Here is a 61,308-nt window from a genome sequence, read left to right as displayed (position 1 = left end):
GTATGTCATAAATGTCACTATGAATTGAAAATGGGGGACCCTGATGTAAACAAGACAAACGTCTTTCTCTGGTCTGCATCCCCTTAACAATTGTATGTATTGAGCCGTACTGTATTGTACCCATTCTGCAATCTGTTAAATAACGTTTTCATTCATTCATTCATTTTCATTCATTCATGCTGCTGTCACCTGTCGTCACAGAGGGGAATTGCAGCCATTTTGTATAAATAAAAAAAAAACTGGAAAAATACAGGTGGGAGAGAAGGTTGAAATACGGGAGAATCCCTGGAAAAACGGGAGGGTTGACACATATGCCTGATGTAACAAGACGAAAGTATTTCTCTGGTCTGCTGTATTGTACCCATTCTGCAATCTGTTATTAAACATTTCAATCAATCAATCAATCAATCAATCAATCAATCAATCAATCAATCAATCAATCAATCAATCAATCAATCAATCAAACACCCACAAGCACCGCCCACCCGGTACAAAGAAAGACAGGAATCCAGCGAGAACTATAGACCGCTGCACTCTGCACTTCCGCGTTACATGGAGCTCGTGAATGAATGTTGATTGGAGGCCTGGAGCCGTGACGTGAGTGCCGCTCTCTCCCATGAACTCAAAATACCGGAAGTGTTGCGGAAGTGATGCACTACTTCGACATCGCCATTTTTATTGTTTTGGTGTGGAGTGAGGAGGATCTCCGCGTTCACAACCAAAACAATCCTCTTTAAACCCCTAAAACGGTCCACTATTTCAGTTTTAAGTAATTCTCTTCTGGTGTTATTATTATACGTTCAGATATTTAGTTTATAGTTTAAGTATCCAGTTGTAAATCAGCTACAACCATGGCGCAGTACAAAGGGGCAGCCAGCGAGGCGGGCCGGGCCATGCAGCTGATGAAGAAGCGAGAGAAGGAGAGAAAAGAGCTCGAGCAGCTGAAACAGAAGATTGCTGAGGTATTTAATAATAGTCACAATAATATAGAATATAGCCCTGGTGAACTCTAAAAGGTCCGAACTCCGAACCCCCCCCCCCCCCCTCACCCACCCCTCCTCCCTCCTAATGTACAGTTTCCTACTTTCTATTAGGATCTCTGTTTAACACTACTGTACATTTGCACATCTTCTTCATAAATGTCATGATTTATATCTGTATGTCATAAATGTCCTGATGGATTGAAAATGGGGGACCCTGATGTAAACAAGACGAAAGTCTTTCTCTGGTCTGCATCCCCTTAACAATTGTGTATTGAGCTGTACTGTACTATTGTACCCATTCTGCAATCTGTTAATAAAGTTTTCATTCAATCAATCAATCAATCAATCCCTGTACATGTCCTTGGAAGTGGGTCGGAGGACGTTTGTTTTATTCCATCGTTGTTTAATTCATTTTATTTAGGTCAATTAGGTCTGTCCATACATACACATCGCATATCTATTAGGTATCTGGTCATACATACACATAGCCTATCTATTAGGTATCTGGTCATACACACATAACCTACATAACCTATCTATTACATATCTGTCCATACATACACATAACCTATCTATTACATATCTGTCCATACATACACATAACCTATCTATTACATATCTGTCCATACATACACATAGCCTATATCTATTAGGTCTCTGTCCATACATACACATAGCCTATATCTATTAGTTATACCGGCCACACATACACATAGCCTATATCTATTAGGTATCTGTCCATACATACACATAGCCTATATCTATTATAGGTATCTGTCCATACATACACATACTCATACTAAGCCTATCTGTTATCTGTCCATACATGTCATACACATATCATATCTATTACTTATCTGTCCATACATGTCATACACATATCATATCTATTACTTATCTGTCCATACATACACATAGCCTATCTATTGCTCGGAAACTTACTAAAAACAGCTATTATGACTTGGAAAGAAGTGAGTGTTATGAACAATTGCAAAGCTCCCTTGCCATCCAATATCAATGGTGTCTGAGTGTGGATCACATACAATTGCTGAGTTATGGAGACGGCGCTACTTTTTTTTTTTATCCACTTTTTCTCCTCATTTTCTATTTTTCTCCCATCCCAATTTCGTATCGCCAATTCTCCCCTCCCCTGTCTTGAACGTTGCTAGACTATGCCCTCCACTGGTCGGTTGTAGTGAGGATAGAAGCCTTGCATCACGTGTCCCCTCCGGTACACGAGGAGGCAGCCTGTCGCATCTTTTCACCAGACAGCGCAGACTCTCAGTGGCGAGGAGTAACGCGTGGGAGGCTCACGCTGCCCCCGATACTTCCTGTCTCTGCTGTGCAGGCGTCTCCCAACCGACCTGTAGGGGTCGCTGTCCACAACGTCCAATCCCCACCCATCGACTTCCACCCTGCTGACTCTGCCAAATGAGCCAGTACGACGGCCGGCCCAAGTCGAAGGCAATGCTGAGACTGGGATTCGATACCGGAGTCGCTTGCATTGGTGACGAGTAGGCCTGCCGCGATAAGCAATAAATCGATTAATTGCCGCGATAATTAAAATGAATGCAATGATTTTGACGGGCGCGATTAATTGCTACTGTATTTGCGCGTTTTTTTGAGGCGGAACCAGTGCCCCTTCTCAGTCACTGTCCGTGTTGGGAGGCGGGCCGCTGGCTTTACTACAGAGCACAGCACAGGAGCTCCGTGGGGCTAACGTTACCCCTCATTGTGTCTATTCTACTAGCATTAACGTTACTCATACAAACAATCAATAGCGAGTTATATTGATCACGCTATGTACGATAGCCATGCTAAAACGCTAGCACAACATTAGCACCTAACCTAACAACAAGCCTTAACAAGTCAGCGATCCTTTTGCGAGACTAAACTCTCCGCTCGGTGGCAAATTGTGTTGATGTCGGTTTTGTTTAATCAATAAATGAGGCAGAATACAGTGACTGTATCCTTTGTTTATTGCACTTGTGCCTGCTGCAAACATAGTGATTATGAAATCCTATGCGAGACATTAAAGATAGCGGCGTTCTGTTTTCGTTCAGACTCCCTCAGACTATCCAACGAGTGACACTCTATTCTGACCAATCAGTGGTCTGCAGTGTTTCACGTGACTTTTCTGGTACCACTTCTACCAATAAGATGCATGCATCTCACTCGCTTGGAACCACGACAGAGCAGGGACTAAAAAAGTACCTGATAATTACAACAATACTTCCGGTCCGGTCGGTGGGCTTCAAAATAAAAGTCTAAAACACCGGAAAAGACGGAGCGGTGGGCTTCAAAATAAAAGTTTTGGAAAATAAATTTCTCCAAAAAAAAAATCTCTAACCGGTCGCAATAATATCGCTTATCGCGATATTTTCGGGGGCAATTAATCGCCCAGCAAAATGTGTTATCGTGGCAGGCCTAGTGACGAGCGCAATCTCCGCTACGCCACCCAGCCGCCCCGAGACAGCACTACTTTGAGCTGTTTAATTAGAAGTGACACGTTTGTGCCTGAAGATGTAGACCCCTCTGAGAACGTATGTGTTAGTCCAGAGGAAATCCAACATGCCATCCTAAAGCTAGTAGGGGTGGGGGGGGGGAAATCGATACGTAGTCTTCAGCGTGGCGTCCCCTACCCTCTGGAACTCTCTCCCCCCCTGAAATCCGCAACGCCCCAACCCTGGACACCTTCAAATCCGCTCTAAAAACACACCTCTTCACCAAGGCTTTTCCCCATCAGTTAGATTAGATTAGATTAGGTCCATTATCCCTTACCTTCCCTCATCCCCCCTATTTCCCTTGTCCTATTTTTTGTCCTGATTGTGAAGCGACCTTGGGTTCTATGAAAGGCGCTATATAAATTTGATCTATTATTATTATTATTATTATCGTGATACTTTGCGTGGCGATACTGTATCGATACAGGGACGCCAACTTCGCCAAGTATCGATATTTAATTATTCATTTAAAAAAAAATATATATATATATATTTTTTTTGCATAAGGAAGTTGCATTGTTAATTTCAATACCTGTAATAGTACAGTAGTCCACACACACGTGTGCATTCAGTTAAGTCGGAATATGACTGTAATACAAACAGTTCAGTTTGTCAGGTTCATGCAACACAGATTACAGTGTTGACATCTGTCTGTTTGAGAAAATACCATGTTCTGCAATAAAAATTATTGAAGTGAGATGAACGGGGCTGACCTTCAAAGCTTTTTTTGGCAATCGAAGCTTCGGGGCCGAGCTTCGATTTTAATTCGAAGCTTCGATAAAAAAAAAAAAAAAATGTATCTTATGTTGTGGGACTTGTACAGCACTTTGGTAAACTTTGTTGTTTTTAAATGTGCTCTATAAATAAAGTGGATTGTTCACACACACACACAAATCGAAGTAAAAAATAAATAAATAAAAAATGAAAATCGAAAAGCGAGAGACTAAACCTGTTGTTGTTAGCTTACATGCTAACGTGAATGGGATCGACCATAGCATTGCGGCTAGGCTAGCTACCATTGCAGTACAGCAGTCTAGTTGAATGGATAAACGTTATTTAACAGATTGCAGAATGGGTACAATACAATACGGCTCAATACAAACAGTTGTTAAGGGGGGGGGGGGTGCAGAGTCTTCAACACAATGTACCACCAAGAGTGGAGAGTTTATGTCTCTCAAAAAGCGAGAGACCCTAACGCTCTTGTTGTTGTTAGCTTATATGCTAACGTGAATGGGATCGACCATAGCATTGCGGCTAGGCTAGCTACCATTGCAGTACAGCAGTCTAGTTGAATGGATAAACGTTATTTAACAGATTGCAGAATTGGTACAATACAATACGGCTCAATACAAACAGTTGTTAAGGGGGGGGGGTGCAGAGTCATCAACACAATGTACCACCAAGAGCAGAGAGTTTATGTCTCAAGCGAGAGACTAAACCTAAAGCTCTTGTTGTTAGCTTACATGCTAACGTGAATGGGATCGGCCATAGCATTGCGGCTAGGCTAGCTACCATAGCAGTACAGCAGTAGTTGAATGGATACACGTTATTTCGATGGCACAAGCTTCGAACAGAAATAAAAAATCGAAGTTAAAAGAATAACATTTTTTTTTTTTTTTAACTTCGATTTTTTTTTAAATGTTCAAAGCTTGTGCCATCGAACGAAGCTTCGAAGTATTTAAGACAGCCCTAGAACAGACTGAACTTTATTTTATTAGATAAAACATGTTGACAAAGTTTTACTTTGCAGTTGAAGAAAGATAATAAATTAAATTTGATCAATACTATCGCGATATATTTAGTATCGTGACACTATCGTATCGTGATGCAAGTATCGCGATAGTATCATATCGTGAGCTTTTATTTGCCATGTATGGACGAATCCACATTGGGATACAGGTACCGAGCAACACTGTGTGTCAACAACTGATCCAATACAGGAGCAGCGTAGAAACAGTACAGGAACAATATGTAAAAACACAGACGGTATAAAACAGACCGTATAAAAGGACAAATGCTAAAGTTGATATCAACATCCCCTAAAAGTGCATATCATAGTAAAGTGCATAATGCACAGAGGCACAATTTACAGTAAAAGTGCATATAATCAAAGTGCATGATGCACAAAAACAGCACTTCCACAAACCTGACTAATAACACACCAAAAGAAAATAGGATAATATACAAATCTAGCCTTTGGAGTTATTCAGGCTGCACACAGCACTGGGGAAGAAACTCTTAGTAAACCCAGAGGTAGAGCATGTGATGGAGCGGTAACGTCTGCCCGAGGGGAGGGGGACAAAGAGGCCATGATATTATGCTTTATGGATGCCTCTAAGGCATTCAATAGAATAAATAATAACATACTGTTCCATTAACTGTCCCAAAGAGGGGTTTCTAACGTTATAGTTAGGATTTTAGGCGTTCTGGTATGCCCATCAACTTATACAAGTTAAATGGGGTAACTCTTATGTGCAAGCTATATGTTTGTGACAAATGTCCCCACCTTCTAGTGTTGTCAAAAATATCGATACATAGCGATTCTGAATATTTAAAACGGTTTCAATACTCATTTCCCGAAATATCGATATTTAATTATTCATAATATTTTTTTTTTGTATAAGGAAGTTGCATTGTTCATTTCAATACCTGTAATAGTACAGTAGTCCACACACTAGGGGTGGGAATCACCAGTTTCATCATGATACGATACGATATTGATTCTTTGGACAACGATACGATATTTGCCGATATCACAAAGTCTCTCACGATACAATACGATACGATTAGATTCAGGTGCCTGCGATCGATATGAGATGATATCATATGCCCATTTAACACAATCAGTTATGAGACTCGCCACAGGATTTTCAAAATAAGAGTATCGATATGAATCGATCTTATTACATCGCATCGATCCGATTCGATCGTTGATAATTACATCGATGTATCGATCTGGATCGATGTATCGTCCCACCCCTACCACACACACACATGTGCATTCAGTTAAGTCGGAATATGACTGTAATACAAACAGTTCAGTTTGTCAGGTACATGCAACACAGATTACAGTGTTGACATCTGTCTGCTTGAGAAAATACCATGTTCTGCAATAAAGATGATTGAAGTGAGATGAACAGTTATTTTTAAATGTGTGATCTAAAGATAAACAAAGGGTTTTTTAAAAGTGTTATATTTATCTTCTCTTATAGTACCAGAGAGAAGCTGAGGAGAATCAACCAGCAACAAAAGCAACATTTATTTTAAATATATATATATGTATATATATTTTTTTTACATTTTAAGATTGAACATTTTTCCCCTGTGGTATCGAAAATTGGATCGAATATCGATACTTTTCAAGGTATCGTATCGAAGTTCTAAATTCCAGTATCGTGACAACACTACCACCTTCCATGCTCTGCTGAAGAACTTGATGTTTAAATTTATGTGTCGACTATTAGAGTAAAAAAAACTGGATAATAGGAGCGGCCATTACTGACGTCAAACAAAGCGATACAAGGTACTCCTCTGGTTTGTGGAAACATTTGGAATCGATGCCTTTATGTATTTTAATCTATGTTGTTTTTTGTATTGTTTTTATATGTGTAATATCATGGAGTTCTGGAATAAAGTCTTCATCGTATTAGTTCTCTGTCCATACGTACACATAAGTAAGTAAGTAAGTAATTTATTTATAGAGCACATTTAAAAGCTCGAGAGCCAACCAAAGTGCTGTACAGTACAGTCAAAGCATAAAATCAATGTCCTATAAAATACACAAATACAAAAAGGCACAACAGGACAGGACAGTACATTCAAAAAATATGCACAAGAAATTGGTGTCTGTGTTATTTTAGCTAGTAGACAAATACACCTTTGCTTGTCCAGGTTATATAATAACTCAGTAGATGCATTGAACAACAGACAACACCACCTGACTTGAATAATTTAAAATATAAGTGTATTACTGTCTTTTGGACAGTCATTTGGTATTTGGTAAAATAACAGGAAAGCAGAAAGACAGATGGTTAGCCAATGCAGCAACACTCAGTCAGATCCCTACAGTGACTCACCTGTTTGCCCGTCTTGTCTTCACCGTCTCCACCGTCATGGCCGCCCGCCCGCGCAGGACAACATGGTCAAGTCCAACATCGACAAGAAGTTCTCTGCGCATTATGACGCGGTGGAGGCCGAGCTGAAGTCCAGCACCGTCGGTAAGTATCGCTACACACCTGGCTACACACCTGGCTACACACCTGGCTACACACCTGGCTACACACCTGGGCTACACACCTGGCTACACACCTGGCTACACACCTGACTACACACTTGGGCTACACACCTGGCTACACACCTGGCTACACACCTGGGCTACACACGCACACCTGACTACACACCTGGGCTGAGCCCAAACGTTCGGACTTTTAAACGAGGCAAAAGAAGGACGAACCTTCAGCTTCAGAGTCGAAGCAGTTTCTTCCCTAGTTCAGTCCATTTGTGTAGAATAGGTTCCAAAATTCCAAAGATTCTGCCTTAATTATATACAGTAGCCTATGTACTGCAGCATGCAACCAATAGGATTGAAGCACAGCAAGAAACCATAGGAATGGGACAGGGGGGGGGGGGGGGGGGGGGGCTTATCACGGTGTGCGGTGCGCTTGTTTTGAAGCCCTGCGTCCTCCTGATCAGGTCTGGTGACGCTGAACGACATGAAGGCCAAGCAGGAGGCGCTGGTGAAGGAGAGAGAGAAGCAGCTGGCCAAGAAGGAGCAGTCCAAGGAGCTCCAGCTGTGAGTGGGGTCAAACGCTCAAATCTGTTAAACGTGTCTTTTCTGTCATTCTGGTCAAACTGCAACCTTCATCTGTTTATCTGTGTGTGTGTGTGTGGGGGGCCAGGTGTGTGTGTGGGACGTTATCCTGGTTTAATGGTGACTTGTTTCTCTTTACAGGAAGCTTGAGAAGCAGAAGGAGAAGAAGAGAAAGGAGGAGCAGAAGAGGAAGATAGCCAGTTTATCATTTAACCCCGACGAAGGGGAAGAAAACGAAGAGGAGGAGGAGGAGGAAGAGGATGATGAGGAGGAAGAGGAGGAGGATTGTGAGTACTGTTGTAAACGTCACCACTGTGTTGTTGTTGTTGTTTTCGGGGCTCTTTCAATAAATATTTTCAAGCTAAGGTGGAGATGAACATTTTTGTTTGTTAGGATTAAAAATGATGTCCAATAAAAGGCTGACCCGGGCCGATCACATGGCCTTGTTTGGAGCGGTTGGATTGGTTTGTCGATCCTTAGCGTAACTGAACCGACAAGAACACAGACGATAAAACTGTGGCAGAAATCAAGTCTCTGCTTTTGATTGACAGTGTGTATGTTTTTTCTTCTTCTTCTTCTTCTTCTTCTCCCTCCAGACACACCAGCGAAGAAGACCAAGTTTGGGAAGAACCCAGACGTGGACACGAGCTTCCTGCCCGACCGAGACAGAGAGGTGAGGACGGGGGACACTGCAAGCCTTAAAGGAACACGCCAACATTTTGGGAAATGAGCTCACCGTCTTCTCCAGAGAGAGACGAGAAGATGGATACCAGTTTCCTCTCTGTGTGTGTTCAGTAGAAATCTATCTGGCTGCACGTTAGCCTAGCTTAGCACAATGAATGGAAGCGGACATGACCGGGTAGCCTAGCCATTGTCCAACTAACACCTCTCCCGAAGGCTACCCGGTCATGTCCGCTTCCATTCATTGTGCTAAGCTAGGCTAACGTGCAGCCAGATAGCTTTCTACTGAACGCACACAGAGAGGAGACTGGTATCCATCTTCTTGTCTCTCTCTGGAGAAGACGGCACGCTGATTTCCCAAAATGTTGGAGTGCTTCAATACGATTCTTTGGTTTGGCTGGCAGGGTTCGCACAAGGTCATTGAAGTGCTTAAAATGCTTTTTTTTCTTTTTTTTTTTTAAAGCCAAGGCCCGGAATTCCTTGAAAACAGCAAATTTTTTAACAAGGTGCTTAAAAAGTCCTTGAAATTCAAATCAACCATTCGCATTGAAAGTTTTGTTCATCCATGAAAAAACTGTTCTGAATCAAGAAATGTATATACCGTAATTCCTCTAATAGTGAATTAAACTGTAGCGGGTACCAGGCTTTTATTAGGAGGAGGCCTGTATAAGAGAGAGGCCTATATTTCTAATTTTCAAACGGATCATAATGAATAAATCAACATTTTGTGTCAGTTTGAACCCAGTAAAATGTACTGGGTTCATTTATTGAAACCAAGTACTGTATGAAATAGTAAACAGTGCAATTACAGGTGGTCACTGGTCATTTCAACGTTTTCAAAGTGAAATCAAGTAACTAGCTCAGTATGCAGCTCAGTATATTAGTAACCCGGCTTGTATTAGGAGGTCGGCTTATAATTGCTTAGCTCAAGAGCGCACCCGGTCATTAATAGAGACCTGGTTTGTAATTGAATACCGGTCACTATTAGAGGAATTACGGTATTTTAATTTAAAGTGTAACTAATTGTCGGAAATTGGTTTTAAGCCATACATATTCTATCCGATTTCTTTTCTATAAAAAACAGCATTTAAAAGTGAATTGTATCCTTTTAAATGCCCTTTTAAAATTAAAAACAGTGCTTAGGCTTAGTGCTTGTTTTTTTTTTTTTTTTGTGTGGCTGTTAGGATGTGGTTGTCATCACCCGGTGTTTTGTTATTATTTTCTCTTTTCTTTTGTTCACCAGTGAGGGAAAAAAGGTCTACAGCACAACTATTTAAAAACAATTTAACATTTCCATAAAAAAATTAAAAAAAATGTCATTGGAAAATAAGGACAAAAAAAAATACAAAACCTTTCAACTTTTCAAACAAACAAAATATCACGCAACAAACTTGGCCCTGGACTGTGAGAACGAGCTCCAGCACGGCTGGGTGTCTTGTTCCCAACCTGCTTCCACTTCCAGCTTCTATCCCAGGCTTTATCCTGCAAGCTCAGCCTCCAGTGTGGACCGGTCAGGCTCCTGGACTGACCCCCCCCCCCTCCAACCTGACTGACCCGCACGCGCAAAGGAACAATAACGAAGATGAACATGGAGGACACTGAAGTCACAGCTTATGGTTTCATTTATAAATTGAAGAAAATCAAGACAAATCAGAATGGAAAAGATCAAATTCCATGTGATTTGTGTTGTTCACACTGTTATGAAAACCCCCCCAGATCTGAGTCACATGGAGCAAAATAATCTGATTTTTGCCAGCAGTCTGAATAATTTTTTTCCCTCATTTGACTAAGAGGTTGGCAGTCGACTACGGCTCCTCTTCGATCGACTAGTCGAGGTCGTCGGCCCTAATGCACAATAAATAAGAATAAACCATAACAAATCGGCTAACGCGGTTACAAGTCGACACACGGTGGTCGGAGATCATACTTTGAAAAGCAGCGAGAGACGGAAGAACCTTCAGAGTCAGTCGGAGGGCGTTCCAGGTGTTGGAAGAACCTTCAGAGTCAGTCGGAGGGCGTTCCAGGTGTTGGAAGAACCTTCAGAGTCAGTCGGAGGGCGTTCCAGGTGTTGGAAGAACCTTCAGAGTCAGTCGGAGGGCGTTCCAGGTGCTGGAAGCATCAAAGGATAAAGCAGTTTTTCCTAGTTCAGAACAAACCGGAGGAACCCTTGGATAACCCCCGAGAAAGCCTTGATGAAGGCTTATGGGATAACTCTGGTATTTTGCAAAATCTGGATCCTATTTTTTTGTTTTTATTCTAACGCGACTGATCGGAATCCAAGTATTTCTAATGGATGGAGCATTGAGTGAGCTCTGAGTGCAGACACGTCCTGCAATGCAATGTCCATGGAGCGAGTGCGTCAGCGTCTAACGACTAACCACTGTCACGAGAGAACTCTAAAGACTACCCACTAGGGGTGTAACGGTACACAAAAACCACGGTTCGGTACGCGCCTCGGTTTTGAAGTCACGGTTCGGTACAGGTTTTCGGTACAGTGGGGGGGAAAAGTTTGGCTTTCCATGTTCCACTCAGGGGTGATGTAGTGTGCAGTAACTAATTGTACTTGTAGGGCTGTCAACGAATATTCTATATTGAAATTAATAAATCAAAAAAAATATATATATTAGATTGTGAAAAAAAAACAGCCCCCGGTGGGCGGTCGTTAGTGGTTAACATACCGCTGTATTAGTTCGGTACACAGCCGTATACTGAACCTAAGGTCCAGTACTGAAACGGTTCGGTACGGATAGGTGTATCTTTACACCCCTACTACCCACTGTTATGAGAAGAGTCTAAAGAATACCCACTGTTTGAGGAGTTAGAGAGTCGCTCACCAGTCAGTCGGTTAAGACTCCAAATGAAGTTAGGGTCCAGATTTAACGCTGCTGTAACTTTCTCTCATGTTTGAATTAGTTTGGTCTTCATGGACCATATTCACACGGCTGCCATTTTGCTATTTTTCTCTTTATCTACTTTTTCTACTTTTTTTTCTGTGATTTTTCTCCCCATCCCAATTTTCCTCTCGTGCCAATTCTCCCTCCCCTGTCTTGAACGTTGCTCGCATATGCCCCCCACTGGTCGGTTGTAGGGAGGATAGAAGCCTTGCATCACGTGTCCCCTCCGATACATGTGGAGACAGCCTGTCACATCTTTTCACCTGCCAGCGCGGACTCTCATTGGCGAGGTGTAACGTGTGGGAGGCTCACGCTGCCCCTGTTACTTCCTGTCTCTGCTGTGCAGGTGACGTCCCCCAACCGACCTGTAGGAGTCACTGTCCACAACGTCCATATTACCACCCCGTCGACTTCCACCCGCTGACTCTGCCAATTGAGTCAGTATGACGGCCGGCCCAAGCCGGAGGCAACGCCGACAGCCGGAGTCGAACCCGGTGTCTCTTGCGTTGGTGACGAGCGCAATGTCCGCTGCGCCACCCAGCCGCCAAAACCATTTTGCTCTTCGTGTCATGCTCGGGTTGGGATTCCTGGGACTCCTGACCTGAGCGTGTCGTGCTGGAGGTGGGAACAGGGTGAACAGGAAGTCGTGCTGGAGGTGGGAACAGGGTGAACAGGAAGTCGTGCTGGAGGTGGGAACAGGGTGAACAACAGGGTGACGTGGTCGATGTGTTTCAGGAGGAGGAGAACCGTCTCCGAGAGGATTTCAGGCAGGAGTGGGAACGCAAGCAGGAGAAGATCAAAGGTGAATGGTGGAGACGCACACACACACTCTCACGCTCACACACACTCTCACAGACACACACTCACACACACACTCACGCACACACACACTCTCTCACACACACACACACACACATTTTCATTTAGTCATTTAGCTGACGCTTTTATCCAAGCAACTTACACACATACACACACTCACACACTCTCACACACTCTCACACTCACACACTCTCACACTCACACACTCTCACACACACACACACACACACACACACACACACACACACACACACACACACACACACACACACACACACACACACACACACACTCGCACACACTCACAGACACTCTCTCTCACACACACACACACACACACACACAGACACACACACACTCACACTCACACATGCACACACATTTACATTTTGTCATTTAGCTGACGCTTTTATCCAAGCGACTTACACACACACACACACACACACACACACACACACACACACACACACACACACACACACACACACACACACACACACACACACACACTTGTTGCGGTACACTTGTATACAACATTCTCCATTGCATTGCACATCCTAGTGGGGCACAGAGGTACTGCAGGTGGGCGTGAAGAATAATGTAAATTTTGCCTACCAAAACTGATAATGTCAACAAAAAATTACTGTCATGTGTCTTTATACAGAGCAGATTCAGAAGCCTAAATACGCTTTGCCACAAAAGGTGGCAAATTATTAGGCAAATTATTATTATTTGAATGAAAATAAATCTCCTATCCTACTGTAGGCCCATCGTTTTCAGATGAGGGCCGACAAGATGTTCTCACTTTATAGGATTCTTCTCTCCTTGGTACTCACAAAGATAGAAGTACAAGAACGTGTTCACACACACACACACACACACACACACACACACACACACACACACACACACACACTATAATAATGTGGCTGTGTGCCTCCCTGATTCTTCCTCTCAGGCGAAGAGATCGAGATTACCTTCAGCTACTGGGACGGCTCAGGGCATCGTAAGACTGTCAAGGTAACGTATCAGGAGCTGAGCCACACGCTGCTTTCCCCTGTTGAAAAACAATGCAGTCATAAGAGCAATAAAAAAAAAACAGAGCGGTGACATCATCACAGAGCAGTGACATCATCGCAGGGCAGTGATGGCAGCAGTCCCTGCCCACTGTTGTGGAGCCTGATGGCCGCTGGTATGAAGGACTGGCCGAGGCGGTTAGTTGAGTGTCGGGGGGGGTATGAGTCTGTGGCTGAACGTGCTTCTCATCTTGACTAGCTCGTCGTAGAGGGGGTGGGAGGGATTCTCCAGGATAGCAGCCAGCTTCCTTCTCATCCCCCTCTCTGCCATCACCTCTAGTCTGACCAGCTCGACTCCCACCACGGAGCTAGCCTTCCTCACCAGCTTGTTGAGCTTGTTGGCGTCCCTTGAGTTGGTGTAGCCCCGCCAGCATGCCACAGCATAGAAGAGGACGCTGGCCACTACAGACTGGTAGAATGACTGCAGCAGTCTGTTGCACACGTTGAAGGACCCGAGTCTCCCCAGGAAGAACAGCCTGCTCTGTCCCTTCCTGTAGAGGGCCTCTGTGTTGTCCGACCGGTCCAGTTTATTGTTCAGGTGTACCCCAAGGAACTTATGAGTCCACCACCTCGGATCTTCTTATATCTCTTCTTGCCCCTCCGGAAGTCCACCACCAGCTCCTTGGTCTTCAATACTGTCTTTATACCTGTATCGCTGCACATATTAATACTACAACGCTGTACATACATCTGATTAGCACTATTACTCAGTAGTACTGATTTATATATTTCATACCCAGTTTAATCACCTGTACATTGTATATCACTATTGCACTTTACTGTTACTCTGTTTGGATGCCAACCCTCTTCTTGTTGTACTGTATGATACATGTGAATCTAATCTAATCTCACTTGCCCGTCGCCGCCCGTGAACAAAAGGCGACAGCTGTCCTGATGTTGTTAATGTGTTGATGTGTTTGTGCTGCAGATGAGGAAGGGCAACACCATCCAGAACTTCCTGCAGAGAGCCTTGGAGGTCCTCAGGAAGGACTTCAGCGAGCTCAGGTGAGAGAGAGAGAGAGAGAGAGAGAGAGAGAGAGAGAGAGAGAGACTTCAGTGAGCTCAGGTGAGAGAGAGAGGGAGGGAGGGAGGGAGGGAGGGAGGGAGAGAGAGAGACTTCAGTGAGCTCAGGTGAGAGAGAGAGAGAGAGAGAGAGAGAGACTTCAGTGAGCTCAGGTGAGAGAGGGAGGGAGGGAGAGAGAACGTTGTCCTGTGGATTTAACCTGTTAGCGTCCTGACGGCCGCGATGGACTCGTCACAGTACATTTGCCGGCGTCCCGTTGTTTTTTTATTTTTTTTTTTTTTTTTTTTATCTTTTCCCCCCTCCTTTTCCTCCGTTTTTCTCCCATCCCAATGTTAGTCGTTATGCCAATTCCCAATCCCCTTCCTGGTCGCTGCGCACTTACCCCCCACAGTCGGTCTGGGAGAGTGGAGGCTATCACGTGCTTCCTCCGACACACGTCCAGCCAATCAACCGCTTCTTTTCACCTGGCAGTGCGGACTCTCACTGAGAGGGCGTAGCGTGTGGAAGGATCACACTACCCCCCTTAGATCCTATCCGCGCTGAGCAGGCGCCCCGACCGAACTGTAGGAGTCGCTGTTTACAACGACCCGGACCCACCCCGCCAGCTTCTCCCACCCTCTAATACTGCCAATTGTGTTAGTATGAACGACCAGCCAAGCTGATAGCAATGCCGAGAGCTGGGCTCGAACCCAGCGTCTCCTGCATTGGTGGCGAGCGCCTTGCCCACTACACCACCTAGCCTCCCGGCGTCCGGTTGTTTTAGTATATCCGAAGCAGCACATCGTTTGAAAGCTAAAATGGCCACCGTTTGATTGACACCCTGCTTGACCTATTACGTGCCGTATACACAAGGTACCCTAACTGGCATGATATACGTATATAAAAAGGTTAAAAGAAAAGAGACCATTTTGAATGAAACAAGACCATGGCAACTGTATCACAAGATCAGGACTTCATATCACATTGTAATTTGTTCTTGAAAACCAAATACCATCAAATAGCATTATATACCGTCAAAGTTAAGAAAAGCATCATGATTGGCCACATCAAAGCCCAGCCCCGGTCTAGGCTCACTGCTGCCACCATGTGTACGCTTTGTGAATAACAATAACAGACAATACTGGGAAGGAGATGTTAATCTCACACACAAAAACATCTCGTGGCAACAGGGTGGAAAGGAATCCCAACCTGAGTATCTTTTGAAGTGCCTCAGGTCTTTCATTAGTAGGACGAGGAAGAGAGTTGTCGAGGCAGTTTTCTTATCAGTCTTGGACTATGGTGATGTCCTTAAACTACATCATTATAGAGTGTTTTCACGGCGCGTCATCAACCCGGGAGGTCGCCCATTTGGGAGATACTGAACGTATCCAACGCAAGTGAACTAGCAACTGTTCCTGGTCATTGTTGCTCAAAATGGTCAATTATTGCCATGTTTTTGGCTGTACTAATCGGTCGGACCGGGAAAAGCATTTGGAGTACTTCAGATTGCCAAAAGCTATTACAAATCAGGGAGAAGAGTGCAAAAAAGGAGGCAAACACCTCCTCTCCTCTCCCGTCTGAACGAACTACCAAAGTACCGATCAGCATTTCGATCCAAACATTTGTACTGGTAGACTATTAGAAACAAATTTCAAATTTATCTTTCTTATATTACAGTATATTTTGTTTTTAAGAATTGTAAAGGATAGGCAAAAATAAGCATGTGCTTCAGCCTATTCCTTTTTTCGGCCATTGTGTTTGGATTTTGTGTGTGTGAGCTTACTTTGAATATGTACATTTGTGATTATTTATTATTATTATTATTATTATTTTTTTTTTTTGAAAGTCCACACTGTAAAGATCAGTCGATCTAGTAACGTTATTGAATTGGCTTTCACAATACACATGACATGCCTCGCTCACCCATCCTCCACACACCGGGCAATAGTAGGCAATAGGCATCCGTGCAGGTTTTGGTGGTTAACACTTTCCGTGCCACGGGTCCGGTTCCCCCGGAACCCCGTTGCGTGCCAACGCCCACTTCAATGATAGAGCTCTCATATTTGCGAACGCATAAACTATATCTTAAATTATGGCTATGTGTATAATATGGCCGTCGCTTATCAATGACTTGTTTGCAGTCAACATTGTCGAAACGGATTGTTTTTTAATCGGTTCATTTCCGTTTTATACCATTTTGAAAAACTCGTTTTTTGAAAGTTTCAGGAAAATATAAAGATTCTGTGATAATCGCCCGTTACTGGAATATTCTGGAATACACAACAAACTGTCATTTTTCGGCCTATTTATGAATCGTTTTCAAATAAACGCTAGATTATCGATAGTATATGTGTACTTATGCACGCTATAGAAGCGGGCTGAAAAATTGATTATCCATTTCCTGATCAGCACACACACACACACACACACACACACACACACACACGCGCACATACACATAGGGCCCACGTTGACATCTCTGTGAAAAAAGCTCTGATTATCCCAAGACTGGTCAAATAGATTCCTTACCTCAGATCAGATGTTCTCCAAAAAAGATTATTCCAATTCCTGATCACCATTCCAAATATCGATCGCGTTTATTGATCCAACGCTGGGTGGATGAAACACAGATTCCACGCTGTTCTGATGGTCCACAATGAATCCGATCGGCTCGAGTTACTTGCCTGAGAAGTAAAATGTGGAAGCAGGATTTTATTTTTTCATGCGTTTAATTCAATCCAATCCAAAGGGGTGCAGTACCATAGGGAGAGACGATAGGGGGCAGTATTTTCCAAATGCAGCTCAGAGAGAGTTCCAGTGGTAACGTGAGGCTAGATTGATGAAATATGAATGGAAATCGCTAATAAATAAAAAGAAAATAAACTAGATCTCTCGCCGTTGGCATGAACTAACAAGAAATCTCGTCGTTGGCACTCAAAGTGTTAAGAGTCGGACACACTTAGTGGTCAGACATTCCTAATAGTTCTATAATAATACATTTAATTCATATAGCACACTTTAAAATCAAACGATATCTCAAGGTGCTTCACAGCAAAAGAGAAAATACAAGGTTAAAATTAACATAGGAGCAGCAAAAACAGGCCCTTAGTGGAAGACAAGAGTGAAATAAATGAGTCTTAAGGTTTTGAAGGCAGCGAGGGAGTCTGAGGCCCTGATGATGGATCCTACCGTCCTGGCAGCTGACCCCACAGTCTGAGGCCCTGATGATGGATCCTACCGTCCTGGCAGCTGACCCCACAGTCTGAGGCCCTGATGATGGATCCTACCGTCCTGGCAGCTGACCCCACAGTCTGAGGCCCTGATGATGGATCCTATCGTCCTGGCAGCTGACCCCACAGTCTGAGGCCCTGATGATGGATCCTACCGTCCTGGCAGCTGACCCCACGGGCGCGGCCCCAGTTATCTCTGCTCTTTGCCTCGGCTTGTCCTCCGTTGCATATTTCTGTGTGCACACTCCACGTGACTCATTTAATTTCAAACCTTTATTTAAACTCGAAAAACACAAAGTCGCCTTTCAGGTTCAAATGAAATGAAAGGTCCGGCGCTGCTCCAGGCTGTTTTCCGCAGACCGCTAGGATGTGTTGCCAAAACAGCTCGTCAGCGGCGTGTCTAAACCTGATCGAATGCCCAAAACAAAGAGTGTGATTTTGTTTGTAACCAACTCCAGATAGTAATCACTTTTAGATCTCCTCCAGAACGTGCCCCTCCGGGCCTCTGTGACGGACCTGGCTCTGCTCGCCGACAGGTGGGAAGCCCCCCCTGGGAAGCCCCCCCTGTCAGTGTCACCCTGCTGGGTGAGAGCCAGGCGGGAAGCCCCCCCTGTCAGTGTCACCCTGCTGGGTGAGAGCCAGGCGGGAAGCCCCCCTGTCAGTGTCACCCTGCTGGGTGAGAGCCAGGCGGGAAGCCCCCCTGTCAGTGTCACCCTGCTGGGTGAGAGCCAGGCGGGAAGCCCCCCCTGTCAGTGTCACCCTGCTGGGTGAGAGCCAGGGAGCTCTTACTCAAGTCTCTAAAGAGGTGTTTTGTTGTTGTGTTTGGAAGCTGGCCATCTTTGAAGCTTAGCTACATCTCTGCTGTTCTCAAGTTCAAGTTTCAAGTTTCTTTATTAGTTGTCGTACAAAAATACAGAATACTTTTATATGAGATGCTTTTTTCTGTTCTGCTCCTGAGAGTGTGCCTCCTTGTCTATCCGTTGGTTGTTTTTATTTTTACTGTTTATTCTATACTTTAGCACTTTTCTTTGTTCTTAGCTATGTGAAGCACTTTGGTTGACAAGTGTCATGTCTAAAATGTGCTATATAAATAAATTTGATTGATTGATTGATTGATTGATTGATTGATTGATTGATATCTGCTGTTCTCTCAACAGATCTGCCGGGGTAGAGCAGCTGATGTACATCAAAGAGGATCTCATCATCCCACACGTAAGTACTGGGCACACACACACACACGCACGCACACGCACACACACACACCAATAGGGGACCGTATCGTCCAATAGGTGGACTGTAATTATGACCGCACCCATTAATGATGTCACTCAGTCCTCTTAATCTACCCCACAGTGCACTAACTAACTAGCACTACTAACTAATAGGGGTGTAACGATGCATCGATTAATCGAAATGCATCGATTCTAATGTGTTCGATTCGATGCATCGATTTCAATATGTTAGAATCGATTATAATCGAAATTATGTTTTTTTTTTTTTTTGTGTATTGTTTTTATTGACCTATAGTCCATTCATGCTGAGTGAATCAGTTCCCCCAGCCACGTTTGTGTATTCAACATTTTTGGGGGAATTAATTAAATTAATCTAATCGAATCGTGGTCAAATGAAGAGATTTCATGATGCATTGAATCGTTGCCTGAAGAATCGTAATTGAATCGAATCCTTGTGAGGTCGAATCGTTACACCCCTACTAACTAACTAACTAACTAACACTAACTAGCATTAGCTGTGATACTGGAGTCTCAAGGCGAGCACAGAAAGACTCAGAAGAAGCTTCTATCCCCAGGCCATCAGGCTGCTAAACGAACAATGAATGAACACTACACAACAACAACCACCAAACGCACATAGCACACACATCCACACGCACACACTCACTTTAAACAAACACACTGTAGCACCCACCCCACACACTTTATAGCACACACTCACTTTAAACAAACACACTGTAGCACCCACTCCACACACTTTATAGCACACACTCACTTTAAACAAACACACTGTAGCACCCACTCCACACACTTTATAGCACACACTCACTTTAAACAAACACACTGTAGCACCCACTCCCCACACTTTATATTTATTGATGAATGATTGCACTACAACTCGTACACCTTACTGTAAATTGTACCTAAATTGTACCTCATCCCATTTCTGCTTTGCACTATATAGTACTGTACATTAGTACACTGCATAGTATTGTATATTATATGGTAACTCAGTTACGTCTATTCTGCATCGAACATTGTACATATGTCTATACTGAACACTGTGACCTCATTTTCTACTTTTCTACTTCTAAATTACATGCTATACTATGTTATTTGATACTATCTTGTCTAGCACAGTCTCTGGAGCGTAACAGTAAGAAGCATTTTGTATGAAAGTATTCTGTACTTCTGTATGACAACTATTAAAGAAACTTAAACTTATTTGGTAGCTGACACTTTTTTCCAACGCCAGAGTTTTGGGGCAAACTCAGTCCAACTTCTAATTTCCATCAAACCCGAAATGTGTTTTCTGCATTCTTACAAAGGTGCACACAGGAGGTTATCATATAGAGTAGCCTACAATAAAACGTAAGTACAATTTACTTTCATTATCCACAGGTAGGGCTGGGTACCGAACCTGGTACTTTTAAGGTTACCGACCAAATGACATCGGTACTGCCGAGTACCGGTTCACGCTACATTTTTCATTTGGTCATTTAGCTGAAACGCTTTCATCCAAAGTGACTTACGAGTTCTGTACGACAAGTCAGCAGGAAGGAAGGGTACAACTCTATCAGCTGAGTAACAATGTTCTTCAAAGTGTTTAAACTTGGGTGCTGCAGTGATCAATGTAGTAGATCAATCGGTAGATCAATCTGTACCAGATTTGAGTACCTTTACATGTTTAGTATAAAGGCCCTCCCATAGTCGAGCAGACTGTACACAGAGCAGACTCCGCGGAGGTCCACGCGGACTCTTTGAGCTTTTGATCTCCGCGGACGTCCGCGCGTCAGAAAATAGGAGCTTTGCACTCTGCTGTGGGTCTGCTTTGACTCCCTTTGAGTCCGTGCGGACCTCCGCGGAGTTGCTCTGTGTACAGTCTGCTCGACTATGGGAGGGCCTTTAGTGTGTAATATACTAGACAAGAGGGAGCCTTTTCCACAAATATATATATATTACTGTCCCGTCTCTTGGGTCTTTTCTTTGGAAAGACCAGACGAGGTCAGAGGAGTTTGATCATATTTACAGAGGATGGTGGCCATATAATGTTGATATTTAAAAAATTTAAAACATAATACATGATCATGTGATTTATTTTGCGTTTATTTTTTTATTTTTTTATATTTTTTTTTACAACTGACATTTTTACAACAGAAGACACCTCTTCTCAGGTGAACATAGTAGGGACACCAGAAGGTTTGTGTTTCAGGGCTTTCCCCAGGACAACAAGATGGCACACACAGAGGACAGAGCAATCACATATTAGACAATGGTGTGTCTGTTTCTAATCTGGCCCCAAGCTGGCACCTCGCATGGTCGCCTCCTCCGTCGGTGTGTGGATGTGTGAGTGAACGGGTAAAATGTGAGGAACAAATTGTAAAGCGCTTTGGATAAAAGCTGCTATATAAAAAAGCAGCCATTTAGCCATTTACCATTTAAATAACTTTGTATTGTATTATTAGAAATAATCTTATATTGAATGCGTGTAAGATAAGATATTCCTTTATTGATCCCCTTGAGGAAATTCGGGCATCATAGCATCATGGGGGAGGGGGGGGGGGGAGGTACAGGTATGGGGGAGGGTAATAGTAGAAAGACATAAATATAGGCAATACAATTAAATATGAATATAAAAATATGAGAAAAAATAAACGGTGTAAACAAAGGTGCAGATGAGGGTCTTATCGGGCATACACGTGTCCCGGAGGGGACACGTGATGCAAGGCTTCTATCCTCTCTACAACCGACCAGTGGGGGGCATATGCGAGCAACGTTCAAGACAGGGGAGGGGAGAATTGGAAACACGAAATTGGGATGGGAGAAAAATAGAAAAAGTGGATAAAAAAAAGAACTTGTAAGTCGCTTTGAATAAAAGCGTCAGCTAAATGACAAACTGTAAATGTACTACATAGGCGATATATAAATGGTAAATGGCTGCTTTTTTATATAGCAGCTTTTATCCAAAGCGCTTTACAATTTGTTCCTCACATTTTTACTCATTCACTCACACATTCACACACCGACGGGGGAGGCGACCACGCGAGGTGCCGACCTGCCCATCGGGAGCAATTAGGGGTTAAGTGTCTTGCTCAAGGACACATCGACACGCTGCCCGGGGAGGAGCGGGAATCGAACCGAGAACCTCCGGATTACCAGACGTCTGCTCTACCTCCCGAGCCATTGTCGCCCCATGATATAGAATTTGAATCTGAATATATATATATATATATATATATATATATATACTATGAGTAAACGGTAGGGATGCTCGATATTGGCTTTTTTACCGATATACCGATATTGTCCAACTCTTAATTTCCGATACCGATATCAACCGATACCGATATATGCAGGGTTTCCCCCCCCCCAAAAATTGAATAATTTCAGGTAATTAACATTACATATCTCTTGTTGTGGAATTAACACAACATTATGCATACTTTTGACAATAAATAAAATCAGAATTTGTTCTTACTTGCTTGCCTTCGAAAAATAAAGGTTATAGAAATGTAAAGAAAAAATTTGAAAACCGATACTGATATTTTCCGATATCACATTTTAATGCCGATATCGGCCGATAATATCGGTAGTCCGATAATATCGGACATCCCTAGTAAACGGTATACACAAGGTACCCTAACCGGCGTGATATACGCCATACGTTGTAGTCCGTGCAGCATTTCACCCGTTTGTGTGAGAGACGAAACTAAATGACAATCCTTTCATTTCATCAGAAGGCAGGTGGAACGTCTGCATACGGTACATAAAACATAAAACATAAAAAAAGGTGAGGCATTCTGTCTCCTTCTTGGCACGATGATTTAGTAACTCAACAACCCACTACAGGCAGCGTGTCGACAGATTTATGTTCGTCTCGACACAGATTTCAGCCAATTTTGATCAGATTCACATCCCTGGGCTGCGAGACGAGAGAGGAAACATTGATTTGATTTATTTGAAAGCGACGGATACAAATGCATAGATGAGGCCTGTGTCATAGTGTTTGATGGATATTCTCTCGCCTGGTTTTGCCCACCGTGTTCCAGAAATACAGCCACCGCTTCTCTTCAGACGAAAGACATGATTCATATTTCATCATTTAAATACTTATTTTGATCATGTTCTTCATCACACTGTGCAATTCTAAAATGAACTTCCCTGGTGCCTCCAAACCAACTTAATGGACAAGCAAACCGGGGTGATAAGAACACTCAATAACTGACATATTTAAACATGCCACCACTGAATTAGCCTCGTCAAATATTTTACATTTCATAGATGCAAAGTTAAGAAAAGTAAATGCTTTGTCTCCTGATATGGAAAAACCATGTAGAATCATTTTTTTTTATCCACTTTTTCTCCCATTTTCTATATTTTTCTCCCATCCCAATTTCGTATCATCCAATTCAACCCTCCCCTGTCACGAACGCTGTTTCTTGCCTCCCACAAGCCGGCTGCAATGTGGACTAAGTCATACATAACACAAGTCCCCTCCGGTACTTGAGGTAACAGCAGTCGCATCTTTTCACCTGCGCAGCTCGATCTCTCAGTGGCGAGGAGTAACGCGTGGGAGGCTCACGCTGCCCCCGACACTTCCTGATTCTACTGCGCAGGCGCACCAACCGACCTGTAGGAGTCGCTGTCCACAACGCCCGATCCCCACCCATCAGTTTCCCACCCCCTAATACGGCCAATGTGTATTAGTATGAACGACCAGCTAAACTGAAAGCAATGTGGAGCGCTGGGCTCGAACAGGCGAGCCCAGCGTCTCCGCATTCGTGGCGAGCGCCTTGCCCACAACGCCACGTAGCCGCCCCTATCCATGTAGAATCATAATGATTTTTGTCCAAATAATGTTTCAGACTTCAAGAAGGCAGAACGTTTTAGTGAAAAGTTTGGCACCCAGGATAGATCTATAAAATCTTAAGAGAAGCCACCTATTCTCTGTCCTTGCTCCACAATGGTGGAACAAACTTCCCACCACAGTTAGGACAATCTTTGCAGTCGACTAAAGACACACTTCTTCAATCAATATCTGAAATGAAAAAGAATAAAAAATCACTAACCTTCTTACTGTCTTCTACTATCATGCACTCTCCCTAATATACTAACACGTCTCTACTACTACGCACTCAACACTTTGATGAACATTGTTACTCAGCTGAAAGAGTTGTACCCTTCCTGCTGACTTGTTGTACAGAACTTGTAAGTCGCATGAGGTGTCAGCATTGCCTCCGGCTTGGGCCGGCCGTCATACTGGCTCATTTGGTAGAGCCAGCGGGTGGAAGTCGATGGGTGGGGATTTGGACGTTGTGGACAGCGACTCCTACAGGTCGGTTGGGGGACGCCTGCACAACAGAGACAGGAAATAGCGGGGGGTAGTGTGAGCCTCCCACACGTTACACCTCGCCAATGAGAGTCCGTGCTGGCAGGTGAAAAGATGTGACAGGCTGCCTCCTCGTGTACCGGAGGGGACACGTGATGCAAGGCTTCTATCCTCTCTACAACCGACCAGTGGGGGGCATATGCGAGCAACGTTCAAGACGGGGGAGGGGAGAATTGGAAACACGAAATTGGGATGGGAGAAAAATGGAAAATGAGGCGAAAAAGTGGATAAAAAAAAAAGAACTTGTAAGTCGCTTTGAATAAACTGTAAATGTAAATGTTTGTCACATTGTCTTTTAGAATCGGAATCAGAAAGTTCTTTATTGCCAAGTAGTTTACACATACAAGGAATTTTATTTGGTCGTTTGGTGTGACATTAACGGACAGACAATTAACACTTTCAGTGCCAACGACGAGATTTCTCGTTAGTTCATGCCAACCGTTGAGTGCCAGCCGTGCACTCAACTGCATAATCTAGCGTTTATTTGAAAACGATTCATAAATAGGCCGAAAAATTACAACGTTTTTTGTGTATTCCAGTGTATTCCAGTAAAGGGCGATTATCACAGAATCTTAATTTTTTTTCTGAAACATAAAAAAAAAATAGCGTTTTTCAAAATGGTATAAAACGGAAATTAAACTATTTAAAAAAGAAAAATCTGTTTCGACAATGTTGACTGCAAACAAGTCATTGATAAGCGACGGCCATATTAGACACATAGCCATAATTTAAGATATAGTTTATGCGTTCGCAAATATGAGAGCTCTATCATTGAATATAGCGGTGGCACGCATCGGGGTTCCTAGGCACGGAAAGTGTTAAGGTAGAATAAAATAAAAGGTTGAATAAAATTGTATGGAATATAAACTCAATTAAAATACAAGTACAATAAAATAGAATATCATTATAAAATAAAATAGGCCATGGCTGTACGATTGTGCACGATGTGGTCGAGTATAGACACTAATTAGAATAAAAATAACAATACAGTGGGATGGAACATTTAACCGGGATGTGCAATTGAGCAGTAATGTAAAAAAAAGTATGAACAGTGAGGATTTTTCCGCTATGTCCCTATGCTATACTTGCTGTTACTAACTATACTATACAACAATCACAACAAGTTATTTTCTTAAAGTGTTCTTTTCTTTCCTTTAAAGTGTGTGTGTTCATGTGTGCTTGTGTGTGGAGAGATCAGTGTTCTGATGGCATTCATTCATTGATCAATAACCTATGTTCATTATTATTAACAGGAACAATTTAAATAAATAACGTTAGTGGAGAAGCTATAGTGGCCGCTTGTCATTAACTAATAAATGAACAATGCGCCACAATGCACCTACTAGATGTTTTTATACTCGGGTAACAAAAGAAGTTGTGGACGTTGACAGAGTTTAATGTCCAGGCTGCAGCTGATGTGGTTTATAAGGTTTATTGTCCAAAGAAAATGATGGTTGAGAACAGAACAGCGTCTTCAGTGAAAAAACATTCTCTCTCAGCTGCATAATAATACTTGTCCAATCGGTGGTAATGAACGTATCGTAGCGATCAGTCATGCAGTAATGTCAGGAAGAATGAGGAGAGGTTGTATTCGTATAGGTGGTTTAATTCCAGCTCAATATGGGTTTAGTTCCCTCGTAAAGCACAACACAGCTACCTGCTAATACGCCGGCTAACCTAACATCCGGTCCGTCCTCTGATATCTCCCTCCGGGGGGAAACAAGTAACCACACCCCCAGCTAGTCGTTGAGCGACAGACAATCGCATCGCCAGGCGACGTCGGTCGCGCGCCGTGTGCAGACCACTTTAGTCTCTCTGTTCCTGCTGCGTGTATACGGAGGCGCTTGCCTGACCGCAGCAACTTGAACAGGCTGTTATTGGGGTGGTGAGGGTCCTTCATTATTGATGGACAGGTGGACACTTATGTTCATAACACTCAAAAGCTTCGGTGACCGGGCCTTCTCACGAGCTGCACCCCGACTCTGGAACTCCCTCCCTCCCTCAGACCATCAGAGACTCTCCCTCGCTCTCCACCTTCAAATCCAGACTCAAAACCTACCTGTTCTCCCAAGCATTCAACCTTCCCTATACCCATAACCACCCTCCTCCAACCCACCACCATTTCCCCCTGCCCCACGTTCTCTCCTCTCCTGCCCCCCCCCCCCCCCCCTTGGTTTCCCCTTACTCTCCTCCCGACTGTCTGCCCTACTCACTCCCGTATTTGTTATCCGTTACTCGTGGTTTTATGTTTCCTGTGTATTCTTATTGTTCTCCGTTTCCCTGTGGTTTTTGTTGCTTTGTTTTCTTTGTTTCTTTTTTTTGCCTATTGTCAGCGACTTTGGGTCTTTGAAAAGCGCTATACAAAATCAATGAATTATTATTATTATTATTATTATGTGATGGCTTCAAACATGGGTGCAGCAGCCGTACTTTAACACAGTCCCCAGTTAACCCTGTTGTGTGGTGTTCTGGTCTGTGGGACCCGGTTTCAATGTTTACTCAAAGAGAAATAATGCAAGGATCTTTTTCAACCTCGGCATCATTGACTTTGACTAATGTTACATGAAGAACATATAAAAGAACACATTTTCATTGAGTGTGCACTAGTGTCCACCCCCCCCCCCCCCCCTACACATTACATACAGTACATGGTGGTAATAAAAGTGTGTACATTTTAGGTGTAAACATGGTAAAAATTTAACAACAAAAAAATTGTGTTTCATTTATATTATTCAAGATAAACATGATTTCTGGGCGGCGCAGTGGGCAAGGCGCTCGCCACTGACGCAGGAGATGCTGGGTTCGAGCCCAGCTCTCGGCGTTGCTTCCGGCTTGGCTGGTCGTTCATACTAACACAATTGGCAGTGTTAGGGGGTGGAAAGCCGGTGGGTGGGGATCGGACGTTGTGGACAGCGACTGTACGGTTGGTGCGCCTGTACAGCAGAATCAGGCGTTACTCCTCGCCGCTGAGAGATCGCGCCGTACAGGTGAAAAGATGCGACAGCTGCCTCCTTGTGTACCGGAGGGGACTCGTGATGCAAGGCTTGGTCCACATTGCAGCCGGCCTGTGGGAGGCATGGTCTAGCAACGTTCGAGACAGGGGAGGGTAGAATTGGACGATACAAAATTGGGATGGGAGAAAAAGTAGATACAAAAAAATAAAAATAAACATGATTTATTTCATTCATGTCTTGATTACAATGGATTATAATTTGTTTTATCACATCACAGAAATGCTTGTATTGAGATAAAGTTAACATCTGTTAAATATTTTTACACACATTGTTGATGCTTCATTGTGTTATTGCTCCCATTTCCAACGGCCACGGCAGTCGAGACCTAGACCAGGTTATTTCTACTTTAAATGTACCACATTATGTTGGTGGCTACGTAAGTACAGTAGCTAATGCATTGCTAAGACCGAGACCAGGTCACCTATAATCTGTTATTTCTACTTTAAATGTACCATAATGTTAGTGGCTGTTAGTACAGCAGTTATTAAAGAGCTGGACGGCCCTTGTGCGTTCCATTAAAAAGTATTCTATCTCGAAAACAACAGGTGTTCGTAATAGTACAGCAGCAGCCACGATGTGCACCCCCCCCCACCCCACCCCCCCCCCCCCCCCCCCCCCACCCCCCTGACGGTCCCCTTTGATGGCAGTATTGTCAGAGAATACTGTAAATGGCGGCCGGGTAGCGCAGCGGACTAAGCGTCTGTCTACCACCGCAGAGACACTGGTATAGAATCCGGCTGTCAGCGGTCCTTCCGGCTTGGGCCGGTCGTCATACTGACACAATTGGCAGAGTCAGCGGGTGGGAAGCCGGTGGGTGGTGATATCCTGGTCGTTGTGAACAGCGACTCCTACAGGTCGGTCGGGGCGCCTGCACAGCGAGGGAAGGAACTGGTGAAGGTAGTGTGACCCTCCCACGCGTTACACTTCACCCAATGAGAGTCCTCGCTGCCAGGTGAAAAGATGCTGCCGGCTGTCTCCTATGTATCGGAGGAAGCATGTGATAGACTTCAGGGCTCCCTAGACCGGCAAGTAGGGGGCAAATGCGCGCAATGACCAGGAAGGGGGGGGGGGGGGATTGGCATAACGACTCAATTGGGATGGGAGGAAAAACACAGAAAAATAGGAGGAGAAAAAGTAGATAAAAAAAGAGAGAATACTGTAAATAATTGGCAGCAGATTTGCGTAATGGTTACCAAATGGGTGCCGTGCCCGGCGTCTCTGACACACGAGCAGGCTGTGACCAGTTGTGAAATGTGTAGCTGGCACACTCGTCTCCGACAACAGACTTTATGATTCATGGTGCGTTATGTTGATTATAATCCTTCAATTATACTCCCTTCTTCTCCCATCCAGCACCACAGTTTCTATGACTTCATTGTGACAAAAGCTCGGGGCAAATCAGGTGAGTCGATGATGGCACGTGAAACGGTAAACCTTAAAACCACCCAAGACTACTTCAAGTTCTTTATTTGTCAAATACACAATAAATAAACAATAATTGCAAGTAATTAAATGTTTGTATTTCGAGCTCAGACTCAAACAGTGCACAATTAACACATTGATTAAAACCTTAAAAACATACTTATATTCTCGACGGTATTAACACAACAATGTATGAATGAAAAAATATAACGTTCCCACATCCGGAACGATAGATACCCGATGTTGAATGGGCCACAGTAATGTCGATATAGCTATAATATTTAAAAAGTTATAGCCCTGCAAAGAAGGTAAACATCTCCATAGGGTTACAGCACTGGCAGACTGGGCATAAGGATGGGCATACTGCGTGGCAATCAAAGTGTTAAGGTGCAGTGTGTGTTTGTGCGTGGTCAATAACAATAAGTAGTGGTAGTAAGATCAAATATAAGATGAGGTGAGTTCAAATTTAATAGTCAATTATTTACAGAAAGTGTCTTGGATACTCCCTGGCTGTGATTGGTCCATAAGAGCCTGAGGTGTTAGAGCCCTCCCCCCGCCCCCGGGCTATGACACCCTCTGCTCAGCCGTTAGTTAGTTCGTTAGTTCGCCCAGAGAAACAAATACACGAATTAAAATGGTTGGACCTGCGAGATTTATACTTTGTAGGTCTGCATTTTAAATGTAAGGAGTAAAAAGTATGTTTTTTTTTCTCTGAAATGTAATGGAGTAAAAGTACAAGTATACAAGTCTAATAATACTCGAGTAAAGTACAAATCCCCCAAAACAGTACTTAACTATTTAAAAAAAAAAAAAAGTACAATTACTCAAGTACTTTACGCCCCTGACCGGTGACAGTTATGGTTCCGTCATTGTATCCTGTGTGATGAGGTTGGGTGGTCCTCTCTGGCAGAGAGACGTGACTTGCACTGGCATCTGTTGGCATCTTGACTTCCACCCGACATCACTTCATTACTGGAACTCTGGACCTCATCATACTCTCTGGTGATTGACTCACACTTAACCCTTTCACTGCCACACGACACAGAAGGATAACCCTTTACTATCACACAACCGACGGTCGCCGTCGGTTGTGTGATAGTAAAGGGTTATCCTTCTGTCGTGTGGCAGTGAAAGGGTTATTATAATGGGCCAACCGTTTCACCTCAGTCTCTCAATTGTTTTGTTTTGCAGTGCATAGCGTGTCACTATGCTAGATTGACGTCCAAATCGGACCCAGATTCCCTTTTCGAATTGGGCCCCCAGTCAGTCGAGCTCCACTCCGCAGGGTAAGATCCGCCACCCTCAATAATAATAACAATAGATCTGTTCCCACATTGCCCCCCAGTGGCTCTGGGAGGTAGAGCAGTTGTCTGGTAATCCGGAGCGAGTAACCTTACCTTGGAGCTAGACAAACGACCCACTGCGCATGTTTGTCTGTGCCGACCAGCGGCCTCAGACACTGGGAGCATCACTAGGTCACTACTAGGGCTGTACCGAATGCTTCGAAGCTTCGATCATAATGGTGACATTCGAATTCTAAATCAACATTCAAATCTTTTATTTTTAAGGCGAGACACCCCCAGGTGAATAGGCAAATATCATTTTTTTTGTTGATTTAGTTATATTTTGCTTCCTAAACATGTCTTCTATGAAACTAGTGACAATAAAACGTCAATAACACACATTTAGTTGTTTATTTTACTTCATTTTGCCTTATTGCATCAATAAATGTGCACATATTTGATGGGGAAGTGCCTCATTTGCATATATAAACGTAAAATTCTGAAAACTTGCAATATATTTTTTCTTAGTTTATATGTACATAACAAACTGGGAAAGTTTCATAGTGATATCTATTCAAATATTTTTTTTGCCTATTCAAGATTAGGCCACACTAATATTATAGTATTATACTATTATAGTATATGACTCGTCATAAAAAATGTAAATAAAACATTTATCATAAATGATCTGCATCCGTTTGGCGCTCTGCGCTCCATCAAGACGTCACCATCACTTTCGTACCAACCGTGCCCTTATTGGATTATTTATGTCGACGAAACTGATGCGTTATATTCATTAAACTCATTTAATCAGATTAATCACTTTATTCAAATTGAGGATTTAGTTTGAGGATAAAAAAAAAAAAGTATTATAATATTTTTTTATTGCGTCATAAAATATGACGACAGACATTCGAAGCTTCGTTCAAATACTTCAATAGAAGCTTTGAATGTTAAACCCTAGTCACTACTAGTAACCTTGGAAACACGAGATGGGATGAATGGCTAAACCAGAGAAGACCATCCAACCGTTTTATAAAGGACACAGTGGTGGGAATCATATCTGTCACCAGTAATCAACCTGAGGGCAGAATGATCCAGAGGTTTAAAGAGGTGAAGCTGCAGCCTATAAATCACCTCACCATAGTCCAAGATTGATGAGAAAACAGCTTCAACAATCCAAACTTGGGTGGTAAAAAAAATTATGAAAACCAGTTAAATTGTGAAACTTTAACTATGCTTGTGATCCTAATCTGTTGTGGATATTACATAAATGTCAGTGACAACAAGAGTTAGGGTATTGTCTTCAGGCACATCACACTTTAGTACCCGCTGACATGACCTACTGAATGCAGTGAGCTCACTCTTTAACGTGTGGTGTTGCACATGTTTCCCCCACAGGGCCTCTCTTCAGCTTCGACGTCCACGATGACATTCGACTGGTGAACGATGCGACGGTGGAGAAAGACGAGGTGAGGACACCGTCTGTCTTGTGTTCACGGTATCGGTGTGGGATATTAAAAAGTCTTAAGAAGTCTTAAGACTTGACTTCAGACACAACCCCGATCATCAAGCCAGTGGTAGCTAGTGTAATTCACGACGAGGACGTCCAGATTGTTGAATCGGAATTTCATGCAAGAATTGTGGTCATGATGGTGGTGAGTCTGGAGAAGACTCAGAGATTGACTCCTGAAGTGATCAGCACTTGTAACTACTTGTAACTACAAATAAAGCTACTTTCGAATTTAAATATAAGAGTGGGCATGGCCTTTTTTCCACAAAGGAATGATTTTAGTGAAAAATAAATTATTGCAATCAACTCAGAATCATGAAAACCCCTAGTTTGACCCCTCACAAGTTAACCAAGGCCAAACTGAACATTTTAGAATTTTCGAAAATCTGTATTCGGTACCTCAACTTTGAGCAGTTGTTACGAAAAAACATACAGGATTTGAACGTCAACTTTTTAATACATCTTACTACACACCTTTACAACCACATTAGTGAAGAAATTGATTGGTAAGGATTTAGTTTGCAGATCGGTCAAATATCTGATAAAATGCCCTTACTATTAACGTTAAACTACAGATACCCTGGTATTACCATGTATGGCACCATCACCTTTCCACAGTTAGAAATGTATACAATGTGTAAGAAGTTTAAATTCAGATGAAGAACGCCATGGATTGAAACTGGGCTCAGGTCCAGGGTGCAGTACCTCATCCTCCCCACTGTTTGTGCTGAAGTCTGGGCTCAGGTCCAGGGTGCAGTACCTCATCCTCCCCACTGTTTGTGCTGAAGTCTGGGCTCAGGTCCAGGGTGCAGTACCTCCTCCGCCCACTGTTTGTGCTCCGCTCTGATCTGCTCTGTTCTGCCGCCAGTCTCACGCAGGCAAGGTGGTGCTGAGGAGCTGGTACGAGAAGAACAAGCACATCTTCCCCGCCAGCCGCTGGGAGCCGTACGACCCGGAGAAGAAATGGGACAAATACACGGTATGTGTGAATGAATAAATAATAGGGATGTCCGATATTATCTGCCGATATTGGCATTCAAATCTGATATCGGAAATTATCTGTATCGGTTTTCAAAAAAAAGATTTTTTTTTTTTTTTTTTTTACCTTTTATTTACTCAGGCAAACAAGTAAGAACAAATTCTTGTTTTATTTATTGTCAAAAGTTTGCATAATGTTGTGTTCATTCCACGACAAGAGATATGTAATGTTAATTACCTTCAATTATTCAGTTTTTTGGGGGGGAAACCCTGCATATATCGGTATCGGAAATTAAGAGTTGGACAATATCGGTATATCGGATATCGGTAAAGAAGCCAATATCGAACATCCCTAATAAATAATAATAATAACTTTATTTGTATAGCACTTTTCATACAGAAGTTGCAGTTCATAGTAAAAAAATACAGGCATAAGCGAGCATAAAAAAGATAGAGAGGTAGCAAGGTAAGCAGTGATGGGCAAGGGTTAGGGTTAGGGTTAGGGTTAGGGTTAGTTGTAGCTAGCTACTGCCCATCACTGAAGGTAAGGTAAATCAGTGTTTCACATTAGGATCTAGCATCCCAATAGGCCTCTCTGTTTACAGTTTCATTCAGTAATACAAATAATAAAAATAGTTTAAAATGATTCAGTTTAAAAATAGGCTAAAAATGATAAAAATAGAACGGACATACAACAGAGTAAGAAGTAATTACAACAGAGCAGTGCTCTTAAAATTACAGTGCATACATGATGATTGACCGCATTGATTGTGCAATAATAGGTAATAAAATAGACATGCTAAATTCCTGAGATTGTTAGCTACGGATTTAAGCCACTGGGTCCTATCATGTACACTACTATACAGTATACAGTTTTTACTCTATATCCCTATGCTATACTTGCTATATCTAAACTATACTATGCAAGAACCAAATCGGTTCTTTCCTTAACACATTGACTGCCAGACCCGAGATATCTCGGGTTAACTCGCCATGCGTTGGGTGCCAGACCTGAGATATCTCGGGTTTTGGTAGTTTTTTCTTTTATTCAATATTTGTATTCATTATTCATCCACTGACCTCTGTGTTGCCATAGGAAAGGATTCTGAGATCGCCAGAGTGCAATACCGGCCGCATCCTGCTAGATGGCAGTGTCACCCACCATTTGAAACCTTATATCTCACCCTGTGTTACACTTAAATCCCTCCGGGCGCTAAATTTAGACGGAGCCAAGTAAATCGCTTCATCCGACCACTTCGAAACGCATCTGGCACACTCGATCCATAAATTGTGCCAAATTATGTCCAGGACCAGATGGACACCAATACTGGAAATCGCAATCAGACAATTGGAATATTATTTTTGGAATATCCCTGATCAAAGGTAAGGACTATCTGACATCAATTTCAGCTTGATCCAACAATGTTTTCATATCCATCCAGCTGATCAGCGTGTGTAGTGCCGTTACTGGCCATCAAAGCATAAAAAACGACTCCCCCCCCCCCCCCCCCCCTTTTAATGCATTCATGATGAAACATAATACCTATTATATACATTTGATTTGGAAATAGTAGCGTGTCCAGGCAAGAAACGTGTGATAGTATGAAGTGATAGTAGGATACATGTAGCGCCCTATAACTCAGCTTTTCAGGAATTAGCCCGGATCACTCCTAAACTATACTTATATTCACCACTGGATAACGCGCGAACGTATGCATGAAAAGATTATCTATTTTTTGCATGTTCGACGGAAGAAAGTCAGTGTCAAATGCCCATAGTATTGTCTACAGGGATTATAGTGGACACCTTGAAGCAGGCAGGGACCACGGACTCGGCCAGGGATAGATTAAATATAGTGAACACCGGGGCCAGCTGATTTGCACAGGACTTGAGTATTCGTCCTGTTATCCCATCTGGGCCTGCAGCTTTCCTAGTATTCACACCCATAAACGCTCTTCTCATGCTGTGTTCCCCCCGCGGATGAACCCTATATACGATAAAAGCTGCTGTATAAACGCAAGCCCGTTCACCGTCCATATTTATTTTTATCAGCCGACGGGGCCGATAAACCTATCCTGAAGTCTCACCATCTGCTTTCCTTTGCCCAGCGTTCCTAAATGATCAGGTCATCTTCCACAGCAGCAGGATTTGTACTTTACTCGAGTATTATTAGATTTGTATACTTGTACTTTTACTAAATTACATTTCAGAGGGGGAAAAAAACAACTTTTTACTCCTTACATTTAAAATGCAGACCTACAAAGTACAAAGTACAAATCTCGCAGGTCCAACCATTTTAATTAGTGTATTTGTTTCTCTGGCCGAACTAACGTTGGCGTTATTAATCCTGCGGCCGCACTTTATTTAAAAACAGCCAATCAAATCCCCATCAATGGAAAAAATGGTCGGTCGTCCTCGGACGGGCCCTCCATCGGTGCTTCCAGTCGTCCCGATCCTCCGTGCATCTGGCTATAGCTCCTCGCCGGTGCCTTCTGCTCCCGCATCTCTCCCGAGTACGTCCACATATGTTAACATATACGCTGTGTTCCGTCAATGAGAGAGTGTGCCCCCCCCCCGTGGATGAAGCCCTGGCTATATAAGATAAAAGCTGAAAGCACGTTCACCGCCCATATATTTCATCGGCTGACGGGGCCCCTCTCACCTGTCCTAAAGTCTCACCATCTGCTTTCCTTTGCCCCGCGTTCCTAAATGATCAGGTCATAATAAATCCACAGCAGCTGTATCGGTGACAGCCGGTCGGTCTCCTCGTCGTTGGCGACACAGAGTCCCGCTCGGGAGGGTCGCATCCAGACACACGCGCCTCGCCGGTCTCGTCACCGTCGGTAGTGTGATAGTAAAGGGTTAATTTTTTATTTTGTTTTTTTTAATCTTTTTCCCCCTCCTTTTTCCTCCGTTTTTCTCCCATCCCAATGTTAGTCGTTATGCCAATTCCCAATCCCCTTCCTGGTCACTGCGCACTTACCCCCCACAGTCGGTCTGGGAGAGTGGAGGCTACCACGTGCTTCCTCCGACACACGTCCAGCCAATCAACCGCTTCTTTTCACCTGGCAGCGCGGATTCTCATTGAGAGGGTGTAACGTGTGGAAGGATCACACTATCCCACTTAGATCCTATCCACGCTTAGCAGGCGCCCCGACCGAACTGTAGGAGTCGCTGTTTACAACGACCCGGACCCACCCCGCCAGCTTCTCCCACCCTCTAATACAGCCAATTGTATTAGTGTGAACGGCCAGCCAAGCTGGTGACAACCCCGGAGCTGTGAGCTGGACTCGAACAGGCGAATCCAGCGTCTCCGGGGTTGGTGACGAACGCAATCTCCACTACGCCACCTGACCGCCCCAAAAAAGGGTTAACCGGCTGTCGTGTGACAGTGAAAGGGTTAACCTTCTGTGTGTATTGTCGCAGTGAAAGGGTTAACCGTTTGGTGGTGCGACAGTGACGGGGTTAACGATTCAGATTCAGATTCCTTTAATAAGCCTGATATGTGTGTAAACACATTGCTAATTGTTTCGCCATCTACAGTGTATGCATTTTTCCATAAATCTTTTTTTCACATAACAACAGCAACAACAGACACAGGACAAAGACAGTGCAGTGAAGGATTAATAATTTGAATAAATATATATATATATATAAAGTGTAAAGTAAAGTGCAGAGTTCCAGGTCAGTCCCAGTGCAGTATTTTTGCCAGTGTCATTGTTATTGTGTAAGCGTCACTAAACTTGGGGGGGGGGAGGCTGCGTGAATACTTTCCCTACGCCAGTTGTACTTTTGCGCGATCTGATTGGCCACTGACGTTTCTGGTCATGTGACATGTGCGCCAATCGTGTGACGCCAAGTTCTGCGCCTATTTCCGGGTCTAACAGCCTGCAAACGACCTAACGCCTAGTTTATCACTGGTTAAGCTTATAGGCGACTCTTTCGAAGTTGGTTAAGGTTAGAGTTTGGAATCAGGGCTGGTGTTCTATCGCCCTGCTCTAAGACAAACTCTAACCTTAACCAACTTCCAAAGAGTGCCTAAGCTTAACCGGTGGCAGAACTTGGCGGCACACGATTGGCGCACATGTCACATGACCAGAAACGTCAGTGGCCAATCAGATTGCGCAAAAGTACAACTGGCTTAGGGAAAGTATTCACGCGGGGGGGGGGGCTGAGGCATTGATCAGTCTTGCGGTTGGTTGAGGGGAAAAAACTCAGTCTGTGACGAGCTTTCACAGCCTTTGGGATCTTCAGCCTTCTCCCAGAGGGGAGCAGGGTGTGAAGAGGCTGTGGGAGGGGTGGGAGGGGTCGGCCATGATGTTTCTCACACGAGTGTCTTCTCGTCGGGGGTCCGCGTGAGAGCGTGCTCCCTGGAGCGTGACACGGAGTCCCCAGCGCCAGCTGCAGAGGGAGGTCTCTTCAACTTTTATCGCAACCTGTAAAACGAGAAACGTCTCCCCGGGGTGTTTTGTGGTCCGACGCGCTGCTCTTGTAAACACAGTTTACGATGTGTTTTCTCCCCGGAGAGAAGAAGAAAAAACACGTTTAATGACGGTCGTAAAACGATAAGAATTGTCATCATTCCACACATTTTGATTAATTTGTACGCGTTTCATGTATGCTTTGATTTATGCTCTTGTTTATTCGACCACTGCACTTCCGTGTCACATTGAGCTCATGGAGAGCGGGGGGAGAAAATTAATGAATGTGGATCAGAGCCTCGACTAGGGCTGCAACGATTAGTCGACATAATCGACAACGTCGAGTATAAAAAATCGCCGACGAGGAATTGTTGCGTCGATTAGTCATTAAAAGAAATATATATATATATATTATTATATATATATTTTTTTTTTTTATTATTTTTTTTTTGCACTACCTATCTTTGTGAAAGTGGCTTCTCAGCTCTGGTCCAGCTGAAGACTTCTTAGCTTAACATAACAGACCGACAGTAAGTTTGGGGGAACTAATGGGATAACTGGGGATGTTGTTTGGTCCTGACAAGAGTCTCAAAGCAACTCTGAGGTCGTGCTCAATGTCCAATCTGTTCCTCTGCTCCGTCTTCAGCTGGACCAGAGCTGAGAAGCCACTTTCACAAAGATAGGTAGTGCAAAAAAAAAATTATAAATTTTTTTATATAATTGTTTTTCGATTAGTCGACTAATCGAAAAAATAATCGACAGATTAGTCGACTACCAAAATAGTCATTAGTTGCAGCCCTAGCCTCGACATTAACTCCCGAACTACGCATGCGCGGATTGCCCACGGAGTCTCTGGATTTCTAGGTTTATCAATCTGCGCATACGGAGTTCGGGAGTAGGTGCGGAAAAGTGACTATAGCTCGGCCGAGAAAGTGCCGATCGACTTGCCGTTGGTCTCTCCGTGTTCAGGAGACGCACGTGTTTAAAAGTCTATCGGATCATGTCTCCAGCGCCCCCACAGCCGTAGCTACAACCACTTAATGTCGAGGCTCTCATCCACATTCATTAATTCCCCCCCCCCCCCCCCCCCGCTCTCTCTCTCCCATGATCTCGGAATACCGGAAGTGTTGCGGTGGTCTATAGTGCACAAATCAAGTTTTTTTTATTATCCAAAGCGCTTTACATTAACACATTCCCCGCCATAGGTTATATCCATCAATATAGCCAGTCTGCCAGCACTATAACCCTATGGAGATGTTTACCTTCTTTGCAGGGCTATAACTTTTTAAATTGTATTGCTATATCGACATTACTATGGCCCATTCAACGTCAATTATCTATCGTTCAGGATGTGGGAACGTTATATTTTTTCATTCATACATTGTTGTGTTACTAGGGTTGAGAATTCTGCTGTAATTCCAAAAACAGTAGTTATAGGCCCTGAAGCATATGATAGATTATCGATTGGCGTTTCTTTCCCATACACGCTATATTAAAAAATTCAAATGTATATGATCGGTATACATTATGCTTCATCATGTGTGAAGGAAAGGGGGGGGGGGGGTCGTTCATAATTCCTTGATCGTCAGTAACGGCTTTATTTACTATGGGTTGATATGTTGAGCAGATGGTTTGCAGTGAAATAAATAAATCGGGTTGAAAATAACGTTACTGTCCTCTTACCGTGTTCCGATGAGACTGGATGAGAAAGATCCCAATTATTGGACGCCGATCTCCTACATCCATTTCCGGTTTGTATGGCGCAATAAACGCCGAAATCCTATCGATTATTGCGTTATGGCAGCGATCCATATGCACTATAGTGTTTGTCTGGAGTCCCATAGCGAGATGTGACTGCCGGAGGAATTTCCTCGACGCACCGATGACACCATCCGGTTTTGAGAGTGTAACTCGCCCGACCATCCACCAGGCGGCAGTATTGAGGCGTTGCAGTCACATTCAGGGTCCCGCTGCAGCACCGGAGGTCGGGTGGATGAATTATGAATGCCATGGCGAAAAAATGAAATATTGATCTCAAAAACGCTGTACAGCGTTTTTGCCGCTGGGTGTGTTAATGCGATACTACCGCACTACACTACAAAGAGAGGGAGCTGTCAAAAGGCAGGTGCAGCAGTGGAGTGAGGAGGCCAGTGAGGCTCTGCAGGCCTGCTCTGATGTACTAACGTACGTTCACATACGGGACCGGTCTGGAGGAGGAGGCTGCTGAGGTCATTACTGACTACATTCGCTTCTGTGAAGATTATTCAAAAAAAAAAAAAAAAAAAACTGTTAAAGTTTTTTCAAACAATAAACCCTGGATCACAAAGAAGCTAAAACATACACTTAATCAGAAGAAAATAGCATTCACCTCCGGAAACAGGATTGAGGCTAAACTGATTCAGGCCAGGACAAGGAATGTGAAAGAGGCCAAAAGGGAGTAATAGATAGATAGATAGATAGATAGATAGATAGATAGATAGATAGATAGATAGATAGATAGATAGATAGATAGATAGATACTTCAGGGTATCTCACATAGCACGGAGAAGGTAGAAAGGCTCTTCCAGGAGGGCAAAGCCAGAGATGCCTGGGAAGGTGTCAAGACACTTGCTGGCAGGCGGCCGGGTGGCGCAGCGGACTAAGCGTCTGCCCACCACCGCAAGAGACACTGGTATCGAATCCGGCTGTCAGCGGTGCCTCTGGCTTGGCCGGTCGTCCATACTGACACAATTGGCAGAGTCAGCGGGAGGGAAGCCGGTGGGGTGGTATTCTGGTCGTTGTAAACAGCGACACCTACAGGTCGGTCAGGGCGCCTGCACAGCGAGGGAGGGAAATGGTGAAGGTAGTGTGACCCTCCCACACGTTACACTTCACCAATGAGAGTCCTCGCTGGCAGGTGAAAAGATGCTGCCGGCTGTCTCCTATGTATCGGAGGAAGCATGTGATAGACTTCAGGGCTCCCTAGACCGACCAGTGGGGGGGGCACATGCGTGCAATGACCAGGAAGGGGAGGGGGGAATTGGCATAACGACTAAATTGGGATGGGAGAAAAAATACAGAAAAAATAGGAGGAGAAAAAGTGGATACAAAAAAAAGACACTTGCTGGCCTGCAAAACAACAGACCCCATTTAAGAACAGAGGAATGTGGGGAGTTTGTCTCTGTCTTTTAACCACTGACTGCACAAATGAAGTTCCGAAAGGAAAATAAAGTAGTTTGAAGTGGAAGGGATATGTTTTGTTTTATTTGTCACATATAAAGAACATGTACATTGCGGTGAACTGCTTGGTTCTGTATGAGCCTCCTGAGAATGTGCTCCATACAGTAAACAGAATAAAGATCAAACACTGTACAAAATATACAAAACTAAAGTGCAAAAATCTAAAAAGGAAAAAAAAATGGGGGAGATATGTTTGTGAGATTTTGTGTAAAATAAACGGCTGTTGCTAAAGTGCCCCTCTGACGGAGTGGGAGCACTGGCTGCTGATTGGTTGATTGAACATTGTATTAACAGATTGCAGAATGGGTACAATACAGTACGGCTCAATACACACAATTGTTAAGGGGATGCAGACCAGAGAAAGACTTTCGTCTTAATTAATTAATTAGCTTGTGTATTAAATAATTTGGGGGGCAGTCTGGCTGTCGGGAGATGTAATAATATTAAGTATCTGAAATGTTTTCGTATTCAAGTCTTTGTTTAGTCTTTTGTTTGCCACCGGGAGCTTGGTGCATCTGGAGAGAGCTTGTATGGAACACGCGAGAATTTTAATAGTTTTTTTGCTAGTATGGTCGTGAAACTTTGCTCGAAGTGGTATTAAATACCCTGATATATTTATATGTAGGTGTGATTGTAAAACATGTATTCATCGTTGTGTTTTTCTTCTCTTTGTCTTGTGTTTTTCAGATCCGGTGAAAACGACGGTCCTCTTCAGCCACTGCGATTCTCAACACAAAAATGTTCCTTTTCTTTTCTGTTCTCTTTGACCTCTCTTGATTTGAAGAATTTATATCTCTAAGCTATTCCATTATGATTCTACGTATTTTTAAGTATATTTGAATCTCTTGTGTTCTCAAAAAAAATAAAACATTAATTTGTATATATCGTATATATACCACAACATAACAACTGTTGAATAAAATGTATCTGACTTAAGATTGTATTGGTTGTCAAGTTTTGTTGTATTTGTGCGGCTAGGTGGTGTAGTGGGCAAGGCGCTCACCACCAATGCAGGAGACGCTGGGTTCGAACCCAGGTCTCCGCATTGCTATCAGCTTGGCTGGTCGTTCATACTAACACAATTGGCAGTGTTAGAGGGTGGGAAAGCTGATGGGTGGGGATCGGACGTTGTGGACAGCGACTCCTACAGGTCGGTTGGTGCGCCTGCGCAGTAGAATCAGGAAGCGACAGGGGGCGGCGTGTCCCTCCCACGCAGACCCCCGACGCTGAGAGATCGCGCTGTGCAGGTGAAAAGATGCGACGGCTGCTTCCTCGAGTACCGGAGGGGACACGTGATGCAAGGCTTCATCCACATTGCAGCCGGCTTGTGGGAGGCATGGTCTAACAGCGTTCGAGACAGGGGAGGGGAGAATTGGACGATACGAAATTGGGATGGGAGAAAAATAGAAAATGGGAGAAAAAAGTTGATAAAAAAAAAAGGTTCTGTTGTATTTGTCACGTATAGAGTACATGTACATTACAGTGAACTGCTTGGTTCTGGATGAGCCCCCTGAGAATGTGCTTCATACAGTAACAAGAATAAAGACCACCCACTATACAAAATATACAAACTAAAGTACAACTTAAAGTACAAAATGAGGTACAAAAATGCAAACTTAAAAAAAAAAAATTTTTAATTAGTAATAACTTGTAATAAATAGATCAAATCTGGTGTAGTGTTAAAGTGTCTAAAGTGAATGTTGCGGGTGTGTGTTTCGTTGTTCTTTTGCCATAATATTTCATTTCAACCTTTATTTAACATCGTACGCTTCTGGGGTTTCCCTCATTTACAGAAACGACGATTGTACAAAATGTAAACGGTACATAATACAAACAATATTCACAGAAAATTAAACACGAGTAAAAATAAAAAACGTTTAAAATAATTGTAAAAAGATCAGCTAAAACAGTTACGTTTAAACAGACCGAGGGAAGGGAGAACCTCCCATTTCAGAGAGAGTTGAAGGACATTCCATGAGTTAGAGGCATCGAAGGACAAAGGCTGACTTCCCTCGATCAGAACAAACTTGAGGAACCCTAAGAACCATCCGGTCATTTGATCGAGTTGAATAGGTTCCAATATTCCAATCTAACAGTGAAGAGATATAAACAGGTTGTTTACCAATAAGGGCTTTAAAAATAAATAAATACCGGTGTTTGTTGCGCCTTTCTGTAAGACAAGGCCAACCCACCCTATCATACAGGACACAATGGTGAGTATCATATCTGTCACGCGTAATAAATCTAATATCGGTCCTCGCATTGAACAGACCACACTGACGACTCACAGGAGTCCAGATGACTCGTATTTAAAAAACGGGGCTTTGAAGAAAGCTTGGACTGTAAATCTACTGAAGCCGCAGTAGGGTTCCAAAACCATGGCATCATTGCCGTGCGGTTGCTGTTTTCATCTCGAGGAACATACACCCATAAATAAGATGGTCGCTTTTAATACTTGGTTGCAAATCCTTTGCAAGTGGATGACAGCCTGAAGCCCATAGATGTCACCAGACATTGGATTTGGTGGGATGATGATGAGGTGGTGTGCTTTGGATTATGAGCAGCTCCTTCAAGTTGATCTTTGTCTCATCTGTCCAGGATGTTGTTCCAGAACTCTACAGGCTTTTCTTTAGAGACGTTTTCTGGCAAACTCTAATCTGGTCTTCCTGTTTTTGAGGCTCACCGCCAATGGTTTACATCTGAATGAATGAATGAATGAATGATTTTATTTCGGTCTTCTTTTACAAAGCATAGTAGTATAACATTTAAAAAAAATGAAAAATCACCGAAAAGGTGAAGGCTTATAGACTGCGGCTTATAATTGCCTACCCTTTTTACATTGCATTATTTACACACACAAAATAAACATAATTCAGTACATCATTTAGCAAAGGTTACAAACGTTTCATGGTTTTATGTACAAAAAAAAATATCACTTTCAATACAGTTATGTTATAGATAAAATATTAGGATAATAATGAGGTTTTATATTTATGTATCACCTTATATTTGAGTAACAACACATTTTTACTTCTTTGTCAAAGTTATTCCATAGTTTTGCGCTTTTAACACTTCCAGTGCCATTCACGTGTTAACACGTTTCTGGATCGTTTAAAAAAAAAAAACGATTTTAATACCCGATTCATTCTCAGGGTGATGTGTGTTGGCTGAAAATGCATAGTGGGAATCCGAAGGTGCAGTACCGGCCGCATCCTACCAGGCGGCGGTATCGAGCTACATTTCTAACACTGTATCTATCCTCTGCTGTGAAATGACTCCAGGTCTGATGATTTAATTTCTTGTTCTCAGTGAAGCACACAGTTCAGCCGGTCACATCGAAGCCCGTCAATTATGCTTGATCCATAATGGTCGTTTATAACGTCAATCAAATCAGGATTGGATCTACCAGATGGCGATCAAGAAATTGGAATATTCTTTTTGTATTACTTTCGGCCGAAGGTAAGAGCGATTCGACGTCAATTCTAGCCTGATCCTGCAATTCCTTCTTAGCGATCGGGCGGGTAACCGTGTCCAGTGTTCAATGCGAATGCCGTTACCGACGCTCGAATAATCAGAAACGACCCCCCCCCCCCCCATTTCATGCGTTCATGATGGAACATAATACCGATAATGTGGACTTGAATCCGGAACAATAGCGGGTTCAGGCGAGGAACGGTAGAGTCCACAATGTAATCGACGTGTAGGACTATTACTCAGCATTTCATGGATTACCCTAGGCGGCTCTAAAACCATACTTATATTCACCACGGTATAACCCGTTTTTTGCATCTTGACCGGAAGAAACCCAGTGTCAAATGACTATAGTACTGTATCCATCCATAGCTATAATATAGAATATGGTTATAGCTCTACAAACAAGGTGACCGTTTACATGGGGTTAGTAGGTGGCATGAGGGGTTAACGATGAGTAAGAGGTGTGGCATCCAATGTGTTAACAGATATACATCGACTTTTTATATTTGTCCTTGCCTTTGCGATATTGAATATACACAATACATCTTGTGGTGAACCCTCTGTATTCACTCTGGTGAAGTCTTCTCGTCGACTTTGACTTTGAGAGTGTTGTGAAAGGGGTCTTTCTTCACCAGGGAAAGAGTTCTTCCGTCGTCCACCACAGCTGATTTATAGGGTCCTCCTGGGTCTTTTTGGTATTGCTGAGCTCAATAGTGCGGTATTTCTTTTGAATCCCTTAAGCCCGCCTGGCCCTGTACCGATCTTTCACGTCTGGTCAATGTTAGCATGGTGTTTGTTATTCACCGTCAAAGATGTAAAAAAAATATAAAAAATCATAATTTAGGTGCGGCTACGTGGCGCAGTGGGCAAGGCGCTCGCAACGAATGCTGGAGACTAGGCTCGAACAGGATGCCTCCTGTTCGAGCCCCGCTCTCCACATTGCTTTCAGTTTAGCTGGTCGTCCACAGTAATACACATTGGCCGTATTACGGGGAGGGAAACTGAAGGGTGGGGATCGGGCGTTGTGGACAGCGACTCCTACAGGTCGGTTGGTGCGCCTACGCAGTAGAATCAAGAAAAAAAAAATCATAATTTAGATTCTCCTTTTGGTTCATTACAATTTACTCAAGCATAGTAACAGACACAATATTTCTGACACTGGGAATACATTCTGTGAGATCCCTAGATACCAAGAACATGCAAATTGACCTTGTAGAAGTGGAGCAATCTTCCATTTACTTGGGTATGTACTTTTAGTGCGAATTTTATGAAAATATGGCTAGGGAGGTTAAGAATATACCAAACAGTTGATTTGGCCACATCTAATGTTTTTGCCATCGCTCTGATGGGCTTGTTTTGATTTGTCAGCCTAATGATAGCTTATTATTAACCCTTTCACTGCCACACAACAGAAGGTTAGCCCTTTACTATCACACAACCGACGGCGATGCTCCATCATTAGCTCCGCAAATGCGATAATAAAGGGCTAACCTTCTGTATTGTCACAGTGAAAGGGTTAACCGGCTGTCGTGTGGCAGTGAAAGGGTTAACGAGTGTGTAACAGGGGCTTGAGTGAGCGCTTCTCGTTTCAGTTATTTGCGTGTGGCGGGGGGGGGGTGGGGTGGGGCGTCGTTTCTGTGATTTATTCTGAGAATAGCTAAGAAACTAGCGTTGCGCGATACACAGATACTAGAAGATAGTGACGTCCCGCTAGGCCTCATATTGAGAGTGGACAGCAACAGATTCCAAATTCAAATGCCACACTTGAAATTAACTGTAGACCTTTTATCGGCTCCTTGTAAATGAAATGATGAGGGAATAACACACCTGGCTGGCCGTGGAGCAGCTGAGCAGCCAGCTGTCCCAATTACTTTTGGACCCTTAACCTTCTGTAGTGTGGCTGTGAAAGGGTTAACCGTCTGTAGTGTGGTAGTGAAAGGGTTCAAAAGGAGGAGGCACATATAGAGATTGTTGTTATTCCTACACTGTTCACCTGATTTGGATGTACAGTATATACCCTAAAATGTAAGCTGAGAGCATGCACTTAAAGCACATCTTGATTTATTCAATTCAAGTCCATTGCGGGTGGTATAGTGGTGTACAGAGACAAAACGATGACGTTTGTGTTGGCAGTCCTACTCAGTGCTGACTGCTAACTTGACATCAAGTTTTATTTTATTCGTCACATTTAAAGGAACATGCCAACTTTTTGGGAAATTAGCTTATTTGCCATCTACCCTGGAGTTAGACAAGCAGATGCATACCCTTTTCCTCTCCCTGTTGCTTTTTGAAAAACATCGCTTTTGATGTGATGAAATAGTTCAGAGTATATATCTGCTTAGAAAACGAAAATGTCTAATTATTTCTTTTTGTATTTCTCCATGTGGTAAATACACAGGTCACAACATGTTTACAGGAAAGTTTGTATTTCGTGACTGTTGGGAAGAACTAGGCTACACTGGCACACCTACTTCCCCGCACTTCATTGTATACTTGTATGCGGCCGTGACAAATAAAACTCTTGACTTTCCAGTGAATGATGCTAAGCTAGGCTAACGGTGCGGCTGTTTCCTAAGCCTACTGCATGCACAGAGAAGAAAAGGGTATGTATCTGCTTGTCTAACTCCAGGGTAGATGGCAAATAAGCTAATTTCCCAAAAAGTTGGCATGTTCCTTTAAGATACATGTACATTACAGTGAAATGCTTGTTTCTCTATGAGCCCCTCCCCTGTAGGAGATTGAAGGCTGAAAGAGTTGTGCCCTTCCTGTCCACTTGTCACTTGTAAGTCGCTTTGGATAAAAGCGTCAGCTACTGTAAATGACAAAATGTAAAAAAAAAAAAAAAAATTTAATGTGCTTCATACAGTAAAAAAAAAGAATAAAGACCAAACACTTTACAAAATATACAATATACACTACAACTAAAGTACAAAATGCAAAAATCGGGTAGAGATGTAGCGCAAATCTTTTAGTAATAAATAGATCAAATATGGTGTGTTTAAAGTGGCTAAAGTGAATGTGTGCATGTGGATGTGTGTGCAATTGATTGATTGATTGAAAACTTTATTAACAGATTGCAGAATGGGTACAGTACAGCTCAATCAATACATACAATTGTTAAGGGGATGCAGACCGGAGAAAGACTTTCGTCAGGGTCCCCCATTTTCAATTCATCATAACATATATGACATACATGACATACAGATAGACAGTACTGCTACATCTATACATTTATGACATACCAGATTTGCAAATACAGTACTGTTTGTGATACAAAAAGAGTCCAGAAAAGAGAGTATATACATTTGACGTAGAAACTGTACATTGGAGGAGGTTGGGTGGGGGGGGGGACACTGTACAACTGTACAAGCAAAACTGCACATTGGAATATTGACAAAACCATACATCGTAATTTACTGTACATTGGAGGGGGTTGGGTTGGGTTGGGACATTTACAGGGGCCAGTTTCGAATTGCAGTCTCCCGTAGGTGTTCTTTGAAAGTGGGTAGTGATCCACATTCCTTTACAGCTTTGGGTAGGGCGTTCCACATTGATGTGGCATAATTGCGAAACGTGTTTAGTCCCTTGTTTGAGCCGAATCTGGGTTTAACATGATTTGTGGAGCTCCCTCTGGTGTTGTGATGGTGGTATTCACTGACCTTTGGGAAGTATTTTGACATGTACATGGGTACCTTGGTTGTGTAATGCACTGGTTCTCAAACTGTGGTACGCATACCACTAGTGGTACTTGGTGGTACTGCTGGTGGTACTTGAAAACATTTCCAAAAAAGCTAAAAGAAAAAAACATTTTTTTTTTTTTTTGCAGTCAGGCCACTGAACTTAGAAGCAGGCCAGGCCAGTGTTTCTGGTTGCGGCGGCGCGATAGTTAGATAATCTAAGTGGGGAACAACCAGGAGATCACTGTGACAGAGTCTAAACAGTCATAAATCTTTAATTCAACTTCAGCCCCGATCATAACCATTTATTTTTAGATTTATTGTAATGTCAGATAAAAAATGAAATACTCCCACTTTTCTGAAAAGAGCTGGTGTTAAATCTGACATTACAAAAAATCCATCAAAATATGTGTTGCTGCTAATCATTGACACATGCCTAGCCTGTAATAATCCCCCCCAGAAAAATGTACTTTGCATTTGACATATTGAAAAATATTTTACTTTTTGTGTGTTTTTTTTTACAATAATTTGTGATGCCCATCACAAACACTGGCATTTAAAGGGTAAAAATTCAAAAATTCCTGCACCAGAATGCAGGAAATTAAGTTTTTGTAACAAAATAATTGTGTGTGTGTGTGTGTGAGAGAGAGAGAATGATGGACAATTGCTTGCTGTGTGTGAGAGAGAGAGAGAGAGAGAGAGAGAGAGAGAGAGAGAGAGAGAGAGAGAGAGAGAGAGAGATAGAGAGAATTAAGTACATTTGCTGAAATACAGTTGTTCTTAATTTTCTCACTTGCTATGTGAGAATGTTAGTTATTATGTTCTCAATGCCCCTTGCATTGTATGAGTTGTGTGGAAGCGTTTGCTAGTTCTAGTGCTATCCCTTTGTACATTGTGGCTGTGTCTGACAAAAGTTAACAATAAATAATGGTATTAGGAATACATTTGCCTCCTGCGTGAACTGTGCATAGCTGAATAGACTGTATTTTAACGCCGGTCATATGGTGGTACTTGGAGAGCCAGCTACGTTCTCAGGTGGTACTTGGTGTAAAAAGTTTGAGAACCACTGGTGTAGTGTATATTGTAGACCAGGCCCATTGCAAGTTGCTGTACTCTGTCGTCTACTCTAATTGAATTGATTGATTGATTGATTGAAAAGTTTATTAACAGATTGCAGAATGGGTACAGTACAGTACAGCTCAATACATACAATTGTTAAGGGGATGCAGACCAGAGAAAGACTTTCGTCTTGTTTACATCAGGGTCCCCCATTTTCAATTCATCATAACATATATGACATACATGACATACAGATAGACAGTACTGCTACATCTATACATTTATGACATATCAGATTTGCAAATACAGTACTGTTTGTGATACAAAAGTGTCCAGAAAAGGAGTGTATATACATTTGGCGTAGAAACTGTACATTGGAGGAGGTTGGGTGGGGTGGGGTTGGGTGGGTTGGGTGAGGGCTGTACATTGGAGGTGGGGGGGGTTGGGTAGGGGACACACACACATTTTACACTGTACATTGGAATACTGACAAAGCCTTACTTGGTCATTTACTTTAATGTAAGCCATCCTAGGTTGTCAAAGTGGGCAGGGGTGAGGTGGGTTCTAGGAGTAAGGTCAAGCAGTAGTCTGACCAGTTTGTTTTGAGATGTTTGTAATTTTGTTTTTAGCGCCTTTGAGGTGCTTTGGTACCATGAGGTGCAAGCATAGTCGTAGTACCCTTGAATGAGTGCTCCTGCCAGAGACTTCAGGGTATTCTTGTTTACCAGAGAGGAGATCCGGTACAAGAATCGAGTTTGTTGGTTGACTTTTTTTATTACATTGGATGCCATTTTGTCACAGGAAAGATTTGCCTCTAGGATGGAACCCAGGTAGGTAATTTCATCTTTCCTTGTGACAATATTGTCACCCACTGTAACTGAGAAGCAGTCGGTCTTGCTGAGTTTGTTATTGAACCGAAGAGAATGGACTCTGTTTTGCCATTGTCATTTGCATAAATTAGGAACAGTAGCGATCCTAGTATGCTTCCTTGTGGAACACCACAGCTCACTGTGAGGGGGGGGGATAGGGTACCGTTTACCTCCACCATCTGTTCTCTCCCCTCCAGGTAGGATTGCATCCAGCTCACTGATAGACTATCAAAACCAATTGCTTTTAGCTTGTCAATCAGAATGGTGTGATTGACAGTGTCGAAGGCCTTTTGTAGGTCCAGCATGACCATGCCGCAGTATTTGCCCGCGTCCACCTCTTGTTTGATGTGGTCGTTCAAATAGAGAAGGCATGTGTCAGTGGAGTGGGATGTTCTGAAGCCAGATTGGAATTTGTAGATTCGTTTTTTTTTCCCGCGAGGTACTTTTTGACCTGTTCGTATACTATTTTTCCCATGACTTTCGAGATGGAGGTAAGGATAGAAACAGGGCGGTAGTTGCCTGGGTCTAATTTGCTGCCCTTTTTGTGCAGGGGTGTTACTCTCGCATTTTTTTTTTTTTTTTTTATTATCTTTTTCCCCCTCCTTTTTCCGATTTTTCTCCCATCCCACTGTTAGTCGTTATGCCAATTCCCAACCCCCTTCCTGGTTGTTGCGCACCCCCCCCCCCCCCCCCCCCCCCTACTGTTGGTCCGGGAGGCCGGAGACTGTCACATGCTTTCCTCCGACACATGTGCAGCCAGCCAGCAGCCAGCCTGGCCGCGCAGATTCTCACCGGGAGAGTGTAACGTGTGGAAGGTCACACTACCTTTCTCCAGATCCTACCCTCGCTGTGCAGGCGCCCTGACCGAACTGCTGTCCACAACGCCCAGGACCCACCCACGGCTCCCCTCCCCCTAACTCAGCCAAACGAGTTAGTATATAGCGATCAGCCCAAGCCAAGGCAATGCTGACTCTCCGGGAGTCGATACTCTCGCAATTTTGAAGTCCTTGGGGACGTGTCCCTGTTTTATGGAGATGTTTATTATTATTATGTGTGTGATGACTGGGGTGATGGCGGCTGCTGAGTCTCTGAGGAATTTGGAGGGGATGTTGTCATGGCCAGATGTGCTAGTGTTGCAGAGAGTCATTGAGCATCCTGAGTTCACAACGTTTAATCCCTATTGATTGATTGATTGATTGAACATTTTAATTAACAGATTGCAGAATGGGTACAGTACAGTACGGCTCAACAATACACACAATTGTTTTTTTTAACACTTTTTTTATTTTCAATTTTTGACATGACATAAAACGTTAGGTTATGACTATAACCAAGTTCTGTTAGTTAGGGGCGATGCTTGGCATCGCTACTGCACTATCTCGCGTACGTGCACGCGTACTGAATAAACCACAAATGTACCTCTAATACCAGTATTAGTCTGACCACACCCCTCATCAGCTTACCTTCATAAGCAGGTGTGTGGTCACCTGCTCTCCTCCTTCCCAAGCTTTCACCACAAGGTGAGGACAAGGGCTGCAGCGGCGTCCGATGCCAAGCATCGCCCCTAACTAACAGAACTTGGTTATAGTCATAACCTAACGTTCTGTATCGTTAGTGGCTTAGCTTGGCATCGCTACTGCACAAGGGAGGCCAAGCGGAGCCACTTGGCTGACAAATACACCCCGCTGACAGCCCCCCAAAACCATCAGAACAGGGAGGGCCGAGCCCCCCCGACCCCCCCTAATGGAGGGTAGCCCCCCTATTAGGGACGTCACGGGAGGGCGACGGACCCGACCGTGCGAAGAGGCACTCAAGCAACTCAACGCACAGGGTGAGCAGACCGTGGCTTGACCCCACGACTACACACACGCACAACCCGCATGCCACCCGGGAACGAACGGAGGAACAACCTCGTTACTGCCCCCAGAATCACGGGGTCAAGGGCAAACCCAACCCCGTGGCAAGGCCGTAGCAGCGGAGCACGAAGGAAGACCCAGACCCACCAAAAGGACTGGACTCCCTGGAATGGGGGCCCGGAGAAGTCCATGATGCCAGCATCAAGACCCCACCAGGTGGGCACGTAGTGCCCCGCCCCCCACATCGCCAGCGTATTCGGACAAAGGCCCCTCAGTTACTGCACCTGGTATTCCCAGGCGGAACCAACCAGGCCAGAACCTGCCCAGCTTCCGAGATCGGACGAGACCGGGCGTGTTCAGGTCGGTATGGCCGTAAGCCGAGCGGGCCCCGTCCCCCCAATAGTACACCGCCTGGCACACTGACCCTGCAGAATAGGCAGTCAGCATGGCCGTAAGCACACAAAAAAGGTTAACCAACGGAAGCAGGCAGCGCACTGGGGAAAAACCAGGCAACAGGCTGTTAACCCTAGCCTGGAGACTGCGGACGAGACAGGCGCCAGAGGGGACAGCTGAACACAGCCGCCCCGGCGGAAGGAGCGTAAGCTGGCGGTGTTGCATGACCAAGCCTCCATTTAACAACCCCCACCCAGAGGGGTCGAGGCAGAAAAGGCTGACACGATTGGCAGACGTCATGAACGTGCAGGGGCACCCTCAAACGGTGAACCCGGGAGTTGACACTGCTCCAACACACCAGGGAATCAACCACCTCGGTGTTACCCAATGCGGTGGTTGTTCCTATAACCCCTCAAGAAAAAACTCCAAAACACACCTGCGGGTATACACCGGCTATACCGCAGTACAAGTGTTTCAGTTTCCAAAAAGGGTTAACCCAGGCCTACGGGTCGCAAACATCACTTCGGACCGGGCCTGGCGGTACGGGAAGCACAGGGTCACCAGAGGAGGTCAAAAAACCACCCCCACAGGCCCCTCTTCGCCATGCGTGAGAGAGGAGCGAAAAATAATGGAGAACCAGCCCCTAAGCACACCGTACCTGGTATTCCCCGGCGGTCTCCCAACCAAGTACTAACCAGGACCAACCTGTGTAGCGGCCGAGATCCGACGAGATCGAGCGCGTACAGAATGGCATGGCTGTAAGCCATGACGACAGTGCTGAGTAAAAACATACCCAACCAGGGTCTCCATAGCGCTTAACCCTGTGACACCCAGACCGACCTGGCATTTTTCCCCCTGAAAAAAGCCCAAGTCCCTCAGGGTACCAGAACAGCAGATCTGCATCCCCGGCGGACAACGGGTTCAACTGATCTGGACCAGCGTGACCAGAACCAGTCCCGTGCCCTAACCACGCCGACATGCCTACTCCAGGAGAAGGGCAGATATGCGTGTTGATCTTAACATGAAAAGAAGGCGCCACCCAGACGTCGGGACGAACCGCGCCTGGTGGCCCACCCCAAGGGCGTGAGACCCCACTACATATGTTCAGATCCATCCCGTCATCATCCCCCAGACATGAACGAGAATCCGTCGACAACCCACCCAGGTCATGGGATGTGGTCGCCGGAAGAGGAAAAACCCCCATCTCAGTTGCTTTATAAAAACGCTGTTTCAACCACAAGCAACTAAGGCGTGCCAGTCAATCGCCTGTTTACAGCGAGCTAGCACTATACGTGCGTCGGGACACACCCCCATCAATGAACAGGCTATTTAGACCTGTCATTGAATCCCCAAGGCGCCCAGGGGAACGACAAGAGGGGTGTGACACTCCCTAACTCCAACACTTCTGGAATAGAAAGAAGGAAGCATCAACAGTATGTATCCCAGTCTACACAGCCGGGGTAAAAAATGTTCACATTTTTACATCCCACCACCCTCCCATAGGAAAGAGACGGGGATCCCCAGAGAGACTTCCCACGCGAGCTGTACAGATTGAAAAGAATATATTGCACCTTGAGCCATGTAAAAAACTGGTTTTAGGGCCTCCGGGGAAGAGGCACCGAACCCATACACACTCAATAAACGAATTGAATCGAATATACATACAATAGAAAAGGACCCTTCTAGAGGGTCCACTCACTTTGACAATCTGAGGAGGAAGGCTCTGTACTCTGATGGAGGCTTCCTCACATGGAAGAAGGAGTCCGAACTCACAGAAGGCCTGAGTAGGCGCTTGGTGAGGAGGAGCCCTGACCACCCCCCCTGAAAACAGATCCATCACATGGACCTGAACAGCACACGGAAGTCCTACCAACAGAGACGCGCACGGTGACGTACTCTATGGCGGGGGAATTCCTGCGGTGCACACGCCCAATATACCAGGCCGTGGGACCAGGAACTCCCTCCCCCCCCCCCCCCCCCCCCCCCGTAACGTGCCGAACCGCCACGTGACGGGAACCTTGAAGGACAGGGGGTGTACCCCTGACCGACAGAACAATGGGGAGAGGAAAGGTTACCAGTTCACCCCTTTACGACCCCACACCCATGATACGACGTAACGACAAAAAGAGAATATGACACAGTCATAGTCAGCTCTATGAAGCGTTTCACAGCTCCACACAGCGCACGAGCTAACCTGCTATCTGATTTTTACTAAGGAAAAACACAGAATAGAGAGGGCTCTAAGAACCCCGGTCCAACATACACATGTGCTTCTGTGGCCAGTACAACCCAGTTGTAGGTCACATGACACACACAACCCATCATCACCTACAAAAAATGGCAAAAACACTCAACAGAGGAACGCCGTTTTTTTCACAATGAGAGAATACATCATTCTTGATTAGTATCGACCACAGGCCTTGCTAAGCACACATGACAGCAACCAAACCAATTTCCCTTTAGGAAATAAGTTTCTCCAGCAGATTTAGCACAACCTCAGCAATCAAGCTGAGAGTTACATCGTATCCCTACCACACAAAAGACACAATTAATGCACAACATGTCTGATAGGAGGTGATAAAGTCCCCAGGGAACCGGGGGGGGAAACACAATCCTCCTATTTTACCCTCAATACGGCCAGTTAAAACAGGAAAACCTGTTAATGTGTGAACTCACTGTTCATTGTCATTACAGTCTGAGAAAGAACATTCTTTTACTCACTCGTCACCAAGCATAGCTTCATAGGTTAGTTGCCTTAGTAGTGAGTACACGGTACACATAAACACCATGATGTTTCTCACACAACAACCAGATCAATACATCACGACCTGCACGGAGAAGCTAACTGCCAGTGACAAAAACAGCTCACACACAACCCGCAACGTATCTCAAATGCATTGCAACAACACACGTTTTGGGAAAAAACACCGTTATTCACAATACATTTAGCAAGGTAAAACCAGAAGACGTGTTATGAGGTCTGGCCAACCCCGTACCTGCCCGGAACGCAGATCAGCGAAGTGCAGTCACAAGCCACCGTAGAACACAGCCGTCCCGTGTTGTTCGATCCGGGCAGCGTCGCCGCTCCACCAGTCGCTACAGTCCTCTTTGTTGACGCAATCCCCGTCTAGGCTCAGGCAGGGTCGACGAACATCCCCTGTCAAGGATGACGTCGTGGTCAAGAGTGTAAAACATGTTAAAAATCAAAGCACGTTCAACAGAATAGCATCAAGCTAACGGCTGCTCCAACCGTTCGGGTGCTATTGCTTCCGCTCGCGAGACGCCGATCTACGACGCACGCGATCAGGAGCGAGCTCCCGGCGGCGCGCGAGAAGCCAAGCTACCCCGCGCCAGGCCACCGACCGGCTAACCGTAAGCTATGAACATGTAAACAATGACATAACACTCACCCAGACAGGCCGCCGTTCTGAACCCTCCTCACTTTTTAAGAGAAAAGAGAAAACAAGACGTCAACACCGCTTCACAACGGTGACATTAACACGTCCGGCGGAATCAGCACAGTACCAACTGGCCTGTATAGCTGACTTTGAACATGAATCTGCCGCTATCGCACATTACATGCACATATCCCCTCGTGAAGGAATACTCTCATTTGGATATGAAAGATGGGGTCTTAACACGGTGACAGAGAGAATCCACTCGTCCAGAACACACAGGGATCACCAGTGTCAATGGTCGCGGCCCACTAGTTAAAACTATAATGGTCGCCAGACCAAGGCCTTCTGTCGCCTAGACGGCTAAACAAAGGACCCTAGCCTGGGGCCGGTTTCCATAAACTTTGTCAAGTAGCCCCCATAGCACTAACAGACAAGTGGAGCCCGCCAGCAAACACTACTCACCCAACCTGGAACGCACCGCTCCTCACAACAGCGGCATGTCCGACAGTTCAGCTGTGGCCTGACAGGTTTCACCCCAACAAACACAGCAAGGAACTGCAGTTGAGAAGCATGCAGCGGCGTGCTCCCAATACGAAAACCGGTGGAGGGTTTGTAGAATGATCATCATCTTCTAGACACTCCAGTACGAAGACAATATCGCCGTATTTTCTCGAAAATAGTGAGAGAGAAAATAAAGATATGATGTCAACGTATCCTTGTTTCCCAAGCTGTTCCTAATCCAATTTCTTCCATCATGGTGTCAAGTGTGGGGATCTACCGAGGCACCTCTTCCTTGTGGTGAAAGCGAGAAGGAGGAGAGCAGGTGACCACACACCTGCTTATGAAGGTAAGCTGATGAGGGGTGTGGTCAGACTAATACTGGTATTAGAGGTACATTTGTGGTTTATTCAGTACGCGTGCACGTACGCGAGATAGTGCAGTAGCGATGCCAAGCTAAGCCACTAACGATACAGAACTAGACACACAAGCATTAACAGTAAAAATCCACAATAAATCACAGGACTATGACAGTCCAGTATTTGAATCAATATAAATGTAGATTACAAGATATATACATAATAATTACAATACAATACATACATTATGCTCTTGCTCGCTGCCCCCCCCTCAGGACCCCCCTTGGACAGTCCAACCATTATTTCGTTTAAAACCAAGGATTACAAATTCATATACACACAATTGTTAAGGGGATGAGTTGAAATGAATGAATACAAATCTGATCCAATCAGATAGGGATTACAAGTTTTGAACTCTGGGCCCTGGGGGATAGAAGCTCCTTTCTGAGTCTCTCTGTACCGGCCATGATTGATTGATTGATTGATTGATTGATTGATTGATTGAAAACTTTATTAACAGATTGCAGAATGGGTACAATACAGTACGGCTCAATACACACAATTGTTAAGGGGATGCAGACCAGAGAGAGACTTTCGTCTTGTTTACATCAGGGTCCCCCATTTTCAATTCATCAGGATTCATTCATGCATGAGACTCCGGTAGCGCTTGCCTGACCGCAGCAGTTCAAAGAGGCCGTTGTTTGGGTGGCTGGAGTCTTTGACTATCCTCTTAGCCTTGGCCCCGCAACGCCTCATTCTCATGGGGTTTGAATTAAGTTCTGCATGCAAAAAAAAAAAGGTTCTGCACATGCGTTCTGTTACAAGTTCACGTTTGTTTTTATTTGTCACGTGTAAAGTACATACATTATTTAGAGTGAAATGCTTGGCTCTGTATGAGCCACGTTAGTGGTTAAAGTAACGCTGCATTCGTTCAGGTACACAGCAGCACGTGGTGAACCCAAGGTCCCAACGCACCCCCCCCCCCCCCCCCCATACAAGAGAAGTGGAAACGTTTCTTCCCCTCTTTGTCTGATTAGGGGTGAATGAGCCCTTATCCTCCTCCACACACTGATAGCTCTCTCTCTCTCTCTCTGTCTCTCTCTCAGCTGTGTGTTGGTGCTAGATCAGACGCCTGGGGGCGACACTAGAGTCACGTGACCCGTGACGTAGCCTGAAACACAAGAGATGTACATTTACAAGAGAATGGGCCTCGGACTTAAACTGACACATGCCTCTCTGATTCACAAATGCACTCTCTCTGACATAAATATGTAACTGCTCTCATGAATCTCTCTCTCGCTCGCTCTCTCTGTCTCTCGCTCTCTGTCTCTCTCTCTCTGTCTCTGTCTCTCTCTCTGTCTCTCTCTCTCTGTCTCTGTCTCTCTCTGTCTCTCTCTCTGTCTCTCTCTCTCTCTCTCTTTCTCTCACAGCTAAACCAGTGCTTCTCAAACTGCGGGGGTGCACAACACGCGATATTTTCTGCAAACTTTTCAACCCCAACATCTTACAGCATAATGCTACAGTGACATGTCATGTACCGGATGAAACGGCAAACTCTGAGGTTTCTGAACATACAACGCATTATATTCTACCTCGCCCAGAATCACAGCAGGAAGCCAATGAAAATATAATGCTTTAGGGCAAACGTGCACATAAGGCGGGAAGCAGTGTAGCCACTGTGCCAAACTCACCACGACGCAGCTCAACTAGACCCTGGGAATTCACATGACTTTGTTCATGTCAGGAGCGAGGTTTCTTCTATACAAGGTGAAAGATTAAAAGTCGGTAAACATATTTCTGTGTTGGTGACGTTGCCTTTTCAAGCGCTTCCACCACCGCGCATCAGTTATCCACATTGACACAGTGCTGCACATTTGCTTTATCAATCCAGGGTGTGTTTTGCTTTGTCAATCCGGGGGGCGCCCTGCTAGCGACGGGGGCCCATTTCAGTTGAAACGGGTGAAACGGAGCTAAGGCCGCCCACCTATGGCAGGTTGAATTAGCTGCCAGAGTAGTTAAACCTCCCTCCACACCCCGTAGCCTGAAGACACCACTCCCCTCATCGCTCTCTCTCTCCTCCTTCTCCTCCTCCTTCTCCTCCTCCACCCCTTTCTGCCACTCACTCTCACGCTATTCTCCAAGCCGCTCACACTGACAGAATCCCTCCCGCTGAGAGAGCCCTAGTAGTGCCGCGCGTCTCTTGACCCGCGTGCGTCCCCGTCGGTGTGGTGTGAGAGCGGGAGCCGGAGCGGCGCGTGCTACAGCGCGAGGCCGATGTGCAGCGTCGTTCTCCGCTGGGGCGGGGAGGGGGGGGCGGTGTCATGTTGTTGACCGGGGGGGCAGCATGTGGAGAGAAGCGCTTGTTTTGTACCAGCTCCTGACCCTGGGTCAGCGCCTCTGGGCCCAGGGGGAGCTCGAGCTCTCCGACCCAGACGACGTCGTCACGCCTCAGGACTGCAGCTTGGAATGTGTCCGACAGGTACGTTGGTTTTACGAGCCGGTTGCAACATTTTTTACACTCTTGGGTTGTTAAATCATGGCATGCACATCATGGGGGTTTTGTTTTTACTGTGTAAACGTGACACACACACACACACACACACACACACACACACACACACACACTAGAGGATTAACACATGAGTTAAGGGCTGATTCTAGTCATTAAAACCTTCCGTTTCCTTCGCTGGGTATTGCTGCTCTGTTTGGGGTGCAAATGAGAACAGTGTAATTAGAAGTAATTAGAACATTTTAGTCTTTGTTTTTAAGTGTATTTTTCAGTAGTAAAATGTGTTGTTATTATTTTGTAAAGTAGTAGCACATTTCAGTAGTAAATTGTAAAAGTACTTCTCTTCTCATCTTTGATTGATTGAGGTTGTGTTTCTGAACCTGAGTCCTGCATGTTGCCTGCCTCCTGTCACTGGGCTGCCGTCTGTCTCTGTACAGATGGTTCTGTTTATACTACTATTCCCACTTCGGGTGTCAAGTTTTGGTTTTGTCAATATTCCAATGTACAGTTTTGCTTGTTTGTACAGTGTTTCCCCCCCCCAACCCCCTACAATGTACAGTAAATTACCTAGTATGGTTGTCAATATTCCAATTTACAGTTTTGCTTGTACAGTTGTACAGTGTTTCCCACCCCCCCCCCCCCCCCCCCCCCCCCCACCCAACCTCCTCCAATGTACAGTTTTTACGTACAGTTTTACTCCCTTTTCTGGACTCTTTTCGTATCACAAACAGTACTGTATTTGCAAATCTGGTATGTCATAAATGTATAGATGTAGCAGTACTGTCTATCTGTATGTCATGTATGTCATATATGTCCTGATGAATTGAAAATGGGGGACCCTGATGTAAACAAGACGAAAGTCTTTCTCTGGTCTGCATCCCATTAACAATTGTGTGTATTGAGATGTACTGTACTGTACCCATTCTGCAATCTGTTAATAAAGTTTTCAATCAATCAATCAATCAACACATAGTCTGCTGGCGGTTGTTTTGTTTTTGTATTTTCTGATGAAAAATTAAAGGTAGAATTCTGAAAGAAATTATAATAATAATTAAACGCAACCTCCAAACGGAGGAGCCCTGTGTTGACATGTTAACCCTTTCACTGCGACAATACACAGAAGGTTAACCCTTTCACTGCCACACAACAGCCGGTTAACCCTTTCACTGCCACACTACAGAAGGTTAACCCGGCCTTTACTATCACTTACTTGAGGTAACCGTCGGTAGTGTGATAGTAAAGGGTTAACCTTCTGTAGTGTGGCAGTGAAAGGGTTACCTCGTTTGACTGCCAACGTCTCCAATGATCTCTTGGCAGAGCAGAGCCCGGGGTGTAGCAGCAAGCCTTCCCCTGAACCCACTCAATTCCAACCCACACATCAGACAAAAGAATAAAACGTAAACAAAGCGCAATACCAAGTGGACCTCTTTTGCCTATAGAGGTCGCTGTTTGACGACATTACAGACTACCTTTAATAACAGACTCCTGCTGAAGAAGAGATTGATTGAACATTTTGATTAACAGATTGCAGAATGGGTACAATAAAGTACGGCTCAATACAAACAATTGTTAAGGGGATGTTTACATCCGGGTCCGCCATTTTCAATTCATCAAGACATTTATGACATACATGACATACAGATATACAGTACTGTTTCATCCAGACATTATAGCCATGCAGAGCCAAGGATATACTCAGTCAAATATACCTGGTCATTAGAGATTTATTAACCCAAACAGATCGAAATACAAGTTAGTCAAGAAGAGTTATAGCGGATGACTCCACAAAGATACAGGCCTCGTATCCCCAAACAGAGCTCCTAGAGTCATGTTGTCCGTAGACCTTTATACCTGACCAAAGGGGTGTGGTCAGGTGACCAGAGGGGTGTGGTCAGGTGACCAGGTAGGACAGAGATGGGAGGATTTATGGGGTCGGGAGGGGCTGGAGGAGGGGTGAAGGAGGAGTCAGGTCAGACTGAGAGTGTGCATCACCGGAGCAGAAAGGAATGTAATCCTGGTCAGACTACAATATGTTTGCATTTGTTAGCCATGCTAGCGAGCTAAGGAATCAACCCATGCCAAAGCTACTGTCAGACACCCACAGCCATGCTGATTTGGCTAAATTACATCCAGACGTTTTAGTTTGAAACTACTTTTAGTCAGGAGAGGTTGATTGATTGATTGAAAACTGTATTAACAGATTGCAGCATGGGTACAATACAGTACGGCTCAATACAAACAATTGTTAAGGGGATGCAGACCAGAGAAAGACTTTCGTCTTGTTTACATCAGGGTCCCCCATTTTCAATTCATCATAACATTTATGACATACAAGACATATACACAATATACAGTACTGTTTAAGAGAAAGAGATCGTAAGAGAAAAATATATACATTCGAAGGGGAAGAAACTGTACATTGGAGGGGGTTTGGAGGGTGGGGGGGTTGGACATTTAACGGGGCCAGTTTCTAATTGCAGCCAACAAGTATGTGCTCTTTGAGAGCGGTTTTGAAGGAGGGTAGGGATTCACATTATTTTACGGCTGTGGGTAGGGCGTTCCACATTGTTTTGGCATAATTGCGAAACGTGTTTAGTCCCTTGTTTGAGCCGAATCTGATTAGTGGAGCTCCCTCTGGTGTTGTGGTCGTGGTATTCACTGACCTTTGGGAAGTATTTCGACATGTACATGGGTATCTTAGTGGTGTAGTGTATCTTGTAGACCAGGCCCATTGCAAGTTGCTGT

The 61,308-nt window shown here is 44.2% G+C and overlaps 2 protein-coding genes across 3 annotated transcripts in view; both read left to right on the top strand.

The window, feature by feature from the left end:
* The first annotated feature begins 674 nt into the window (after positions 1-674).
* On the top strand, positions 675-41,397 carry fam50a (family with sequence similarity 50 member A). 2 transcript variants are annotated; one of them, XM_084312653.1, is made up of 13 exons: positions 675-962; positions 7,620-7,704; positions 8,180-8,279; positions 8,439-8,584; positions 8,894-8,970; positions 12,608-12,674; positions 13,650-13,711; positions 14,696-14,772; positions 19,158-19,212; positions 28,989-29,037; positions 31,742-31,812; positions 32,722-32,832; positions 41,159-41,397. In XM_084312653.1, the coding sequence occupies exons 1-13, from the start codon at positions 852-854 to the stop codon at positions 41,165-41,167; spliced, it is 1,020 nt and encodes a 339-aa protein (XP_084168779.1). In that variant the 5' UTR covers positions 675-851; the 3' UTR covers positions 41,168-41,397. The 2 variants fall into 2 exon arrangements, 1 of the variants encoding a protein (XP_084168779.1); XR_014619570.1 differs by lacking the exons at positions 32,722-32,832; positions 41,159-41,397 and adding an exon at positions 30,249-30,343 and having other exon boundaries at positions 31,742-31,805.
* Positions 41,398-58,398: 17,001 nt separating this feature from the next.
* Positions 58,399-61,308, top strand: part of LOC311227590 (interleukin-17 receptor D) — a gene marked incomplete at both ends in the record, with an annotated part of 60,589 nt that continues 57,679 nt past the window's right edge. The window contains one exon of the mRNA XM_084313310.1: positions 58,399-58,533. Within this exon, the coding sequence (XP_084169436.1) occupies positions 58,399-58,533 (135 nt within the window). The remainder of the gene's footprint in view (positions 58,534-61,308) is intronic.

This window comes from Notolepis coatsorum (assembly GCF_963971535.1).
Source record: "Notolepis coatsorum genome assembly, chromosome: 4".
NCBI classification, from domain to species: domain Eukaryota; kingdom Metazoa; phylum Chordata; class Actinopteri; order Aulopiformes; family Paralepididae; genus Notolepis; species Notolepis coatsorum.
This window is presented reverse-complemented; position numbering and strand designations above follow the sequence as displayed.

Coding starts and splice junctions, on each gene's coding strand:
- fam50a (XM_084312653.1), top strand. CDS start 852: ATGGCGCAGTACAAAGGGGCAGCCAGCGAGGCGGGCCGGGCCATGCAG. Junction 8,585..8,893: donor GGAGGAAGAGGAGGAGGATT/GTGAGTACTGTT, acceptor TTCTCCCTCCAG/ACACACCAGCGAAGAAGACC. Junction 13,712..14,695: donor GGCATCGTAAGACTGTCAAG/GTAACGTATCAG, acceptor TTTGTGCTGCAG/ATGAGGAAGGGCAACACCAT.